The following is a 72089-nucleotide window of genomic DNA, read 5'->3' as shown; positions in this document are numbered from 1 at the left end:
ACACTTACAGTGATATCTTTAAGATGAACTTTACGCTACTCTTTCACCAAAAATGAGAAAACTCCGTCAATTAGTTTGCAAGTTATGGACTTTTAAACAGTGGATACTTTTTCTGGTCCCCTCTATATATATGATCTACTCAGAGTTTTGCAGTCCTCGTGTGTCGCACTGTGCCAAAATGCAACAACTTTCTCCCTTTCACTGCCAGTTCCTCTTTTCTCGCATGCTGAAATAGAGCAAGAGACGCTATCAAATCAAACCGGAACTTTCGTAAACTAGGAAATTACGATACAAATCGTGAATCGCCGTATAACGTTATATGCATATTACTCAGAAGAAAACGACTTACGATGTAGCTTAATATGATAGAGTGGGTCATAAATCGCCGTCCTCGCTGTATGCCTCATTTAAGACGCTCAACGCCTCTTTGCTCCATTTCGTTTCTAGAATACGAAGCTATCAATAGAAAAATCCTTTCTCAAACGGCTAGTATGAAAGAGTCTACTGCATTTATGAAACCTGCTTACTGAAAAATAAAATGTGTAAGATCCCCAACGCGAAAACTTCCCAACACGAAAATCTGAATTTAGCCGCTAGACACCTAGCAGCAACCAAACAACAAGCAGTAAGCACTGCGGATAATCTATCTGCTAATTTTCGTAGTTTCACCCGTTCTACCGCTAGATGGCTGTCGCGCTAGACCAGTACCATTCGCGGCGAATTCTCGTGTAATGGCCGCTTAAGTTACTCTTACGTCCGAAGACTCCTCTCCGTTCAGGATGATACGCTGTGTTCCGTTTGCTGGGCGCTCTTCTGTCCAGTCACACAGCTGGTGTCATATTCCATACGCTTGTTATTTTGTTGATCAGGCGGCCGTGCGAAACTGTGTGGAATGCCTTTCGTAAGACAACGAAAAATTTTGGGTGAAAAGTAGATGCTTTTGTCCCATAGTGGGCAATGATTTTGGAAGAAGGCATAGAGATGCGAATCGCGCCGATTTGTGGAACAACTTTATGATGTCCAGTAGTTAAATAAGGCGGATGGCTAAGTTTAGAAGAGGAGATAAGGATTACAATTTTTTATTCGTTTCACATAGTGATCAAGAAAACTAACAAGGGAATGTTGCAATAAGACAAGTCGAAATCTAGCCCTCAAATTTTTTACACAGGAAGAAGGCAACGACAGAAATGCACTGTCAAAATATTAGCTGCTAAGAGACACTACAAAAAAAAAAAAAAAAAAAAAAAAAAAAAAAAAAAAAAAAAAAAAAGGAAAAAAAGTTGAAAATTGCCAAATGCGTTGCGCGCCAGGCGGCGGTAGATATGTACACCCCTACTGATGCTGTAGCAGCTGCGCATGCGCAACACAGCCGACATCGGTGGTGCCTTTATAAACAGGAAACACGACAACCCCAACTGTAGTTTGTAAAGGACGTCTCAGGTAACCTTTCCTTGATAGTTTCTCGGACACTATAGTACAATGTTACTATTCTATGGAATTAGCCAGTCAAGAAACATGTATTACAAATTATCAGTTGTATTTTGCAGTATTGGGAGCTACTGAGAATAAAGATAGAGCTGAGTTAATATTTAGTGAGGTTCTGTAAGGCACGAACGGAAAATTTTTTTTTTGTTCCTGTTTCACGATAATGTGGATTCGAATTAACGTTCTCAATTTAGCAATGATGAAATATGGACAACGTGGCTTCCAACCGAAATCACCTACTTCTCCTGAGGATGCGCATATTTGTCATTTGTCAGTTGATTTCCTTGACATTCATTCGAATGATGTCGACATTTCGTTTGAAACTGTGGATACGTGAGAAGAAATACGAAATAACGGTGGCGATTCCGTGAACTGTGGTTGGGACGACGTCAGCCGTGCCAGTAACAGTTGTGAAGGAGAATACCTCCCAAGTCTGGAAACAACACACGTACTGGAACAGCTTGCAGCGACAAAGAGAAGGCAGCGAAGTATCGGTCAGACGAAGGACGGGAAAACGCTCGAAGTTACGCAGTGTGCGAAGGCGTTTCCGTTTCGTACAATCGGAGCGTGAACTGTAGAAGTGGAAGAAGGAATTACAGGAAGTGAGGAATGTGTGGCAAACGGAGGTCCGAAACCGGCTGAGTGGAAAACCTGTCGGGTGGAGATGGGGGACTGGCCGGATGGAGAGGCTGTGCGCCGTCAGCGGCGGAGGTGTGCGGGGCTGCAGCCGGCTGGAGGCGGCCACTGCCGGCTCTGGGCCTCTGGCCGGCCGGCTGCGCGGCTTCCAGGAGTCGCACAGAGCAGGAGGCCGCAGAGCCACCGGGATTACGTCACGTGACCCTGTGGAGCAGCTGCCGGTGGCGGGCAGTGCTGCTCGGGAATTCGCGGCTGACTCAGGGGCGAAACCTGCCGCCGTCGCCGCAACTGGTGTTTACAGCGCCGATCAGTCGGGTTTGGTGAGAGAACTGCGTGCGGCCCGCTCTTTATCGTGTCGGGGTGGAAAAGAGGCGGAGTCGGCTGCCCACCCAGTGAATGCAGTGACACATTCTTGTACCGTAATGCCGGTAGGAAGTGTGGGCGGTTTACTGTTTCTGCAGCTGTACATCTGTCTGCGAGAACCGCAACACAAATTAGGGACCAAAACTAGAAAATGGACTGTCTAAGTGCAAAGATTTTGTGATCAGTGTATCAAAATCTGTGACAATGGGAAACAATAATTTCCACCATTTCGTTCGAGAAGTATTCCTACCAGCTGCAGAAACCAATTCATTGCTTTCGTTGCACTCATGTTCTGGACATAACGACGCCTCTGTTTTTGTGGACGGTGACGAAAAATGTGTGGATGTAATGTGGATTCCGCCTGGAATCACTAGTGCGATTCGACCTCTCGATAAAGAATGTTTTGGACAGTGGAAAGCATTTTTTGAGGAAATTACCAGAGAACATCATTTCCGATACCTCTCTCTCGTTTCTGGTTTATCAGCGGAAGAGTAATCTTAAGCTACCGCCATTTGTCCATCGCCAGTTGTCTTGGCCACACTTTACGAATTACGTCAGTCACGCCTGGAATGAAGCGCAATATGCAGAACAATGGCCGGGACCACTTGTGACTCCATCCCAGTCCGGTCTAAATAAAACTAGTGGTGGCTGCATCAACATTTCCTTTGTCCGGTTTCTTTTTCTCATTCAACAGACACTTTGCATTTTTGTGACGACTACACAGAATAAACAAACAACTGCTTCACTGATAGTCAAATGTACAACATTCGATCATCATTGCAAGGAATGGCCTACAGGAAATGTTATAAAATGTGGTACTGCAAGACAGATTTCAGTTCAACAAGTTACAAGTCCTCACTGATGGAAGTCGCCTGCCACATCAGACACGGCCATGATTTTATTCTCTCTGCTAGCCACTGATACACGTGCAAGAGTGCAACAGCCGGTATGAAGTTATTCAGACAGTTGTCTGCACAGTTCAAGGCAGGTTTCCACAGCGGCAGACGGGCTGACGAGCGCGAGCGGCAGAGAACCCGCCCGGCAGGCGTCTTGCAGGTCTCCCTGGCGGCCGCACTGCAGCTGCTGGCGCCTCCCTGGCCCTCCCCTGTCACCTGATCGCAAAGTGGACACCTGCAGTTTGACGTGGAATCCCAACCACGTGTCTTTCGTGGCCACTCCAACGTCTGAGGAAGTGCATGCTCGGTTAAAAATCACAGTGAAAACAGTTGTGCTCTGAACGGGATTTGATCCCGCTCTCTCTGGATCACGAAGCGGGCGCTTTGCCACAACAGCACTCATGTTTTAGAGAAAAAGAAGGAACAAAAAGGAATTTGACCGTTAGACGTTACAAACCTAGTGGAAACGCTAGCTGTGTCGCCCGCTCTTCAGATGATGCTCGAAGTCGGTAACTGGAGGTCTGTTTACAAATTTCCCCTCAGTGGTAGTGAGAGGCCAGGGAAAGACGGCAGCCGACATACGAGGAAAATTTTGGACCAGTGCTAATGAGAGATGGAGATGCAACTCCGTTGCAAAGTGCACGATCTCCGCGCATGTCACGCTTCCGTACAAATTGAGACACCTAAATTCTCGCTTCCCTGCTCCATTTTGGATGCTCCGTCAAGAAGAGTGCGCTTGACACGCAAAATAATCCTCACTGAACACCAAAGTTTCGCGTCGTGGCTGTAGCAGGACGGAGCTGTATCCTGTGTGGCGAGTATTAGCTCCAGAGAGTAGAAACCAGTAAGACAGCGTTCACAGGCAGTTCTCCTCCGTACAGACGGTTCCAGCCGCACACGAGAGAACGGCCTCCCTCCAGGACGACAACGCGCCACCAGCGGCTCCCGCGTGGAGGCGGCGTCGGCGCCGCCCCCGACTGCAGGCGGACCGCGGCTTCGGCGGCGGCTGCCCCTGCGTAGCACAGACTTGCTCGTCTCTTACGATGCAGACTGACTATTCTGTATCCCGCCCGTTGCCTGCGACACGTATCAAAGTTGAGTAATCGTAATTGTGTTTCGCAATGAAACTGATTCGTACGAGTTGTTTGACTGTTTATGTCTAGCGAACCGAGTATGCAGGATTCCTAGACACAACGTAAGCCAGGCTTCAGCTGCTCAGAATTGCTGTCTGTTAACTCCGGACAATCCCGCTGCGCGGCGCTGCGTGTCTGATTCTGCGCTAGCCGGGCAGGGTTGTACAAACCGCTCTCGTAAGCCGCTCTCGGCGCGGCAAAAAAGGGTGCACCGTAACGTCAACATTTTTTTACAAAATACTTGCAGTGCTCCTTAGCAGCTAAAAGTTTGGCAATCCATTTCTTTCGATGTTTTCTTCCTCTGTAAAAAATTTCAGAGTAGATTTCGACATGTCTTACTGGACTGTTCCGTTGTAAGTCATAGTTTGTGTACACGCCCTGAACACGGAGCAGACTGCAGCAGAATTTGGAGACGGAAGACGTTACAGCAGTGGTGACCTGCAGCCAGCACAGGTCACGTGACCGGCATGTAGAGGCAGGAATAAAGCGGGAAACAGGTACTCGTTTGGCGCTTCTAACCCGGAGCGTAAGAAACGGTCTGACAGATGCCCGTCAATTGTGTGTCTTCAAGGTGTAGCGCAACTATATTATAACAAAAGATAGACACAATAGAATCCAAAACTCTTTGTTTCGTCATAAAAGGGTGAATCTTTCAGGGTACTAAATGTATTATATAGGAGAGAAGAACACGAGGACAAGCTCACTAGGGTATACGCCATAGTGCGAAATCGCTCGCGATAAATTCTTCGCGGCTGTCCGTGATCTGACGTCACCAAAGTCTGTCGTGGAGAGAGCACTTCCGCTATCCGTACTTACTGGTACAACGTCGCAAAAAAACCTGTACAAATACTCAGTAAGGCTTTGAAAAGATTCTTCCCTACGTGTTGCACGGCAGCAAAACATTTTCGTATTGCGATGAGAAAGCCGGTGACCGAAATTTCGTATAACATCTCGCCGCATGGAAAAGCGCCACTATTTTAATCTCTGCCACCCCATCTGCGGTATCGTATCCGTGACACTCCCCCCACTAATTTCGCGATAGTGAAGAAGAACTCTGAAAATGAGCAGTTGCTGCTCGATACAGTCTGGAGATGGTTATTACAACGTTTACAATCTCCCTGCCGCACGGCTACACAAGAATATGTCAGCAGGATCGCAAAAGATGGGAGGTAAACTACACAGCGGTCTAAGCCGGCGTGTCGAGATTCCAGAAGCACTACGGCTGGTCCCGTGTAGCGAAATGACGACGACAAGAACGCATCAGAACCGCACAACACAGAAGGCGGGCTCCTTCAAAAATGGCTGTGAGCACTATGGGACTTAACATCTGAGGTCATCAGTCCCCTAGAACTTAGAACTACCTAAACCTAACTAACCTAAGGACATCACACACATCCATGCGCGAGGCAGGATTCGAACCTGCGACCGCAGCGGTCTTGCGGTTCCAGACTGCAGCGCCTTTAACCGCACGGCCACTTCGGCCGGCCGGCGGGCTCCTCAAACAAAACTTATTTTCTGATCTGAGGGGAAAATGAAAAATTTCCGCAACAGGTATCGCGAGCTACGTAAGTGAACAAGGAGGTTGGAATGCACTCTAGCACGCAACCAAACCGACAGCGGAAACTGGTGTAATGAAACGTTTAAAGTTCACCGCCTCAGGCCTAGCTGTTTTGTGCACAAAAAGCCACACACATGCGGCATCTGACTGCCAAGTAGCAAATTTAAGTCGTCTGTAGAAGACGGTAGAAAGGCGAATGAGGTGCGAAAAAGTTGCATTGGTGAGGCATTTGATTTTTTTAAAACAGGTTCCTTCAAACCACGCACTTAGTATAGGACATTTCGTGAACAGAAAGTTGTAGGAAGACAAGGGACGCGTGAAACAGTTTATCTTTTCAGAGCCTAAGCTGTTTTGCGCTTAAAAGGATGCGTCGGTGTGATATTTAGCCGGCCGTTGTGGCCGAGCGGTTCTAGGCGCTCCAGTCCGGAACCGCGCTGCTGCTACGGTCGCAGGTTCGAATCCTGCCTCGGCCATGTATGTATGTGATGTCCTTAGGTTAGTTAGGTTTAAGTATTTCTAAGTTCTACGGGACTGATGACCTCATATGTCAAGTCCCATAGTGCTCACAGCCATTTTTTGAACTTGATGCAAACAGGTGTGACGTCACACTCCTCGGCAGCAGTTTATTGTTATGAGGTACTCCACAGTCTTCGTCCTGAAGCCTTTCACACATTTTGGCGTTTATCAGTTCTTACCAGTCAAACTTACGGAAGTTTGACTGCAGACTAAAACAATGATAAATTCGCGGCATTTTAAATGTACCACGTTTTTCCTACTTTTCTTTCGGATGAAAAAATTCCCGGGTTTCTCGCGGATTTCCCAGTTGTCCCGGATCGCATACACCGTGAAGACGCAATCGATACCTTCACTGCGCGATAGCAATGGTGATCTTTTTGACGACAGCGCCACGAAGGCAGAGTTACCAAACCGTTTTCCGAATTTCTTTCACAGGAGAGGACGAAGTAAACATTCCAGAACTCGAATCGAGGACAACTGCCAATGTGAGTAATTCAGAAGCAGCAATTCTTGGTGCAGCAAAACAGCGTAAACCACAAGGAAGGCAAAGCCTGCGGTCCAGATTGTATACCAGTCTGTTACTCTCACAGTATGCTGATACAACAGCTCCACACTTAGCAACCATATACAACCGCTCGCTGGCAGAAAGCTCCGTACCCAGCAGAATGGAAAGTTGCGCTAGTCACACCAATAGCCAAGGAACGGGATAAGAGTAATCCACTGAATAACAGACCCACATCCCTAACCTCGGTTTGCAGTAGTGTTTTGGAACATATACTGCACTCGAACACTATGAACCACCTCGAAGAATACGATTTATTTAGAAACAGCCAGCAGGCATTTAGAAAATAAAGCTCTTGTGAAACACAACTAGCTCTTTATTACCACGAACTAATGACTGCTATTGACAAGGGACGTCAATTTGATTACGTAGTTTTAAGGTTTCCATATCGCTTTTGACACCGTCCCTTCTGGTTAAATTGCGCACCTGTGGAGTTGTGTGACTGGATTCGTGATTTCACGTTGGAAAAGTCACAGTTCTTAGTAACTGACGGAAAGTCATCGAGTAAAACAGAAGTAACGCCTGGCGTTCTCCAAAGTAAGAGTTAAGAGGCCCTCTGCTGTTGCTGGTCTCCATACACCACTTACGAGACAATCTGAGCAGTGCTCTTAGACAGTGTCTAGCTGGTGCAGCCACTTACCGTCATGCAATGTCATCAGATGACCAAAACAAATTGCAAAATGACTTGGACAAGGTATCAGAATGGTGCAAGGAGTGGTAATTGACTACAAATCATGGAAAGTGTGAAGTCGTCCACATGAGCACGACAAAGAAACCACTAAGACGATAAATCACAAAAATCTGAGGGATATAAATTCAGCTAAATACTTAGAGTTTAAGTTGTTTATACCTTAAACTGCAACGATGACATGGATAATGTTGTGCAGAAAGCAAGCTAGAGACTACCATTTACTGACAGAAGAAGTAGAAAACGTGACAGGTACACTAAAGAGACCGCCTACACTACACTTGCACGCCCCCTTCTCGAGTACTGCTGCGCAGTGTGGGACCCGCCTCAGACAGGATTCACGGGAGAGATCGAAAAAGTTCAAAGAAGGGCAGGTCGTCTTGTATTACCGCGAAATGGGTGAGACAGCGCTACAGATATGATACAGCAATTAACATGGCAGCCGTCAAAGCGAAGCCGTTTCTTGCTACGGCAGGACCTTCCCATGCAATTTCAGTCGCCAGCTTTCTCCTCAGAGTACGATAATACTTTTTTGGCGCCCACCTACACAGGTAGAAATGATCTTCATAATGAAATAAGGCAAGTCAGAGCTCTCATGGGGAGATGTAAGTGTTTGTTTCTCCCGCGACTGTTCGAGAGTGGAACGGTAGGGGAGTAGCTTAAAGGTGGTTCGATCAACCCTCCGCCAGGCACCTAAGTGTGAATTGCAGAGTAATCATGTAGATGTAGATCAGGATCTGCACGGCCCCTCTCACACTGGACATGAGCCACACTCTCAGAAAGAATGTTGCCTCCTGCCTGCTGCTACTTCCGTGGCATCGCGCAACACGCCCTTCAGCTGCCACCTTTCTGTTTAGCAGCGCGCAGTCTGTTTTCCGACTAATCGTCCAGTCACCTACGTTTATTCTTTACGATATTCGCAGTGTGCTCCGAAGTATTTAACGGGTTCGTCTGCCGTCATCTGAGCAGAGTTATCTAAATGAAAGATGTCGCATCCTCCAGCCACGCCACAGCACCCTCTAATGTAACAAATACGAGTCGCAGAGCGGGGACTTCGAGTACATCAATTACCACGTTACGTGTTTTACGGCGAAGCCTTCCAACCTTTGGAGTCTTCTGCAAGTAGCGGAAACCGGTAAATACACCTGTTGCACATGAATAATAGTGGTAAACGAAATGAATGGTACTTATTCTCGGTAATTCCTGTAGTTCCCATCGCTAGTGGAACCAACACGACAATATCAGTCAGCTTTTAGAGTAATTTACCCGAGATTTTAGGGGCAGAGCGCATCGAAGTCAGGTTCCTGATACAGAGAATAATTTTTACCCGACGTCTTACTTACGTCGCGGGATGTTGTATTTGTTGCTTCTTAAAGGTCACGCACTTTCTTTGGCCTCCAGGATTCTCACCTCTTTTTTGGTTGATTCTTTTACTGGTAATTCAGGGTGTAAAAATATGCTTTTCCCCGGGTGAAAATACACTTTTTCCGTGCTAAGTGACGGTAGGTTTCCAGTAAATTTTCCCTCGGAACTGTAAAACTTATCAATCCTTTGAATGGTTTACGGTTTATACACTGGCGTGGAACTTCCTGGAAAAAATGGAACGGGGAGAGAAGTTTTTGAACGGCCTTTCATTTGCAGCAGCATATAGTCCTACGCTGCATACTTTCGTATCGCGAAACTATAAATTTGAATTGCACCAAACACGGCACCCTAGTTTCCGGAGCTTTGAAATCGAGACTGCGATGTCATGGCACGTGACTTGGCCAGCCGATGACAGCAGACATTCAGAGCATAGGACCTGCGCTGTATTAAGCCAATAGCAATCACCTACGTAGCGCGAACACACAACTAGGAAAAGTTACGGGTTTACATTAAAATATGAAGTGTAGCAACAAGAAAAGCCAAGCTTTCGCATACAATATCGACGTTTATTGCGTGTGTTGTACTTTGAGGTACGTCGCACAAATTTGCCAGTAAATTTAAAATACTGACGTAAATGTCTGGTCTTCAGGGCTCGAAACGAGAGTCGAACGCTCTGTTTTATTAAGACATTCATCCCACTTCTTCACACGTAACGTAATTCATCCTGCGTAGAAGCATATTTACTTTGAAAGTAACACTTTTCAAACCACCATTCGCAAAACTATCCCGAGACTGTCTCAAATACCGTCGACTTAGCAGTTGCCAGAGAGCGCCAGAAAACAGGCATTACTGCGCGTGCGCAGCTGCAGTAACGTAGGAAGGCCGCGTGTTTGTGTGTATAAAGCACAAAGAGGTGTTACATTACGCCATAAAAGAAACAGGACGTCAGAGGATACTCCGAGTGCATCGGAATTTCGTAAACTATACTAACGTGAATACTTCGGTCTGAAGTGCACACTGTCCAGATTCACAATTAAGTAGGTCCCACCTGACATTAAGCTTTTCGGTGTGGTTTTTCGGACGTAAGTTTTCTTTGAGTAGCAGTACTGTAGCATCTCATGTTTTTTTCTCTTCATTATGACATAATGACATACATGGAAACGTGCACTTTACATTCAACGAACAGCTGTGGAATGAAACACTTCGTTTCAAATAAATTGACTTCCTCAGCGAGAATAGTAACGCCAAATTTCTTTAGGAAACTAACAACAATAACTTCATCTTTCTGCTGCAAAGCAATTAATGCTTGACTGCCAGAAACTTTGAAATAAAATCCAGAAAAGTGAAACTAATAATATATTTTTGGCTTCAATAAATATGTTAATGTATTTTAATTCGCTTCATAGCTCCCGGCCACAGAAATACGTTTTGTGTTCATTTGACGTGGGAGCTGTATATGAAGAGGAAGCAGTGAATTATATCACTGAACGCAAACACGGGTCACGTGGACACTACCCCCCCCCCCCCTTCACTGCAACTCTGATAACTCTGCGCATGCGCAAATGCGGCAGCCAGGGCGCGCGATACAGCTAACGGCCCTGAGCAGTCCGAGCAGCGGGGGGCGGGGGAAGGTAGTGCTCGCTGGAGAGTCAACTGCGCATGCGCATCAGCCCGCTGGCGACTGCTCAGATGAACCTGACGTAAGCAGCTGTGACGTCACGCTCACAGAAAGGAGTTTCCTGTTACAAAGTATCACATCGTCTTCGCCCCAGGGCCTTTGACATATTTTTAGCTGTGTTTTCTTGTCGTAAATGGCGCATTTCCTTTGCAACTAAAGATTTATTTTTTTCCCTCCCGTTCATGTTTCATTGCTGCAGTGTTATTCTCTAGTAGCGGGATACAATTTGCCAGAGAATCACTTCCTACCAGCCAAAATTACAAAAAATTATCTGAAAACAAACAATGAAAAAATTCACGGGTTCTTCCCAGATTTCCGGTTGTCCTGAGTCGTATACAGTCTGTAATTTTTGAACACCCGTTCTTTGTACAAATATTTACTCCTTACTTTTCTTCCGAACGCTTTTTTACGCGCAAGACCCCCATTTGGTACGAAATCTCCGTACATGTTTCTGAATGTAGCCACGACTCCGATGGAAGCAATAAACACACCCTAACTTCCCACCCGAGACTGCTACACTTAACTATTTCCTGTACGATGTTAGTGAGCCGACGCACCACAATCCCTCCTGCTTGTTCTTCGTACGTCTCTCGCTGATATGGCCACTTGGGCAGTTCTTGCAGCAGAACGGATAGCTATTTAGATGCAAGCAGGCGATCTGTGTGTCCAATTTGGTGGTGAGAGTAGCTAAACCATTTGAAGTTAATTCCAAGACGCCATCACAGTACATTTATTAAAGAGTGCAGTAAAACAGTTTGCATTTGAATAGGTGAAACGGTTCACCACATGAAGTTACAAAAATCGGGACGCGTGTGTGTGTGTCACAGGAGTTTAAAGTCTGACATGTGCCGAGATGAAATCTTGTTCAGAGCCCAAAGGCGACATTGCAGTTGTGAAAATAACTCTTACAGTAAATGGCGAATATCTACATACATTATTGAAAACAGGTTCCCCTTTTATGCAGAGAGAGTAATTTCTCTTGTTACCCAAACATGTTTAGGCACCTCTGTGCCATACCCAGTGGACATCTGATTATTGTAAGCTGTAGAAAGTGAACATATTTTATGTTTTAATTGATCTAACAAAGACAGGCCTAAAGAAAGTTTTTTTTTCTTCTTACCGTGATTTTTACATTACGCAGTTTAGCAGGACTATCTGTATGGTGTCCTGCACTGCACACCTCTTGATTATTCAGCGACGTAATTTTGGCGTCAAAACATTTAGCGTATACATGTTATTGCTCAATTTTTTTGCGACATCATTCTTTTTGCGTTCTGAGGGCACTGCACACACAAACACACGTTGTGTTTGCTAAAGCCGTTAGCGTTCAACTCTTCTCGAGAGTATTTGGCGACGAATTTGAATTTTGGTTACACTATCGGCTCTCTCTCTCTCTCTCTCTCTCTCTCTCTCTCTCTCTCTCTCTGTGTGTGTGTGTGTGTGTGTGTGTGTGTGTGCGCGCGCGCGTGTGTTCCTTTTGTCTCTACTAATTTGTTAGTTTAATTTCTCGATCATATGGGACTTGCCATTAATTTCCTCTGGTATTTTTTATTGTGTCTATCTCCTGTCTGTAATGGTGTTTGCTTACGGATGTTCTGTTCAGTCTGTGGAGTCCGAATCTGAAGCTTGTGCGCCACCGGGTGATTCGGCAGTTTGTGAACGGCGATGCTTCGTGGCTGTCGGTTTCCCGAATATTGTGAAGCCATGGGTGTTGTTCCTTTATTATACTGCGATATTCAGAAAATTTAGTGTGTTTTATGTTTCCGTTTGTAGCCTGGTGTGAATGTGTGGGTCTAAGTTGTTTGTCTCGCCGTGTAGCGGTTACACACGTGACCGCCTGCTGCGCCACAGGTGGGCCCTGGCGGCCGATGCTGAGTGAGGGGAAGTTGCAGGTCCGTCTCGCAGCCGAGTACTGGAGGCTGGCGGGCGCGAGTCTCTGTCGCGGCCCCACGGCTGGCTCGCGAGCCCTCACCCCAGCTACTCACCGTCACGCCGCGCGGCGAATCCGCTGCCGGCGCATGCGCGGGGAACGCCTTCCCGCTCGCCGCCGCCACTGCTGCTGTATTCTGCACTGTTCCCTTAGCTGCAGCGTCACACTGAAACCTGAAACCTGGAAAAATAAGTTGCTGTCGATAGGGAAAGCAACCTCACACGCTGAATCCAGCCAGTTCCCTTTCGACGTCAACATTTTATGAGTCTTTCACATTGCTTGACACTTTATAAGAACCCCCTCTGTGCACACTGGACATGTATCTCTTCCATCTCTGTAACCACCAGGTATTCGCTTCAGTGCAGCACTGCTGTGAGAGGAACCGTGTTTTAAAAGTTAGTTGTCGTAGTGCGTTTCGTTTTTGAAATCCCCGCTGCTCGTTCCGTCATTTTTATTAAACGTCGTAGACTCAGGTGACGAAAGTTAGGAAATAACGACACGCTCATGTACAGATGGCGACAGTATGGGAAAGTGTGTAATTTACATCGAGAGTCAGATCTACATTTGAATTAACGTCACAGCAAGTCGCTCATTAGAATCTCACCAGCAGTTGGAAGCACTTGCTCGAATAGTGGGCCAAACTAGAGAATTTTATTTATTTTAGTTTTCGTCATAGTGTCACCTCTACGAATGTGCCTGATGTGTGACTCGTTCCGTGTGCAGTGTTCCCAAGTATGTGGTGTAACTCTTGCTACCAATGTGAGGCTGCAATTAAAGACGGCAAGTATTTGCGTACTGCAGATACATAAGTGAACTCGGCGTGAGATCGCAACAGAAGACACATTCTGACTGAACGACTTGTGTGCCAGTAATCCGAGTATGGTGGAGTATATGCTGGTGTAACATAGCACCACACGTGCTAGCAGCATATAGTTTCCAGTAATGGGGTAATGTAGCGGTCTGGTCCGAACAACGAACGTTAGTGCAGCTGCGTGATGTGGTAGACAACCAACAATATTGCGCCATTCGTGTCTTCAAAGAGATTGAGTGCTGACGTTACCTTGAGAGAGACAGGTGGTGCTTAGTAATAGTGCAGTGTTTATCAGTTGTTACTCAGCTTTTGCAAAAACTGATTGTGAAGTATTTTACAGACTGACGGGCTCCTCACGTTAGTTTACAGGTATCTCTCGTCGTTGTCCCGGTGTTACCAGAGTTGTCATACGCAGCACAAAATGGTATGTACAAATAAATGAACAAAGGATTGTTTTTTTGTATTCTTTATTTGAAAGGCCAACGCATATGGTGTAACTGCTTGTGCTTCCTGAATGCCGTATGTCAGCGTTGTGTCAGCATATCCACCAGCTCCTGCTTTCCCTCCTGCCTGGCGAGGTCCAGGGGGGTCCTGCCATCCTCATTCCGGGCCCCCCTGTCCGCCCCCGCCAGGAGCAGCTCAGCCGCCGCCTCTGCGTCGCCCCTCATTGCCGCGATGTGCAGCGGCGTCCGCCCCCACCGATCCCTGGCGTTGGGGTCAGCAGAGGCGCCGACCAGCAGCCGCACCACACCAGCGTGGCCACTCCGTGCAGCCCAGTGCAGGGGCGTGCTCTGCTCCAGGCTGGTCCTGGCGTCGACCTCCGCGCCGGCGCCGACGAGGCAGCTGGCCGCCGCCACGTGACCCCTGTCTGCTGCCAGGTGCAGGGCGGTCCAGCTGCCCCCCCCACCACCCCTGCCCCCTCGCCCCCACGTCCGCCCCCGCCGCCAGTAACTCGCGCAGCTGCTCCGCCGCGCCCTGCTTGGCCGCCTCTATCAGCCTCCTCCCTCTCTCCTGTTGAGAGAGGCTCCTGCACAAAACATCGACACTCTCTCACTCTACTACACACACACACACACACACACACACACACACACACACACACACACACACACACCGAATGAAAGAAACCATCACAGACACGAAACTTCCAGCAGCCCTCAATACACTTCTGCCAAGCCATGAGTTACAAATGTAGAAATCTTCCCTCTACGATACACATCAACCAGCGTATGACAGACACATACCAGTATCCCACTATCGAAATCTGCAGCCGCTTCCCGTTAAAAAATTTGTGCACTGCATCTCATTACCAGCTGTTTTAACTTTTTCTCCTAATTCACTCCGAGGAGTCACCTCCTGTGACCTCAGCATCCTGCTGGTAACCGATCTTTGTGCTTCAGAGAAACACACCTCTAACGGTTACTTGTCTGTGGAGCAATCCCTTCCGACACTCGGGAAGAAAACATAGGTAACTAATCAGATATCCAAGTACAGAAATACAACTTCCTCGTCTGTTAACAAAACATAGGTCGCAACACAGGCCACACCACATCGAAGGAAAGGCTTAAATTGTCCAGTACAGCTCCAGTATGTGTTGTTTAAAAACCGTATCGGACGAAATGTATGCGCCAATTGTGGATGAAGTTGTAGACGAACACGCATTCAGACCGACAGGCATCCGCTTTTATACTTCTAAGAGATACGGGAACGCTGACATTTGACTCCTGTTCCCGTGTTAGTGCAATTTACTCCGTAATGTCGTGTTTTTCTGGACAGGGCAGTCGCTGAGGTGGGAGTGAGCGGCGCCAGGCTGTGTGGCCAGACTGGGTCGCCGGGACAGCACTGTGCAGCGGAGAGGGCGCACGACTTGACGGACACACTGTACCGCGTCCAGGGCAGAGGGCGGCCAGGGCAGGCGACCCTCGCAAGCGACGCCCCCTACCGCCTGTCGGCGACTGTCCAACACACTTCAGTATGTGCTCAAAGCATTTAAATAAAGTGTATTCCGTCTACGTACAATTGCGAGTAGTTTGTAATTTCGACCTGAGACCAGGTGTTTCACCGTCAGGAAGCAACCGCGTGCCTTCGAGCAGAGACCGGGTCGAATGTTAGGCTGAGCCGTGCGACAGCCGTGTCTGCAGACGCAGGCGGCTGCGGCGTGGCGCACGCGAGCTGCAGGGAGGGCCGAGCGTCGGCCGGGCTGCCCCCTGTACTCGGCTGACTCGCCTGCAAGGGCTGCCGCCGTCTTCTCTGATGGCCGCACGCCCGCAATCGACAGACTTCGGCTGCGGGAAGGTAGTCGGCGCTACACCAGAATATTTTTAATAATGTGGCATCCAATAGATCGATATTTACTAAAATGTTGATACCGACTCTCGACATCTTGAAAAAAATGTGTGTCGGTGGACAAAATATCGCGACACTCCTGCGTATAAAAATAGCTGCACATTATAAATATACTGCTGGTTGTAGAGTTGTAGAACTATCGACTTATTATTACATGTTCTGTACATCAACAAGCTATACAGCGTGTATACGTGCACAAGGGGAAAAAAGTTCACGCATTTTTCCTCGGCTTCTCGGTTAAAAATAGACTTTCTCCCGGGTCAAAATACACTTTTTCCGTGTTAAGCGACACTATACTCTTCCTCGCCATTGTAGAACTCAACAATTCTCTGACTGTTACACCGACGTACAATTTCCCGCCACATTAGAAAGCGAAACTAAGCGGGGAAAAAAAAAACGTTTTGCAAGACCTCTGATGTCGTCCATATGTTCCTATTATGGAGGTATAAATTCTGATTCCACCAAACACCGCATGTTACTTTCCGATACATTGAAATCGAGATTGCGGTGAGCTTCTGTAAGCCAGCCATAGCTCAAGTCACGTGATCTCGGCAGGTGATGACAGCACACGACACGCGATGTAGTCAGCCAACAGCAACATCACTCGTAAGTAGCGCCAAGACACAAATAATAAAAGCTCATGGTTTCAATTAATATACACAGCGTTCACATACAATATTGGTCTCAAAGATTAATAAGCTGCAAGAGAAGCTAAGGCTGCACATACAATATTGATGATCTGTGCGCGTTTTACACTTTAATACACGTCACACTAACGTGATTGTAAAACTTTTAGTAACGACCCAAATGTCTCATCTTCTGGACTCTAAATTCCTCTAAATAGCTCGTCACCGAAGAGTTGATTTTTAAATGAGAGTCAAACGCTCTTTGATTCAATAAATTCATCGTACATTCTCGCACATAGTTCATCTTGCGTAAAAGGAAATTCACGCTGTACGTTTTTGAAACCACCATTCGCAGTATTTTCCCGCGACCTGCTAGAAATATGAGGTTCGTTTGAGCAGCTGACAGAGAGCGCCAGGTGGAAGGAGTCACCGCGCTTGCGCAGCTACGATGACGCAGGAGGCCCTCATGTTCCTACGTGTAAAAAACTCTGAAAGATCTTACATTATGTCACGAAAGGAACAAGAGCATCGGGATTTCGTGCACCACACTCAAATGCACAATTCGCCTTAAAGCGCACATTCCCAAGTCGAGATTCCGATGTTAATTTCCTTGCAGCACCAGTACTGCATTACATCATGTTTGGTTCTTTATTATGCCATAATGCCATAAGTGCACTTGATGCGCAGCGAACAGTTGAAACTAGGCAATAGTGTGAAATTAAACACTTTGTTTCAAATAAATTGACTGCGTGAGCGGAAAAGATTATTAAAAGCTTAATCTCTTTAGCGAACCTTGAAAAATAACTTGACTCTTCTGCAAAGCGATTACTTCTCGCCTGTCAGAAAGGTGGAAATAGAATCTGAAACTAGTAACATACTTTAGCGAACGTATTTTAATTCATCTGACAGCTCCCTGTCACAAAAATCCGTTTTCCTTTAATTTAACGTGAGCGCAATAAACGAGGAGGAGACAGTAAAACCGCTGAACGTATACACAGGCCACGTGGAGGCGACCCACCCGCCCACCACAGCTCGGGCTGCTCTCTGCACCAGCCCCGGGTCCACCGCATTTCCCAAGGGCGGCTCCCAGCCACACTTCTGTAACCACAACAGGGAGCAGGGACTGCTCACACGCCACTCAACTGCGCATGCGCGAAAGGCAGCCCGCAACTCCTCAAAGCAATCCAATTCAAACAGTCGTCACGTCACGCCCATCGGAAGCAATTTGTTGTTATCGAGCACTGCACAGTCTTCCTAAAGCCTTCGACATACTTTGCTGTTGGCAGACGCTTGTATGAGCACTGTGTGTTGTTGTTGAATGTGGCGCATTTCCTTCGCAACTAAAGTTTTATTTACGTTTCTTTTCTGTCGTTCGTGTTTTGTTGCTGCAGTATTATTCTGCAGTGGCAGGGTACAGTAGTATCCTTTGTTATAGTATTGGTTCTCACCAATCAAAACCACAAAAATTTAACTGAAAACTGAAACAGAAAAAGGCACGTGATGGGTCCATCGTGGTGTTTCGTCACCACAGCGGGTTTGTCCGGAACACTTCATGCCCGCTTCCCTGCTTTTCCATTTCTGCAAAGGCCAGGCACCTACCAGCTGCAGCGTCGAAATTCTGCGGCCAAGTTAAAGCGTGCTTTTTCCGCTGGCAGCGCTGCCCGCCGATTACGTCAGCATTTCCCCTCACACGTCTGCGCCCACGGCTTGTCATTTACATTTTTGTTCTTCATTTTCAGCAACTGTTTTTCAAGAATTTCGATGTGCAGAAATAGCACACTAGTTCCGCTGAAAATTATTTTTTTAGGAAATTGGTGTTTTGTTTGTTGACGTCGTAAATCTTGTCATTCCATTCAATCCCCCCCTCCCTCCCACGCCACGGTGCAATCGGTGTTTTTGTTCTCTGCCACAAATACTTGATTCACACACTCAAAGGGCAAGATTGGACGTGATGAAAACTCAGAAAGTAGTAAGATTATTACACACTTGAAGGTAAGAATCATGTCCCACTACAATTTGAAAATAAGACAGCTTCAAATATTTATCGAAAATATAATATAAAATAAAAATATCACAGTCGATATTGCCGTTTTGATATCGACATATTGATATACCGACAGAAAATGATGTCCGATATACATCAATATTTTTTGGAGAAGATATTGATGTAACTACATTTCATCAACATCCTTAAGCTGAAGGCACGGGACATTCCATTTTGCAAATTCTTACGGATTCGAAAATTACGACATCCACAGTGATGTGAGTACGACAAGAATACCAAATTTCAGGTATTGTCTGTCAGCACAGAGAACACAGCGGCCGACTGCCTTCACTTTACGACCGAGTGCAGCGGCGTTATCACAGTCGATTATTAGGCGCAGACTGAAGCTTGAGTAGAGACTGATGCAGACTAATACAGACTGACTAATCGGAGGTTATAATACCTCGCGCGTTCAGGTATCACTGCGCGAGTGTGATCCGCGAGGAGAAGAGGTTCTGTGTTAGCAGCAATCTCATTGGCTGCGTTACACATTAACACGCGGATCGGCAGAAACAGAATTTGGTCCATCTCTACGGCAGTGCCATCTCGTAGTGCGGAGACGGACGAGCGCTGCGCCTGCGCTGTTGTGCTTAGCGGGGCGCGCTCTAGTGGGAAAGTTGCGTACGCGCTGACTACGCGGAACTATGTACACAACAACACGTCAATCACCGTGCAGGGGAGGATACTGTGATTGAAAGTCATTGTCAGCTGCTGGAGGATGAAGACGATGATTCCTTGCCTGTGTTGTTGATTGTATCTTCTTAACAGCTGTTGTTGTCACTGTGCCTCTTGCTTCGGACATGCGTTCGTGTGCAAAGGACCTGTACATCATTATTCTTAAGAGGTAGGGATACTGCAGCCACAAGAACGACAGAAATCGGCTCTCGGCATATATGCTGTCCAGCGAGCAGTCCGATCCGTGAAGGTGTCAGGGCTTGGTTGCACCATCACTTTCTCCCAGTGGGGCAGCGAGCCAACTCCAGAGACTTACTGGAACGTCAAACAATAGCGGCCAGCAGCAGTGTACCACATTGGTTCAGAACTGTGGTGTCAATTAATGGGGAATACAGTGTTTGCAGTCGCTCACTGGATTTGCTGTCTTGTTTCACTGAAGCCCCAAATATTCTCAACTCCAAACCTGAACACTTTGTCATTGAAACTTGGATGCAGCACCAGTGAGGGGCAGGCAGGACACGGCCTGACGCCGCCGCACTCACAGCTCCGCCCACCAGCCTACAAAATGCAAGTGGCCGCTCACGCCGCGTTAAACCCTGGCCACGCCCTGCCACTGCGACGACACAGTTTGCGGTGGAGCCCCTAATTACTCTCATTAGTTTTACCCTCGACAGTAATAGTAGTGGAAAGTCCAGCAGTAGCTGTGGGTAGCTTTCACTATTAGTGTGTAAGCTGAATTTCACTCCTCTGCAGTCAGTATTGTTATTCCGTGGTGCTGTTTTGCCAGTTGCCCACAGTGATACTGTACAGAGCGTCAAGAGGCTGTTTCCCATGTAAGAAGTTAATGTACCTGAAGTTCTCTCATTTATGGAGCTATGCAGGTGGGAGTGGCACACAGTCAGGCTGTGTTTCCATGAAAGGCAGCTGACAATCGCTATATATCCGAGAAACGTGTCAATGTATGAAAACAAACCGTCGTTATAATATAAGGAGAAAAACCCAAATCAGTTAAGGCAGCCTGGTAGGGTTCTGGGCGGTGCAACACCGAGACGTTATCACAGACGGTTCCGGTGGACAGAACGATGCAACCGTCGCTTCACTAATAGAATAACGAAACTGGATTGTAACAGTAGGAGGCCGGTGGTTCGATGACAAGTAGATCCACACGCTGTACGTGTCTAAAGCTCAGCACGATATGTAACCGAGCCACGAAATCCGTGAGTCTCCGTATAGGGGGAGCAATGTGTTTTCTAAAGTCAGTGCATATATTTAAGTTACAGCATTTATTTTGCACCTACTTTCCCACTTGAAACTTAGGACACTCCTCTATTCTATTGCGTCTTGCTGCATTCTGCTCTGATCAGTTTCAAATGGCATGCTGAATAGTCGCATTGTTGCTACTCCTAGTCCTGTGGAGGTACTATTCTGGTACATCGAGCACCTTCTTCAAGTTCAAAAACAGCTATGTCAGTGGAGTCTCAACGAAGCCATCTTGTAAAACCTTTCAGCTGGCTGTAAGGCATATTTTTTCAGAAAGCCGACTAGTTATGTCCACTAACACCGGTCGCTGATTTCGAACAAGCGAGATGAATATTAGGAAGTTGTTAAGGAAAAAACTGCTCTGCGCTGACTGGAGATGCTGTGCTCGGGACGCCCGGCAGATGCCACCAGCTGCAGGGCGTGGTTTGAGACGGGCGGGGTGTGCAGTGCTGCACACGCCTCCACCCTGCCACGCCCACAGCACAGCTGACCTCGTCTCCCGCCTATCGTCGACGGGCACCGCAGCCGTCACCCCACCTGACTCCAACTTTCATTGTGGCTGATGTTTTCTGAATTTCTTCATTTCTAAACGCTACTACCGGAGCTTTAATTTGCATTAAGATCATCAGTGGCTGCTACGTACGAAAGTTGTGTTGTTGTGGTCTTCAGTCCAGAGACTGGTTTGATGCAGCTCTCCATGCTACTCTATCCCAGTCCCTACTGCAACCTACATCCTCCTCAATCTGCTTAGTGTTCTCATCTCTTGGTCTCCCTCTTCGATATTTACCCTCCGCAGTGCCCTCCAGTACTGAACTGGTGATCACTTGAGGCCTCAGAATATGCCCTACAATACGAAAGTATCCATCCACGAAAGTCATCTCAAGCAAATTCGAATAATATTTGAGGACACGCACGAAACAAGCCATATCAACACCCTCTGCTGTTAACAGCCGGTTTTGAGCCCACTTACTTCTAATTCTGCTTACTCTTACTTTATCACTGTTTTTATGTTTTCTTTTGGGCCTGTGCATACACCTGTATACGCAACGATTCATTAATGCATCCTCTGGGTTACGTGAATGCCGATGCACTGAAACCCTGGCTTCACACCCATTTCCTTCACCAGTAATTTGTAACATGCATAAAGACCATCGAAAGTGGCAATTACACTAAACACACCGTTAAGCAAGGAAATAATTTTTCCTGATAACTGTAACCTGGGCGCCATCTAACATTTGAAAAAGTATATGAAATTCGATTTCTTCGTTAGTATAACGTTTGGTTGACACGGCAGTGAGTGTTGGCGTGAGGGTACAAGTCGCGGACTTGCAGCGGCCACTCACCGCAGGCGGGAGACGGCGGCGCTGTCCGGCGGCGGTGGAGATCGGCGGGCGGCGGGGGCGGCGGGGGCGGCGGGGGCGGCGGGGGCGGCGGGGGCGGCGGGGGCGGCGGTCCGGCTGCTGTCGCTGGGCGGCCGGGCGGCGGGGGCGGCCGGCGCGCTGGAAAACAAGAGGCGCGGCTGGAGGCGGCGGACACCGAACTGGACACGAGAGCCCGGCCGCAGGGGCCAGCAGCTCTGCCTCAGTCACACAACACCTGTCGGGCACAACCTGGCGAGCAGTTCAAGTCGGCTGGCTTGTGGGGTTGGTTGAAACCCAATGTATGGAGGCTCAGTGATGTCACTGAAGACAGAGAGAGAGCGAGAGAGAGAGAAAGGGGGGGGGGGGAGGAGATGGAGAAGATATAATCTGGTAACTCGGGGTACCAACTTACATACAGGAGTTGTTTGATAGGCTGATATTTTGATGAACAGTGGATAACTACCATGCAATACGTTTGACGCCTGAAGGAATGAAGAAGGTGATGGCCAGGAACTACAACAGCTATACTGCAAACGTTACAATGAGTAGTTTCAAAATTTGCTTTTCAGTAAAACAGACAAAATCATACAGGCATGTAATGTCTCTATAATTCGATTTCTTGAAAAGACAGCAAGGGTTATGTGTTTCTGACTTAAACATTATCTTCCGTTTTAGGCTGGACAAGAGACTGACATTGAGAAGATTACACTACAGGCTGCTGTTACAAGAAAAAGTGGGTCAGGCGGTACAGGCAACATTGCCTCACGGGCAATGTTTACAACTTGTCAAGTAATCTGTAGAGTATTGCATACACATTCCAAAAGATTTGAAAAATAAAGGAGACAGCCTTGTATGAAGCATACATATGTGAGAGACAGAGAGTAACAAATAGGAGTGGGACCTAAGCGTCACATCAGTACTGACATTGTACAAGATGCTTCAGACTCAAACAGATCCATAGGCAACGTAATCTGGCGTATCCCAGTAGGAGCAAACTGGTGCATTCCACTGGACGGCCTCCGACGGCGCCAGAGACGATTACAGACGTGACTGGAGGGCAGAGATTTGCCGCCTGCTCCTCCAGCATCCAGTACAGTGAGGTAACCAGTACCTGTGTGTTTCCTAGGAGGAGAGGCATGGCACATATTGCGGGTGATGGCTGAACAGAGGCGAGAAGACAATGTGACTGTAAGGCCCACCACTGTGTGTGACCATGCTGTCGTGCTGACTGGATTGTTCTCTTGTCGTTCAGGCTCAGGAGCCCCTGTGCTCACAGCACCTTCTGTACTGGACGGCTGTAAAAAAATTTGTAAATTTTAGGAAACATGTTATGGGACCCAACTGCTGAGGCCATCCGTCCCTACACTTACGCACTACTTTAACTTAAACTGACTTACGCTAAGGACAACACACACACACCTATGCCCAAGGGAGGACTCGAACCTCCAACAGGAGGGGGGGTGAGGGGGGAGCCCCGCAGACCGTGACGAGGTGGCTCAGACCGCACTGCTACCCCGCGTGGCGCCTGGACGTCTGACTGGGAATCATTACCCTGCTGTTTGGAGCCCGTCGTCTAGAGGTATCGTCGTCCTCGATCCTGGGCTCGAACCCCGCCATCCACATTGTGAATAAAAATAATCAGCATTGGCAGCCGAAGGCTCCTGGCATAAAAGGTCACCCTCATTCAGCCAACAGCCTTGCCAGAGTGGGCGGAGGGGATCACGGAGGCTCAGGGCCCTGCCTTGCCGTTTAGGTTAGTGGAAGATTCAGCAATCATGAGTGGCATGAGAAGGAAATGGAAACCACTTCATTAAAGGTACGCGAAGAGTATCAACACGACATGTGGCCTGTAACTGAACACACATCATGACGATCCTGCCAAGAGCTTCCAGACTACTGGCGATTCAGATACCTGGGAAGAGACTGCCAAGACTGACATGACCTGACAAAAAGATTGAATAACCAACCAAGGGATGACATTATACGAGTCCAGACGTGGAATGTGAGGAGTTAGAATGTGGTAGGAAAGCTGGAAAATAATACACTACTCCCCATTAAAATTGCTACACCAAGAAGAAATGCATATGATAAACGGGTATTCATTGGACAAATATATTATACTAGAACTGACGTGATTACCTTTTCACGCAATTTGGCTGCATAGATCCTGAGAAATCAGTACCCAGAACAACCACCACTGGCCGCAGTGATGGCCTTGATACGCCTGGGCATTGAGTCAAACAGAGCTTGGATGGCGTGTACAGGTACAGCTGCCCATGCAGCTTCTACACGATGCCACAGTTCATCAAGAGTAGTGACTGGTGCATTGTGACGAGCCAATTAGAGATCTGGAGAATGTGCTGGCCAGGGCAGCAGTCGAACATTTTCTGTATCCAGGACCTGCAACATGCGGTTGTTCATTATCCTGCTGAGATATAGGATTTCACAGGGATCGAATGAAGGGTAGAGCCACGGGTCGTAACACATCTGAAACGTAACGTCCACTGTTCAAACTGCCGTCATTGCAAACAACAGGTGACAGAGGCGTGTAACCAATGGCACCCCATACCATCACGCCAGGTGATGGGAATGAGAAATACATGCTTCCAATGTGTGTTCACCGCCATGTCGCCAAACACGGATGCAACCATCACGATGCTGTAAACAAAACCTGGATTCATCCGAAAAAATGTCGTTTTGACATTCGTGTACCCAGGTTCGTCGTCGCGTACACCATTGCATGCGCTCCTGTCTATGATGCAGTGTCAAGGGTAACCGCAGCCATGATCTCCGAGCTGATAGTCCATGCTGCTGCTAATGTCGTCGAACTGTTCGTGCAGATGGTTGTTGTCTTGCAAACTTCCCCATCTGTTGACTCATGGATCGAGACGTGGCTGCACGATCCGTTACAGCCATGCGGATAAGATCCCTGTCATCTCGACTGCTAGTGATATGAGGCCGTTGGGATCCAGCACGGCGTTCCGTATTACCCTCCTGAACCCATCGATTTCATATTCTGCTAACAGTCAGCGGATCTCGACCAACGCGAGCAGCAATATCACGATACGATAAACCGCATTCGCGATAGGCTACAATCCGACCTTTATCAAAGTCGGAAACGTGATGGTACGCATTTCTCTTCCTTACAGGAGGCATCACAACAACATTTCATTAGGCAATGCCAGTCAACTGCTGTTTGTGTATGAGAAATCGGTTGGAAACTTTCCTCATTATCAGCACGTTGTAGGTGTCGCCACAGGCGCAAACCTTGTGTAAATGCTCTGAAAAGCTAATCATTTGCATATCATTGTATCTACTTCGTGTCGGTTATATTTCGCATCTGTAGCACGTCATCTTCGTGGTGTAGCAATTTTAATGGCCAGTAGTGTAAAAGGAAAATGCTAATGCTCAGTCTCCAAATGGTTGTGGTGATTGAAGTGAAATGGAAAGAAGGCAAGGACTTCTGGCCACGTGAGAATAGGGTAATATCCACAGCAGCAGAAAATGGCGGAGCAGGAGTAGGATTCAATATGAGAAGGAGGTTAGGGCAGACAGTGAGCTACTGTGAACATTTCAGTGATAGGGTTCTTCCCAACAGAATCAACAGCGAACTAACACCAGTGCCGACAACGATAGTTCAGGTATACGTGCAGACATCGCAAGTTGATGAAGATATAGAAAAACTATGTGAGGATACTAAACAGGTAATTCAGTATTTAAAGGAAGATGAAAATCTAATAGTCCGCAAAGGAAACTGTAGAAGAAAGGATTACAGGAGAATATAGACTTGGTATCAGGAAAGAGAGAGGAGAAACACTAGTTGAGTTGTACAATAATTTCAGCTAGCAATAGCGAATACTTTGTTTAGGAATCACAAGAAGAGGAGGTACATTTGGGAAAGGAAGTCAGATATGGGGAGATTTCAGTTACATAGCATCATCGTCACGTAGAGACACTGGAATTAGATAATGAACTGTAAGGCATACCCAGAAGCAGATACAGATTCAGATCACAATTTAGTTGTGGTGAAGAGTAGCCTGAAGTTTAGGAGACTAGCTAGGAAGAATCAGTGTGCAAAGAAGTGGGATGTAGTAGTACTAAGGAATGAAGAGTTCTTTCAGTTCTCTGAGGCTATAGATACTGTGATAAGGAACAGATCAGTAGGTACATGGTTGAAGAGGAGTTTATGTCTCTAAAAACAATCACAGAAGCTGGAAAGAAAAACATAGATACAAAGAAGCTAACTGTAAAGAAACCATGGGTAACCGAAGAAATGCTTCAGTTGATGAAAGTAGGAAGTACATAAATGTTCAGGGAAATTCAGGAATAGAGATGTACTACTCACTTAAGAATGAAATAAATAGGAAGTGTGTAGAAGCTAAGGCCATATAGCCACAGAAAAAGATGAAGAAATCGGAAAAGAAATGATTGTTGGAAGTATTGGCTCAGCATAACAGGAAAGTCAGAACAAACTTTGGTGAAATTAAAAGCAAAGGGGGTAACATTAAGAGTGGAATCGGAATTCCACTGTTAAATGCAGAGGAGATAGCAGACAGATGGAAAAAATACACTGAATGCTTCTATGACGTGAAAGACTTGGCTGATGGTGTAATAGAAGAAGAAACATTAGTCGACATGGAAGAGATAGGTGATCCAGTACTAGAGTGAGAATTTAAAAGAACTATGGAAAATTCAATATCAAATAAGGCAGAAGGGATAAATAACATTCCATCAGAATTCCTAATATCATTGGAGAAGTAGTAACAAAATAACTATTCACGTTCGAATGTGGAATGTACGAGTCTGGTGATATACCATCTGACTTTCAGAAAAAGACCAAGACAAGTATGAGAATTATCGCACCATCAGCTTAACAGCACATGCATCCAAGTTACTGACAAGAGTAATATACCAGGTGATCAAAAAGTCAATATAAATTTAAAAACTGAATAAATCACGGAATAATGAAGATAGAGAGGTACAAATTGACACACATGCTTGGAATGACATGGGGTTTTTTTAGGACCAAAAAGATACAAAAGTTCAAAAAATGTCCAACAGATGGCGCTTCACCTGATCAGAATAGCAATAATTAGCATAACAAAGTAAGACAAAGCAAAGATGATGTTCTTTACAGGAAATGCCCAATATGTCCACCATCATTCCTCAGCAATAGCTGTAGGCGAGGAATAATGTTGTGAACAGCATTGTAAAGCATGTCCGGAGTTATGGTGAGGCATTGTCGTCGGATGTTGTCTTTCAGCATCCCTAGAGATGTCGGTCGATCACGATACACTTATGACTTCAGGAAACCCCAAAGCCAATAATCGCACGGTCTGAGGTCTGGGGACCTGGGAGGCCAAGCATGACGAAAGTGGGGGCTGAGCACACGATGATCACCAAACGACATGCGCAAGTGATCTTTGAAGCGTCTTTTTTTTTGTTCTAATAAAACCCCATGTCATTCCAAGCATGGGTATAAATTTTTACCTCCCTATCTACATTATTCCGTGGTTTATTAAGTTTTCAAATTTATACTGACTTTTTGACCACCCGATATATAAGACTGGAACACGATATTGAAGTTCTGTTAGATGTCGGTTCAGGAAAGTTAAAGGCATCAGAGGGACAATTTTGATATGCTGTTGATAATGGAAGGACGACTGAAGAAAAATCAAGCCACGTTCATAGGATTTGCCGACCTGGAAAAAGCATTCGACAGTGTGAAATTGAGCAAGATGTACGAAACTATGAGAAAATTAGGGCTAAGCTTTGGGAAAGACAGGAGAGATGCAATATTTACAACAAGGAAGAGGGAACAATAAGACTGGGAAACGAATAACGAAGTGCTCGGATTAAAATGTGTGTAAAAGAGGGATGTAGTGTTTCTCTCGTACTGTTTAGTCTACACATCGAAGAAGCAATCAGGATGAAACGACATTAATGATAAGAACTGCTGATGAGATTGCTTTCCTCAATGAGAGTGGGGAAGAATTACAGGGAATGGAATGAAGAAGCTAATGAATGCGGAATATGGTTTGAGATGAAATTGAATAAAAACGAAAGTAATGGGAAGTAGCAGAAATGAGAACAGCGAGAAACTTATCATCAGGGTTGATAGTCACAAAGTAATTGAAGTTAACGAGTTCTGCTTACTAGGCAGCAAAATAACAGATGGAGGAAGGACAACATCAAAAGCAGAGTTGCACAGGTAAAAATGGCATTTCTGGCCGAGAGAAGTCTACTAGTATCAAACACGGGCGTTAATGTGAGGAAGAAATTTGCGAGAATGTCCGTTTGAGCACAGCACTGTATGGTAGTGAACATGGGACTGTGGGGAAACTGGAGCAGGAGAGAATGGAAGTATCTGAGATGTTACACTGGGTGTCTCTGATTTCTTTACTTGACGTAACTGCTGACAAAAAGAGTTCAACGTGGAGCTTTAAGAAACCAGTCGTGACAAGACAATTACGCCATCGTGAGCTGTCAGCGAATGGCATTCCGTGCACGGGTACTGTACAGTACTGGTACATCAGATGTGAGATGCTGACAAATATTTTAGTCTCAGAAATACTCACACACACGCACACACACACGTATGTTACTGGTAGACACAGAACAACATCCTGCCCCGTGCTCACCTGGGTTCTGCTGGTGGCTCACTGAGCAGCCGACTGACTTCGACGATGTCTTTCGGGTACTGCAGCACGGCGTCTGCCCAGCCCTGCGTCGCCATTACTTTGTATGTTTGAGACCTTATGAAGTGGATGGCGGCCGCAGTTAGGCTGGGGCACGAGTGCCTCACCGCCAGCACAGCTGCAGCCGCCGCCGTCTCCACCTCCAGCTGCGCCGCCACCTGCTGTTCGCAGGCGGCCTTCAGGGCTGACAGGCCGTATTTGTCGGCTGCCGTCAACAGCTCCGGGGCCGTGTCGGTCAGCTGGGGGGCCTGCAGGGTGTACACGTAAGACAATAGCTGCCTCATCACCGGGCCCCCCACGTCCGCGATTCTGACCTCGCCGCAGCTGGCCTCCAGCGTGTCGTGCTGGAACATGGCTCGGAACACGGGGCTCCTGGCGGCCAGGACCGCGCGGTGCGCCGCCAGCCGCGTCTCTCCCGCCACCAGCGTGACGACCGCGCCGTCGCCCGCGTCCAGCAGGGCGCCCAGGTCCACGGCCGCCGTCCTCTGAACCTCAGCAGCTGCCGACATGGCGGAAGGTCCTGAAACACGGCGCCACCGAGCCCACCTTACACGGCACCCTCCACACTCGTACGGCGCACGAGCCTACTCGCGCCACACGTGACGAGCTGCACATCTCCGACAACACAGCTTTCCGGACTTACCGTCTCGCCGCAGCACCCTGATTTTGGACGCGCCCTCAGGAGCCTTGCAGGCCTCATTTGCCTAACTTCTTTCTGCAGAAATGGAGACAGTAACCGTCCCAGTCTCTCCAGTTATTTACGAAAAGAATTGTATTTGACTCCAGAAATCTGCATTCTTCCGCGGCTAGCAGCTAGTTGCGCACGTCTCGTAGCAGCTCCCTCGCACAGTGCACCGAACTTCTGCTACTAAAGTCGGGGGTGACTTAACGGCGAACACTGCCATGGGGTAACTGTCGGACTCGGACTGCGAATCCTTCCCGACCTTTCGGACGCATTCCGACAAGACGACACCTAACCGAGAATTGGTCAGCTCTGCAGCGGCTCACAGAGAATGTGTCTGTCAGTTGGCTGAGACATGAGCTATCGTTTTGTAACTGATGTCACACACTCACAATGTAAATGATGGTATTCGTAACAGCATCGTTTTCATTTATCTTATTTCTCAGCTACACTTTCTGATTCTAGGAGACCAAATATTTAATTGCATTTCAAATTCGGTGTTTATAACCTCTACTTTAGATACTGACACAACTCACCTAAACCAGGGGACAAATAGCTGCCCATTATTTATTGCAGTTACCTTAACACCACGAGTTCTTCCTCTTCCCCACTCAAATTCGATCGAGTCACAATGTCGACCCATACTCTCATACAGTAAACTAAGCAACTCATGTCTCACTATTCCCCTTACTAACATCACAGATCAAATCTCGGTAAGCTATACGTTGTCACTGATGTATTTAACACTGACTGTCTGCGACTTAAGAGCCTCACTGTCCTATATTGTGAGCCACACATCTTGTGGTTACGCTTTTCCCCTCATGCTACATCAATACTAGCGATCATTATTTCTCAACACCTCCTCCTCCTCCTCTTCTTCTTTTTCTTCTTCTTCTTCTTTTTACAGTTAATCTCACTACAATGGTCAGTTACCTAATGGAGGAGAGACACTTGTGGATCCTGTCTATTGACTGTGTACACTTTGTTCTGTGTTCGCACTCTCGCTGCTTCTGTACCGCATTTTGTGCAGTGGAAATCGTGAACCGACCCAGCATTAGCGTAAACGAGTGTGGGAAACCGCCTGAAAACCTCACTGAGGCGGGCGGCTGCACCACCCACGGTCGGTAATCCGCTGTGCGGAATTTCCACTTCACCTGCCTGCCGCCAAGCGAGCGCGCTATACGTCACGCTACAGGGGTGGGCGATCCTACTTCCTCCACATATGTACTCATCATCTTTCACAGCCTGTACGGTGTCCTCTGCAGACTCTCTCCCACTTGACAAGTCACACTCCCTACATCACTCACTGCTGTCTGTTCTGAGCATTCACCAGTGACCGGTGTGAAGTAGCGCGTATTCGCTTATTGGAAACGGCTATCACAGAGTTCAAGACGAAAATAGGTCACTGCACAGTGTCAAAATGTGCCATACTGCTAGAATGACCACTGCATTACAACTGTACTTGCTCAAGAGCCATAAACATATTTCCTCTTTTATATTCGTGTCTATTTCTGTTATGACTTTACACACACACACACACACACACACACACACACACACACACGCACACAGACACTGTGAGTACTTTTTTTTTCCTTTTCCACAGTAATGCCCAAATCTCTGCACTCAACACAGACTGCCATAATTCGCTAGAGGGTATAATTTCATACCTCTATGACATAACGAAGTGAAAAACAATAATGAAGCTGTAGCGATGTAATACAGCCTTGGAACTACCACATGTTCCTCCCCCGTCCATTTGCCACGAAACGAGTGAAGCTACCAGTCCTGAAAACTCGTTACCAGGGTTGCGTGACACACACGCTTCAGGAGTCCCTTCGAAACTGCTTTCATCTGCTAAAAATTTTATCATTCCAAGTCCAAAGATTATTCACTTGTGTCGTGGTAAAAACTGGTAAACCAACAAACTTCTTTTACTCGTAACGTGACATCATTTATATTTAAATCCAGACTGAGGATGATTTTCTTCCTCCTTATCTGTGACACACATCCATCACTGGATGTCTCAGAGCATACATGACTGAACTGTAAAGGAAGACGCCTCTCCCATTGCACGAAACCTTCACATTTAATCGACTACTCTACAGAGTTCCAGATATTTTCGCCACAAAAACTTCTCTACATCCACATCTACATGGATACTCTGCAACAAGTGCCTGGCAGGTGGTTCAATGTCCTTCAGAATTCTCTATTATTCCAATCTCGTATAGCGTATGAGCTCTGATTTCCCTTATTTTTTCGTTGTAATCGTTTCTCCCTATGTAGGTCGATGTCAACAAAATATTTCCGCATTCGGAAGAGAAAGCTGGTGATTGGAATTTCGTGACAACATTCCGTCGCAACGACAAACGCCTTTCTTTTAATTATGTCCAGCCCAAATCCTGTATCATTTCTGTGACACTCTCTCCCGTATTTCGCGATAATACAAAACGTGCTGCCCTTCTTTGAACATGTTCGATATACTCCGACAGTCCTATCTGGTAAGGACCCCACACCGCGCAGCAGTATTCTAAAAGAGGACGGTTAGAACACGAAAGACGTGTAACGCTACAGGTGCAGAACACGAAGGCCCAGGGCATCGGGGAGACACGGCCACGACGACTGTGACGGTGGCGGCCGCGTGGCCCGTACTACGGCCCCACCCTGTGTCCCTTTGCAAATTACAGAGCTGCCGCGCACAGACTCGGCAGAGCGGGGAGGCGCTACCGGCTGTCCGAGCAGTGCGCCGCCTGCTGGCAGCGTGGAGCCACTGTGCCGGCAGGCGGGCCTCAGCCTCTACTCACCTCAGACTCGGGGAGAAGTGACGTCACAAAGTCAGCGCAGCACGCAGAACGCTCCGTCGGTCGCCGGTGCAGCGGTGTCGGCGCGGACAGCCCGCTCCCCGCTTATATGGCTGGCGGCGGGGGCAGAGTCCGCGTGACGTCACTCTGTCCACCTGTTGCCGCGTGCGCGACCGTCAGGTGGCGGCCCCTATCAGGTTATCTCCGATCTAGAGCGCGCCGACCGACCGGGGTTAGGTAACCTGTCTGTCGTTGCCGGCTGACACGTCTCACTTTCAGAAATTTTAAAATTTCGACACTAGTTCTGTGTCTGACCGAAATTTGGTACTTCTCGAGTGATAAGTTTGTACACAATCTGTATTCGAATGGGCTGAAACAGTTTGTTTTCCATTGTCTGCGGAACAGGTGGAGTTGTACTGCTGATGGTCATAAGACAGTTCTGTTTCATTTGAGCGAATAGTCTGACGTGAAACAGACAAATAGTATGTATAATTTTTTTTGGACCTTCAGAATATTGGCCACTGCAATCGATAGTTCAGAAACTGCTCTGTCGCAGCCCGGCACCGAATCAGAGTGAGCTCGGTCAGCCACTGCGTGCAGACCCCACCGGTGGTAGCGGCCGGCCAGCAGCGTCTGCGACAGGCTGTCGGCGGCCCGTCACCGAAAGTGTCCGGCGGCTGAGAGACTCGGAGAGTGCGCCAGCCGGGGGAGTCGCCCAGTGCCTTCCGTACTGAGGCAGGCCGGGTGTCGCGTTATCTTGTCGAAGGACTACTCTCGTGGACACCTCGAGGATGGGGTACGACACCGGCCTTGAAGCATCAGAAACGTAACACTCGTTCTCGAAGTTACCTTATTGACGTTTATTCTGTGCTGTGGTCACAAAACTGAAATTTAAACTTGCAGCAGTTGTAAATTTATTGCTGCATCACTACATCTGGTGAATGATTTTCGAAGAAAGGTAATCTGTTGTCGATTCAGGGCAAAGAAAGACAGTTTGCTCCTCGAAATTATCACGAACCAGTAGAAAAGAGAATGTCAAATACGAGTCCACTCGCTCCCTGTAGTGGTAATTTTATAGAAATTCGTGATATTTTATAGCAATTCGTGATATTAATGGCTCGAGATGTTATCCCAAACGTAACTGCCGACTTCCTTCTCTTATTTGTAGTTGCTATTATTGTGTTGATAAGAGTCACTCTGATGGGAGCTACCGTATTTTCTTAGCAGTTTCGCTAACGGGAATCACTGTTTGAAAAACTTAACTCTCCCCAGAGCACACAGCGCGGTACATCTGTCAGCCGACTTCACAATTGTTAAATTGCGATAAGGGTCACTTGGTAACCAGCTTATCTCTCCGAGCGCTTACTCCAAAGTGCGATAACGTCAACACAGCCGACGTCTGCGGATAAATCGAGCTTAACTTGAAAGGAGAGTCTGAAAGTGTCGGACACGCTATCTCACCCTTTAACAAAAGAATGTACATTTCTTCTTTCATTAAGTTTGATGTTACAAAATTTCTTTTGCTGTCCTCTCTGTATCTACACAGCCACAGAAGATCAGGGACACCTTCCGTTTTCCAGAATGAGAATCACCGTTTGTGTGTGTGTGTGTGTGTGTGTGTGTGTGTATACAGGGTGTATTAAAAAAGGATGGAGCAAACCTACCGAGCTGAAAGTACACGATAATAGGAGCACAAGTGTCAAGTAAACAAGGGTTCTAAAACGCATACCTTAAGAGCTATGAGGTATTCTTGGTTTTCAATATTGTGAAATAAATCTCTTCTACTGCAAGCTCTTTCCTTCCCATATTTTGGCAAGTGGTAGTACGGATCAAAACAAGAAAAACATGTCCAGTAAACATGTGCTCTAAAATGCATACCTTAACAGCTTCTGAACTGCTACCTCTGAAGAAACGTTATTACCGGCCAGTGTTCAACAGAAGATCCCAAAGAGGATGGCAATAGATAATCACTTCAAAGTACAACATCAGTTCTGAGGAAAACAGCACACCACTTCTGAGCTGTGGTTGCCTGGCTGACGTATCTGAAGATTCCGGTAAAGATATCAAGAGAAGATACTGACAGGGTATAACACCATAAATTGACGACACCACCCGACTAGCGTATCAAACAGATTTTCAAGGAATAGTGTCAATAGGCAATCACAACATAATACAATCTACCTTCTCAGTTGTGGAATCAGTAGAAACGATTAGCGGTGTTAAAATATATTGATGTACAGTTGTAATCTCTCACGATCAATATCGTAAATCAATCCACAATATATAAGAAAACTTCTGAGTACACTACAGAGAATCCTTAGAGATGGATTCTCTACACTAATGTATGTTCGTTGGGCCTATACTTTGGTAACAACTTAGTTCAGTAATATAACACCACAACGTTGTAATTCCAAGTCGGCAAATCACAAATTCACAAATTACTGCCCTACTTATAGCTTCCGCCCAAATAAATGCCAATAGAGATACTAGTGGGACTCTCAGTGCAGAGACGCACAAAATATTACGTACCCGAGTATTGCAATCTGTAAGTCATGTTTGCTTACGATAAAACAATCCTATGCCTGTGCCATGTATTTGAAGAGGATTAATATAAAAAGGTATTTCTTTAGATGATAAAAGAAATCGTTATTTCCATCAGATTGATAAAACAACGTTAAAGAAAATTAACGACACAAAAACGACTATTTGCGTTCAGCTGATCTGATAGACAAATGACTGCTGTTTGCGTACTGTTTGGATGTGATAAAATATATCTTTTCTACCAGAGGCAGGTAACCTCTCTGACAGTTTAAACTTTATATCGTAACTGTCAAAATTCAATCTTATGCTTTTCACTTTAGAGAAAAACGTTACTAAATATTTCTCTTCAGAAGTATTTGTATTATTATTTCTGCATTTAAAATGATCAGAGACATTGACACAAGAATATAAGTAGTATTAACTAACTACGCAATGAGTTCGGACACCAGTGGAATTTTGATTTTAATTTAACGATGAACATTAACTTATTGTCCTTGAGGAACGTTACACAATATTTCAGTCTTTTATGTTTCAACAATTTCAGTTGTTATATAATATTTTGCTGGAAAAGATTTGAAAAAAAAGTCCCTACTTTCAGTATTGAATAATAAATCAAAAATAAAGAAAAACAAATGAGTAAGCTCCACCGCCACTTTTGTCCCTGCATGAAATAATGTACAAGACTCAACCTCTTCAGGCGTTGGACATTTGCGGTTACTAACCCTTTTTAAATGTAGAATAAGAACTTTTTTTTTAGTTTGTCTGGCAATTGTTCACTTTACTTACTATCAAATAGTAATGTCATCAGCGTAAGTGCTCACAGTAATTAAACTCGCAATTGCTTATTTCAGTATGAAATGGGAAGAACAACTATTACAATAGCATAAATTCCTCAGGTGAAATGGCCAGGATTTAATCACACAATCGTTTACACTCTCCACAGGGGTTAGTAGTCACAACCGCCAACAAATGGGTACATTTGTGATTTGTGATTTGCCGACTTGGAATTACAACATTATGAGTTTTTATTTGGGTGCTGAATTGAGGTGGCGCTGGACGTATTCTGAAAAGAGAAGAAAACTATTGATCCAATGAGTCGGTGTCAGATTAATTTTGTTGCATATAACGTACGCGTACAGGTTGCCTACACTTTTCGACACTAACGGCCTAAATAAAACTGTGGTGTTATATTACTGAAGGAAGTTGTTGTTACCAAAGTATAGGCCCAACTAACACACATTAGTGTAGAGAATCCATCCCTAAAGATTCTCTGTAGTGTACTCAGAAGTTTTCTTATATATTGTGGATTGATTTACGATATTGATCGTGAGAGATTACAACTGTACATCAATATATTTTAACACCGCTAATCGTTTCTACTGATTCCACAACTGAGAAGGTAGATTGTATTATGTTGTGATTGCCTATTGACACTATTCCTTGAAAATCTGTTTGATACGCTAGTCGGGTGGTGTCGTCAATTTATGGTGTTATACCCTGTCAGTATCTTCTCTTGATATCTTCACCGGAATCTTCAGATACGTCAGCCAGGCAACCACAGCTCAGAAGTGGTGTGCTGTTTTCCTCAGAACTCACATTGTAGTCTAAAGCGATTATCTATTTCCATCCTCTTTGGGATCTTCTGTTGAACACTGGCCGGTAATAACGTTTCTTCAGGGGTAGCAGTTCAGAAGCTGTTAAGGTATGCATTTTAGGGCACATGTTTACTGGACATGTTTTTCTTGTTTTGGTCCATACTACCATTACCACTACATATACCGACACCTATCGTCAAAATAAATCAATATACAACAGAGGCTTCACTTACGCTTGTCGTCACTTTCTCATCAATTGATAGCTTCGCGTATTTTACAATGTTGTTGTTGTTGTTGTCTTCAGTCCTGTGACTGGTTCGATGCAGCTCTCCATGCTACTCTATCCTGTGCAAGCTTCTTCATCTCCCAGTACTTACTGCTACCTACATCCTTCTGAATCTGTTTAGTGTATTCACCTCTTGGTCTCCCTCTACGATTTTTACCCTCCACGCTGCCCTCCAATGCTAAATTTGTGATCCCTTGATGCATCAGAACATGTCCTACCAACCGGTCCCTTCTTCTTGTCAAGTTGTGCCACAAACTTCTCTTCTCCCCAATCCTGTTCAATACCTCCCCATTAGTTATGTGATCTACCCATCTAATCTTCAGCATTCTTCTGTAGCACCACATTTCGAAAGCTTCTATTCTCCTCTTGTCCAAGCTATTTATCATCCATGTTTCACTTCCATACATGGCTACACTCCATACAAATACTTTCAGAAATGACTTCCTCACACTTAAATCTATATTCGATGTTAACAAATTTCTCTTCTTCAGAAACGCTTTCCTTGCCATTGCCAGTCTACATTTTATATCCTCTCTACTCCGACCATCATCAGTTATTTTGCTCCCCAAATAGCAAAACTCCTTTACTACTTTAAGTGTCTCATTTCTTAATCTAACTCCCTCAGCATCACCCGACTTAATTCGACTACATTCCATTATACTCGTTTTGCTTTTGTTGGCGTTCCTCTTATATCCTCCTTTCAAGACACTGTCCATTCCGTTCAACTGCTCTTCCAAGTCCATTGCTGTCTCTAACAAAAATGCAATGTCATCGGCGAACCTCAAAGTTTTTATTTCTTCGCCATGGATTTTAATACCTAGTCTGAATTTTCCTTTTGTTTCCTTTACTGCTTGCTCAATATACAGATTGAATAACATCGGGGAGGGGCTGCAACCCTGTCTCACTCCCTTCCCAACCACTGCTTCCTTTTCATGCCCCTCAACTCTTATAACTGCTATCTGGTTTCCGTACAAATTGTGTGCTCCCTGTATTTTGCCCCTGCCACCTTTAGAATTTGAAAGAGAGTATTCCAGTCAACATTGTCAAAAGGTTTCTCTAAGTCTACAAATGTTAGAAACGTAGGTTTTCCTTTCCTTAATCTTTCTTCTAAGATAAGTCGTAAGGTCAGTATTGCCTCATGTGTTCCAACATTTCTACGGAATCCAAACTGATCTTCCCCGAGGTCGGCTTCTACCAGTTTTTCCATTCATCTGTAAAGAATTCGCGTTAGTATTTTGCAGCTGTGACTTATTAAACTGATTGTTCGGTAATTTTCACATCTGTCAACACCTGCTTTCTTTGGGATTGGAATTATTATATTCTTCTTGAAGTCTGAGGGAATTTCGCCTGTCTCATACATCTTGCTCACCAGATGGTAGAGTTTTGTCAGGACTGGTTCTCCCAAGGCCGCCAGTAGTTTTAATGGAATGTTGTCCACTCCTGGGGCCTTGTTTCGACTCAGGTCTTACAGTGCTCTGTCAAACTCTTCACGCAGTATCGTATCTCCCATTTCATATTCATCTACATCCTCTTCCATTTCCATAACATTGCAATCAAGTACATCACCCTTGTATAGACCCTCTATATACTCCTTCCACCTTTCTGCTTTCCCTTCATTGCTTAGAACTGGGTTTCCATCTGAGCTCTTGATATTGATACAAGTGGCTCGCTTTTCTCCAAAGGTCTCTTTAATTTTCCTGTAGGCAGTATCTATCTTACCCCTAGTGAGATAAGCCTCTACGGCCTTACATTTGTTCTCTAGCCATCCCTGCTTAGCCATTTTGCACTTCCTGTCCATCTCATTTTTGAGACGTTTGTATTCCTTTTTGTCTGTTTCATTTACTGCATTTTTATATTTTCTCCTTTCATCAATTAGATTCAGTATCTCTTCTGTTACCAAAGGATTTCTACTAGCTCTCGTCTTTTTACCTACTTGATTCTGTGCTGCCTTCACTACTTCATCCCTCAGAGCTACTTATTCTTCTTCTATTGTATTTCTTTCCCCATTCCTGTCTATTGTTCCCTTATGCTCTCCCTGAAAGTCTGTACAGCCTCTGGTTTAGTCAATTTATCCAGGTCCCATCTCCTTAAGTTCCCACCTTTTTGCAGTTTCTTCAGTTTTAATCTACAGTTCATAACCAATAGATTGTGGCCAGAATCCACATCTGCCCCTGGAAATGTCTTACAATTTAAAACCTGGTTCCTAAATCTCTGTCTTACCATTATATAATCTATCTGATACCTTTTAGTATCTCCAGGATTCTTCCATGTATACAACCTCCTTTTATGATTCTCGAACCAAGTGTTAGCTATGATTAAGTTATGCTCTGTGCAAAATTCTACCAGACGGCTTCCGCTTTCATTTCTTACTCCCAATCCATATTCACCTACTATGTTTCCTTCTCTCCCTTTTCCTACTCTTGAATTCCAGTCACCCATGACTATTAAATTTTGGCCGGTCTTTGTGGCCGAGCGGTTCTAGGCACTTCAGTCCGGAACCGCGCTGCTGCTACGGTCGCAGGTTCGAATTCTACCTCGGGCATGGATGTGTGTGGTGTCCATAGGTTAGTTAGGTTTAAGTAGTTCTAAGTCTAGGGGACTGAGGACCTTAGATGTTAAGTCCCATAGTGCTCAGAGCCACTTTTTTTATTAAATTTTCGCCTCCCTTCACTTCCTGAATAATTTCTTTTATCTCATCATACATTTCATCAATTTCTTCATGATCTGCAGAGCCAGTAGTCATATAAACTTGTACTACTGTACTAGGCATTTTACAATATAGAACTACTACTCTGAAGACAACGAAAGTTCAACCAAAGTTGAAACGTCCCCTTTGAACAATTTTACATGACTGTGCTTAAACTGACACACAATATTTTGTTAGCGCAACGCAATCTGACTTTCAAAATTCCCTACAAAAGAATGGCCCTGACTAACATTAAACTATACCTTTCACAAATCACTTACCTCACAAAAATCTTCGCTGCTCAAGCTACTGCAATACAGCGAGCGCCACTACTGCCAGCTAAATAAAAGATTCAAACTATGGAAGGCACTAACTACTGATAGGGATAGTTAGCAAATGAAAGATATTAATAGAGAACAAACAATATATTTACCTTGATATCATCATATATAAATATAGCAGTTCATGACAAATTACAAATCTCCGCCATCTCTCTCCCCACATCCACCACTGCTGGCGGCTCACCTCCAACTGCGCAACGCTACGCGCTGTTAACATCCAGCTGCCCCTCTACAATGGCAGACAACAATGCAAAACTAGCCACAGACTGCACACAGCACAGCCAGTGATTTCATTTTGAGCGCTACGTAACGTTGCCAATAAGAAAACATAAACAGCCTACTTACATAGAGAAAACATAAACAGCCTACTTACATAGAGAAAACATAAACAGCCTACTTACATAGCCCCCATGCTCCCCACAAAAAATTTTTACAAATGGTGTTGGGCACTGGCCAATACAGATTTGACAAAAATTTTTCACAATTACAGTAACAAAGATATAGAATGCACACACTTATTGATACAATGTTGGTCAAAAGCTAAAATTTTCTCACAGTCCATAAAGATAGTCCTGATCATTCATCATAATAGTAATTACACTTTCTCATTAGTAAAAGAAATTGCACATAGAAGTAGTGGATTTCCATACAGTCTTGAAGAAGTAGTGTTGTCCTTCCAACGGAAAGACAGTGCTGACTCTTGACATGCTGACAGGTAATGGGCCACAACAGAGCAAACCCACTGCAGAGTCAGTCGAAGTTTTGATGAATATTGGTAGGTAGGTCATCACAGAGCAGACCCACCGTAGTCCTGGTAGAGATTACGATATTGGTGGGCCACCAGAGGTGCAGACCCACTGCAGTCCTTGTAGAAATAATGGTATTGATGGATCATCAAAGATGTAGACCCACTGTAGTCCTTGTAGAGATAATGGTACTGGTGAGTCATCAAAGATGCAGACCCACTGTAGTCGTTGTAGAGATAGCCAGCAGCCATCTGTTGTGACTGTGCAGGTGCACAATCACCATTGAAGAGTCTTGCGGATAATATAGCAAGTCCATAACCACCATTTGTGCACTCACAAAGTTTTTGGAATTGTCCTTAGAACCAGCAATGCTGTTATCCAGTCCCTTGCTGAGTTATTAACACACGTGCAAACACTAACAGTCCCAACGTCTCACATATTGTCCATATACTATGACCAACAGAAACGTGTGCAGTGAAATGTAACTAACAAGTTAATAATATCATGAACTGGTGACAATTACAATTTTATAACATAAGAATACAATAAAGGTACAAAATACATCATTAAAAACATAACAATATAGATAACATTTGTAGTACAGGCTTTACAAAAGAATAGAAATAGACATATACATCAGTGGAATTATGACATGAGTACATACATAAAAGATCAGAATAACTTTCGAAAGATCAACTTCACACATGAGCATTAAAACAAAACAGAATTAATAATGTCTAAGCATATTTACAAGGTAAATAACATATTATTAATGCAAATTATATTTGAGGATAACAGTATTCCTCATCATAGTGAATGTAGCTTAATATTAAAAGAAGAAAAAATTCTATGAAACTACACAGAGACAGGAAGAAAACAAATACTCAAGGGTACACAAACACATAGTGGGATAACACCAATAGGAAAGGACAGGGTTCGTTTTCAGTGTAACATTTGGTACTGCAGTCCAACCCAAAACTTCATATATCTTTCCTCTTATTTCATCCTTTGTTTCCACCAAAAAAATTCTATCTAAGCATGCTTTCTGTATTTATATGTTCACACATTTCTTACCTCAACATTTATTTCCAAGAAAATCCTACCTAAACTTGTTTTCTCAATGCATTTCTTCCAATTCATCGCAACTCATTCTCTTAGAGGCTACCCCCTCTTAAGCTAACTTAAATCTACTGAGCTCAGATGCTAAACTAAGGAACAAGGCAATACAGCAGCACATAAAACAATTAATATAAACAGCAATAAAAAAATGGAAAATCGCAAAGCAAGCTACAGTAAATCTAAATTAACAAAAAAAATGCAAAATTACAACTAATATGAGCCAATGTGCAGCAACAAAAAAATAAATCTAGCTTAGCAGAGTAACACAAATTAAAGTTCAGTAGCACTATGCCTGGCAAACAGCAGCTTATATCTAAACATGACATAGCTCAAGCAGAAAAAATAGTACACTAAAGATAACAATGCAGATAAGGGAAATGTATAATCACATATTAATGTCTAAGTAATTAAAGTGGTGCACCACAAATTATTCTACAAAAGAAATTACCAAGTACTTGAAAAGAAAATTATAGATGCAGTTACTGGTACTAGTTCCTTCTTATTGTTCTTTCCTTTCCAAGAGCTCCTTTATCGAAGAATGTGGGTCATAAAATAATTATTTAATAGATCTGTTGACAGAAAGTGTTCACATTAGCAAATGCATTTTATTTTATAAAAGCAATGCTGCAACACAGCTGGAAACCAGATGTCAAATGAAATAAGCAATTATGTACAAAGCATAAAAATATCGTTCAATAGCTATGTGGCATTTCGTAAGTCAGTAGCTCTCAATTCTCATAGAAAGACGCTTGTCATAATCAGGTGTGCCGATGTAAAAATATTTCTTGTCATTTTATTAGGCATTTCAGTAAATATCATAAATTACGAGCTCCACAGTATGCTTTCAACAAGGAAATGTCAGTAGCGCGGACAATGGCCTTCCCTTTTTTTTTCTACCTGTGCTTCTGATGAGGCACTCACTAATGACTTGTTCTCCCGGCGTCTGACACAGCTGCGTGCTCACGACGCATTACGTGCAGGTGGTCACTTAACTTTCTTACGGAAATATTTACAACGACAGCAGTTTTCGCTACAGTGACAGTCTCATATAAAAATTTCACACGTCGAAAATTTGCGTTACAAATGTGTAGAAACAAAACCCTATAAATATAAGTGTCCAAATAAAATATTCGTCAGCATTGTGATACAGTCACGCATTTACGCACATTTCATAACTCTTAAAGTACGATTCTTGGTTTCCAACAACCTTTTCCACAAATCAGAGTCCCTAATCACTATTCATTACTCCTTACCTTATTACACATATACGTATCCATCGACACTCGTCAATATTTCGTCATTATAAATATGAAGCATAATCAAATAACTCATATAGCCTCAGCCTATTAATCATAAACATACCTCAGCAGCAGAATACACATCGTCGTCGTAAAAATAACATCATAACACCTCAGTCAAATCTCAAAATCGTCGTAGCTTCCTCCAATAATTAAAAAAATTCTCTGCTCATGTCAAAAGTGTCATCTGCCTCAAAAGTACTTTAAAAATCATGAATCCATACCAAATACATCATTCAAAGCTCTCATAGTATCACAATGGTTCCAAAAAAAATATGAACAGTTTACGAAGTACAGACAAAATACAATTTCATAAGTGTGAAGTAATCCAACTCTGTAATTGCGTAAACATCTGTCACTGACGTAGTAAAAAGAATGTTTGTTTCTCTGTCAAATAATCAGATAGCTGTGTAATTCTGTGTTAGAGAAATATGGTACCGATGTGTAAAGTTGTATAAGCAAATACCATATTAGCTAGGGCTCCTTGTGCTTGCCAAACACATGGTACACAGAGTAAGCGTGTACCCCCCTGAGGATTAATGTAATTATACCCTCAGGTGTTACAGATTACAGCAATGAAATGAAATGTATCACTGAAAACCTTTGTATCATTGTACTCCAAATATCTTTAAAAATAAATATTTTAAGTACATAATCAATCACTCAAATACGTGTCCTGTAGCGCTAAATGTGCGTCTTGTTGCAACATAATCTCTGTGGAAGTGTCGTAGTTATCGTCCTCCGAAAGCTAAGTTCTGCAGAAGTCAATGTACTTACCTCATGATAAACGAAAGTGAAATGCTTTGTGTATAGATATCGTAGTTATTACGTACATTACTGTGATCAAAAAACTACTATACTGTAAAGTATTGTTGTGCTACGAAAAAGGCTCTCACATTATAGCTTACTACTAAAACATGTTTTGCTTTCCAGAAGAATTCAGAAAAACTGTGCGGATATAAAACAGATACACCGCAAAAACAACATTGTAAATTGTCACTCATTAGTAGCGTCGTGATATAATCGTGTAGCTGTCAAAGAAACCAAATGCTAAGTCATCATTAATTCCACAGAAAGTACTTTAAATCCAGAATGTATTTTCAAGTAAACCAAAATGTTGCATTAAAATCTCATTAGCAGTACTGGTAAATGTTCTAAGTATGTGAGCCTTATAGTCATTACGTAAACGTGCAACTAACAAGCAAGAATGTACACACACAATAACACTGTGTCGTCTGTTCACAATAACAATGCATTCGTAATTTCTGTTTAAATAAGTTCTCTTGGTTCTTGACTGGATATTTGTTATATATATATTGTTGCATATTAACAGATTCTAAGTCTGACAAAGCATACTAGTAATGTAAAGTGAAAAATTTTATGGCAAAGACAAAGTTAAAAAGCAGATTATCTTTCGATAAACGGTTTTACATGTGAAATGTGGTGTAAACCTTTACTCTTCATAGTTCTCAGAGTTTGAACTTGAATGCAATTGTCAGGCGGTATACGTCGGATTCTGTAAGGTCCATTGTAAACTAGAAAGAATTTGTGACTCAAGTGTTTCTTCTTATGTGACAATGAATGAGCTTTAATGAGAACTTTCTGACCAATATATAATTTCTTTGCATTTGCTTTACCGTGTAGTTCTCTCCTTTTGTCTGCTGCAGATTTTATATTTTTAAGAGCCAAATCAATTATGTCTTTGTGTCGAAGTTTACGTGTATTCGGGAAAGGTACAAGCTCTCTGATTCTGTTCGGTGGTTCTTCATTCTTCAGTACAGGAGTAGGTGGTAAAGCAGTGGAATCATGAGGCATTTCATTCAGCACATTTTGAAATAATTGTAGATATCTGTCCCAATGCTGATGCTTTCTGTGACAATAAAGTCTGCAAAGCTTATTGATTTCTTTCATAATCCGTTCAGACGGGTTGCAATGTGGTGAGTACAATGAAATAAAAACAGGTTTGATTTTATGATTCCGAAGCGTGCGTGACCAAACAGCAGATCTAAATTGCGGTCCGTTATCTGAAATGACTTTAGCAACGTGGCCAACTTCACGTAAGAAATTTTTAACAAAGGCGTTGGATACAGATCGTCCAGTGGCTTTACGTAACGGAGTGAATGAAACAAATTTTGAAGTAAGTTCAACAGCGACTAGAACGTACGAAAATCCATGGGATGTTCTGACAAGGGGTCCCAAGAGATCAACAGCAGCAAATTCTTTTAATTTAGAAGGAATAATAGGAAACAACGGAACATGATGTGAGATAGTAGATGGTTTCGCCTTTTGACAAAGTTTACAAATAGACAAGACTCTTCGAATTCTTTTTTCCATATTGTTAAAATAACAAGTCGTTCGAAGAATATGATAACATTTTCGTGGACCAAAATGTGCGTAGCTGAAATGAATGTACCAAATGAGCTTATTAACAAAATCGTCAGGAATGCAAAGTACCCATAGCTTGTCATCAACAGTGCAGCGTTTGAACAGTATGTTGTTTCTAACCAGGTAATAATGCCGAATCTGTGTGTGTGTCTTTTCATGCCATTTGCTCTTAATGTCTTTCCAAATCGGATCTTTATCTTGTTCATGAGCAATGTCCTTTAAAGATGTGGTGATGAAGGTTTCAAAGGCGACTTTCTGAATGTAAAGAATACTGAAATTTTTCTCGAGGTTGCCTTCTGTGGTACTTTTCTCAAGCCCAGCCGGTGCGCGTGACAGTGCGTCCGCAACAATGTTCTCCTTGCCGGGAATGTAGACTATTGTGAAGCGGAATTCTTGCAGAAACAATGCCCAACGTTTTAACCTGTCATGATTTAATTTTGAAGACATAAGAAATTGTAATGCACGATGATCACTGTGTACTTTTACGTGCTTACCAGAAAGAAAGAAACGGAATTTGTTAAATGCCCAAACGATAGCTAAAGCTTCTAATTCAGTAACGGAATAATTTTTTTTCAGATTTTGTTAGCACTCGGCTAGCAAAAGCAATGGTTTTCTGAATGGTAGTGTCATTTTCTATGGCTTCTTGAAATAAATGGGCACCAAGACCGACTTTAGAAGAATCCGTGCTAAGGCAGAAATCTTGTGACAGATCTGGATGAGCTAAGATTGGCGCGTGAAAAACGCTTCTTTCAAAGAATTGAATTCCAATTGTGCTTGTTCGTCCCAGTTCCAAATAGTATTTTTTCGAGTGAGAGAACAAAGTTTTGGTGTAACAAGAATTTGCATATTCAGAAAACGACGGTAAAAATTTACGAGACCTAGAAAACTGCGGACTTGTCTTTTTGTGGATGGAACTGGAATGGCTCTGATTGCTTCTAACTTTTCAGGATCCGGCTGAATGCCTTCAGAAGAAATAATATGTCCCAAAAACTTCACCTTTGTCCTACCGAATTCAGACTTTTCCAAGTTAACTGTAATTCCAGATTCTGCAAAAATGCGTAACAAACTGTTGAGGATGCGATTATATAGTTCCCATGAAGCTTCTGCTATTAGAATATCGTCCACATATAAGGTGATGTGCCGTTTTAAGAACTCAGGTAATATGAAATTTAGCCCGCGAATGAATGCTGCTGAAGAAATGTTCAAACCAAAGGGAAGTTTTCGAAACTGATAACAAACGCCGAAACAAAGGAAAGCTGTGTATTTTCTGAATTCTGGATGAAGTTCGATCTGATAAAAGCTGGATCTGAGATCAATGGAAGACAACACTTTTACACCATTAAAATTTTGAAGAAGTTCTTCCAACGTTTGCGGCCTGTCTGTTTCAGGAATAATGATCGTATTGATTTGTCTCGAATCTAAGACAAGCCTGATCGATCCATTTTTCTTCTCAACAACATGTAATGGATTGTTGTATGAGCTTACTGCAGGCTCAATAATGCCCTCGTCAAGCATAGATTGTATTTCTGTTCTAACACGGTCCCTATAATGTGCTGGAATTACATATGGTCTAACACAAAATTTAGTATGCTCACGAACACGAAATTGGTATTGAAATCCCTTGATTGTTCCTGTTTTATGAGTAAAAACTGTGGAATGTTCTTGTAAAATCTCAAAAAGGTCCTGCCTATTAGTGTCATTACTATTCTCAATTGTTTGAATTTTATTCTGAATTAACTCATTAATTTCAAATATGCCGTCGATATCATCCCTGTCAGTACTTGCAGAGTGATTGTTAGTGCCTAGTTCCGTAGAAAATTCCGAACTGTTGTCCAACAGAAGGTAAAGCCGATTAATTTCCTCGTCATGGTTTGAGAGCCAATCTGCAAATTTCAAAGCTATTGACTTACCTTCCTTCTCTAAACTTATTTCAGCATCGTGAAAGTTTAAGATTGCTTTGAATTCATTCAAAAAGTCTACTCCCAATATAATTTCCGTCGACAATAATGGAACAATAAGAAAGTTCGTAGAGAAGCTGTGGCTTTGACAAAAGAATTCTAAGTTGGTTTGTTGGCGTACATCCACACTTTTCCCAAAGATTGCACCTTGTAATTTAATCTTACGTAACGGAAGTGTGGGGCAATCGTTCGATTTGTTGCATTTGCTAAAGGCTGTTTCACTAATTACTGAGATGGGACTGCCAGAGTCAAGTACTGCCGTAAATTTTACGTCATTTACAGTAATGTGAATCACAGGATATGCAATGTTGTTAAGTTTTACGTCGTGTTCCTGGAGTAAGATGTCCCTAATGTCTTCCATTTTTACGTAATTACTAGCTACGGCAGCTGCGTCATCGGTTTCATAAGTACGTTTTGTTGCTGCCAGCGGTGTGAGTCATTGCCTATTGTCTCTTTGTTGGCGCGCGTCGTTATTGGGATTTGGAGACCTAACTTCTACAAATTCACCGTGACGAGAGGGCCCTGCTCTGTTTGAATCCCGCCAGTTCTGATGCAATTCAGGTCTGTCGTTACGATCATATCGTCTGTCGTCATGTCGGTAGATTCCATAGTTTCTTTCTTGTCGGTCACATGGTGGAGAGTTTCTCCCTGAATCATAACTGCGCGCTGGTCCGTTGCGTCTGAAGTTATTCTGTCTCCCTTGATAGTATTTATTTTGGTTCCCATATTGTCTGTTTCTCTTATTGTCTCTGTGATAGTCATTACCACGGAGAGGTGATCTTTCCCTGTAGTTATTACTACTCTGCCAACGGTTGTCATACGGGTGGTGTCTGTTTTGGTCATGATTTGTGTTGTGAGAATAGCCTTGTCGTGTCAAGTTATTACTTCTTTCATCGCGGAATTGCGACGGATGTGACCTGTAATTGTTGTGTTCCTGGTTTCGCGTTCCGCAATTGTCAGTGTCAATTTCTAATTCTTGTAAGAGTCCCTGAAATGCTTCAATGTCGTCTTTGCAACGTCCTGCCAAAATAATATGTCGTAAATGTTCAGGCAGTTTGATTAAGCAAATGTGGATGAGTTCTGAGGGGCTGTATGGGTTTGAAAGATACTGATTCTTATGCAACATGTCTTCAAAATATTTCATAAGACTGGAAAATTCAGATTGTTCGAAACGTTTCATCATTATGAAGCTATGTTTTACTCGGTCTTGTGTGGCTTGAGACCAATATGCTGAGAGGAAGGCATGGTAAAACTCTCCTTCACTGTGGCAATCGTGAATTACCGATCGCATTCTTACAGCTGGTTCATTCTCCAAGTAGCCACACATAAATTCTAATCTGTGTTCTAACGACCAGTTGGGAGGAAAACAATGCGAGAATTGATGGAGCCATGCTTGTGGATGAATGTCGTTGCCAGAATTCTTAAATGTTTTGAATTTACGTGTAGTAATGAACAGCTTATAGTCAAAATCATCATGTCGGCGAGTCGCATATCGGTCATTGTTAGGTCGTGTCGGCCGTTCCATCTCAAAATTCGGTGCACATTGCCAATTTCTTTCATAACTTCCGAAATGCCCTGTGTTATTATTTTGTGGCTGTTCCGTATTTCTGTGTCCCTCTTCCCGTATTGGGGCGCGAGTATCCTCTGAAATACGTAATTCTTGTATTACCTGTGTCAGCTGATCTTGTACTTCCCGGATTTCTCTTTTGTACTGTGTATTGATTTGATTTTGATTCTGTTTGAATTTTCTAATTTGTTCATACTCTTCTGTGTCAGTGAAGGCTACAGGTGTTGTGTCATTCAGATCATCATCTACCTTTGTAGATAAGTTAGTGAACTGATCTGAAAGTTCGGCTACTTTATCCGATAGTGAAATTATTTCCTCTGTATGTTTTTCTGAACCAAGTTTCAGAGTATCTACTGTGTCCTTTAAGTTTTCCTGAGTTTTTGCAAGTTGTGTAACCGAATCGGTAGATGCAACTGAGTCAAATTTAGCTTGCAAGGTCTCATGATTTTCATGAACAATAATTTGCAGTTCTTTTATGGCTGCTTCGTGATTCTGTAATGCATTTTCATGCCGCGAAAAAATAGGTTGAAAATGCTCACAAATTTGTGTTTTTACGTCATTACAGACTTTTTGACATTTCGATTCAATGTTATGTAACTCAGTAGTTAAATCTCCACGTGTTTGTTCAAGTGTTTGTTCCAATGAGTCTAACTTTTTAAGATTTTGTTCCACTGTGTCTAACTTTTGAAGCTTTTGCTGTGTTTGTCTCTGATTTTGTTCCATTGTGTCTAACTGTTGCTGTGTTTGTCTCTGATTTTGTTCCATTGTGTCTAACTGTTGCTGTGTTTGTCTCTGATGTTGTTCCATTGTGTCTAACTTTTCAAGCTTTTGTCCCATTTGTTGCATTAATTGTAATAACAATGCACTGGTGTCTGAAACATGTTCCTCAGTGCTTTTCGGCAGTGAAGTTGCACCGGCAACATTCACATTTTGACAAGTGGAAAATGTGTCTTGACTCATTTGAGAAAACGGTGGGAACCCAAAACCTGAGTCTGCAGTATTTGCAATATTGTGTTCTGTCATTCCCGATTCCTGAGGCGAGCTGTTGCCGACCAATCGATCGATAACGCTTCCCTGTTCACTACCTGTTTCACTGTCTACACCATTGTTTGCCGCCCGCTCCATTTCCCTATGCGCAATTACCAAATTACTACTTTGAACATTAGTTAATTCATTACTCTGCGGTGCTAACACACTGCTTTCGTCTTCACTGTCATTTCTCAGTTTACTTTGGAGCCTAGTATTACGTTTTTCACACGCCATTATTGTCACAGTATTTCACACAATAACACAGAAAAGCGCAATTTGAAGAGCAAAATAAAATAACATAGCAATGGAAATAATGTCTACTTAATTGCCAGCGCAGCTGCGAAATACTTGGTGCAAATCTACATGCATGCCACAACTGTTTTACTGTACAACAATGAAAAACTACAACTACAAAGGAAATTCTCTCTATAATTACGCGCTAGCAATAAACAATAGCTACACTAATTACACAAACTACAAGAAAAAAAATCAGAAGATTCCAGTGAGGTATCCTAGGCTAAGGGTCGCCATATGAAACGTCCCCTTTGTACAATTTTACATGACTGTGCTTAAACTGACACACAATATTTTGTTAGCGCAATGCAATCTGACTTTCAAAATTCCCTACAAAAGAATGGCCCTGACTAACATTAAACTATACCTTTCATAAATCACTTACCTCACAAAAATCTTCGCTGCTCAAGCTACTGCAATACAGCGAGCGCCACTACTGCCAGCTAAATAAAAGATTCAAACTATGGAAGGCACTAACTACTGATAGGGCTAGTTAGCAAATGAAAGATATTAATAGAGAACAAACAATATATTTACCTTGATATCATCATATATAAATATAGCAGTTCATGACAAATTACAAATCTCCGCCATCTCTCTCCCCACATCCACCACTGCTGGCGGCTCACCTCCAACTGCGCAACGCTACGCGCTGTTAACATCCAGCTGCCCCTCTACAATGGCAGACAACAATGCAAAACTAGCCACAGACTGCACACAGCACAGCCAGTGATTTCATTTTGAGCGCTACGTAACGTTGCCAATAAGAAAACATAAACAGCCTACTTACATAGAGAAAACATAAACAGCCTACTTACATAGAGAAAACATAAACAGCCTACTTACAAAGTCAGCTATGTCACTTTTCAACTCAAACAAAATTTATTCTGAAACTAACTTCAGATACTACATTGAACCTCTGTTCAACTTTCTAGAACAGCTCAGTCCTTGTTTTATAAACCATTTGGTAGCATCTATCTTTAAAACTTCCCATTTCAATTAACATAGGAACAATCTCCGACCGAGAATTATTCGCTTTTATACAACGAATTTTATATGGTTGTTCACTCATCTTAAGTGAAAACAGACTTATCTTCTTCAGAATTATACGAAAACATGAGCCTTACGTAAGTGATGACAAATTTCAAATTTTCCAATCAGGATAGAATCCAATATTATCTTGCTAATTTTCCTTTCTTTACGTATCGATGTAAATACGTAAGTCAGATCATAAATTCTCCCACTGCCAGATATAATATTAATTAAGCGTCAAACGCTGAACTAGTGTCCTAACCAAGAACAAACGACGAACTCTGTGTCTGCTTCAGACCTACTTCTCACATACTACTAAAATTCTTATTCTTTTACATCATTGTTGTTTTAAATTATTAACTCTTTTTTGGCCTTCTGTATTCTTTTTTTCTTTAGACGCCAGGTCGCTGTTGTACCGCGATCGGCAGCCACGCCCACCACTTTGTCTTGCGGTCTATAACATATAACAGAATTCCTTTTAACAAATAAAATTTATGTATTCATTATCCTACCACTTTGCGTATTTTGAGGCTATGTACATCTTGTGCTGATAAAATATGAGCGAATTTTTACTCAGGGGCAGCACACTTTGAGCACCTGTTCACCTTCGGTACTTTGGAACACAACTCTTCCAGTGAACAAGTGCTCATAACTTTTGAGGTGTGCGTCTCGGGGCCCATGTCTACTCGACATTTGCGCTTCTACTGTCGTGTACTTTCAGCCGTGTAACTCTGCGCCGTCCTTTTTGGTACGCCCTGTGCACTCGCGTACAAAACAGCCCGTCTGACCACGAGAGGCATTTGGACGACCACCTGTTCGAGGGGTGAGGGAGGATCATTTCCAGTGTCCGTACAACAGCACCGAAAGCACAGCGAGGGAAACGAAAACACTGCGTAAGCTCTGCGTGAGAAGGGTCGTCGATTTTGTAAGAGCGCAGAGTGGAAAACGACGCGTAAAGCTACACGATCGTAGGTTCATCGTTAGACTTCACTCTGTGCCATACAGTAGACTTTTTGCATCGAAATGCAAGCTTACGTTACAACACTTTTACCAAAAGGCAGGTCACGAACTCACGTATAAATAACGGCGTCTGAAAATGTAATTAGTGTGTACCCAACTCCTGTACACCCAAGTTTCAATGGCTGTGCAACACTTTATTTTGAGCAGAAAAAGTTCGCTGTAATTATTTTAAGCAGAGCGGAATGTAGCGACAAGCACGGCGATGATACACGCGTGCTTTTGGCGCTAGTATGTCGACATTTTGTTTCTTCGCGTTCCCAAAGTTCTTCTCTTGGACCTCCGAAAGGTGATCATTCGAATGTGTCTCGTGCTAAGACGTGCTGTTTGGCATGCGAGTGCTTCGTAGCGTAATTTCTGGGATGAGCGACTTATATTCTAAGCTCATTTTCGTCGAGTTCTAAGCGTTTGAGTTCTCGCGCTTACCTTTAAAGATCGCGGGACACTTTTTCAAACATCCTGTAGCATCCTCGACACAGAGGTGGGTGTTTGGCGGATGGAGGTGTGAGGTCTGTAGCGATGTTATCCGCATACTGTCTTATTGTGATCGTGTGGCAATCGAGGGACGATGTCTGCCTGCACACCTCGGTCTGTGCCGTAAGGAGGTGAGAATAGTGTCGACTACTTCGAGGTGTGTGGCTGGCGGATACTTTTACCAGCAGCACCTAACGCGTCTAACTTGGCACCTCCACAGCCTCTGGCTTCCATTACCACTGCAAGTCTAAATAGATTGACATACCAACACTCGTTTGAACAGACTGATATTTACCTCTTGTTTCCTGAAGAAGAAGATGCAGGGCCCATCTCTGTGGTAAAGAATGCAGTATAAAACGGTCATAAACAGCGTCGGCGTTTTATCCAGTGACTGCAAGCCACCGTGTATCCAGCCATCATTTTCAGGATGAGCAGTTCAGAGATGAGAGAGTCTGCCTCCCTTTCCAGAAGATATATTCTGGAGCTTTCAGACAAACACACACACACACATTCATATTGTCTGACAACAAGCGGTACATACATCCAGACTCGTGGATTTATAAGCATTCCAGCGTGTACGAGTTACAGTGAACTTGTTTTCAATGTTCACATAATTTCCAATGGTTGTCACGATTCCTTCTTCACTGCAATTTCCGTACAGAGGTGACACAGGTCAGAAATGATTTTAAGCTGGCATCAGTTTGATTCTTTACAGTAGTCTCATCAGTCTAAAATTCTCAATTCTCTCCTAATTCGAAATTAATGGGTCAAACTTGTGGTCAAAGGACACTGTACCAGGCTTTTCAGTAATGAGTAAACATTTGGTCGAAGTTTTGGTATTAACATGTCTATCGCCTGGTTCCATCCTTCAGAGGCGTTGATAGTGTGATGGGGCCTTCCACCGTAACTCCACATCTCTCTTGTCTTGGCACATCCTCGTTATCAACCAGCTGGTCCAAAAATAGTCGAATAAGTTATGAAACTCTTGTTTTTCTTCTGAATAGACAGCCCACCATCATGCAGTATTTATAAGGCAGCATAGGCTAGAGCTCCATACGTTCTTACGCGTGTATTTCTTCGTTGTGCTAAGGACAGGTAAGAAAATCAGCGAAACTGAACCTGTTTCCACAAGGGTTGATTAAAAGGAAAATTGCAAACTGTAATCTATGGCTCAGGAAAGAAATTTCCACCTGATTCGACAATAACGACTTCCAAAGCCATCACGAGAGAACCAGGATTCCATCCAAGCCCGTTACATTAGATAAACAAAAAACCGTATGTAACACGCTTTTTATTGCGTAGAGAAACATACACCAATGAAATTGTGCTTGTTTCCTCCCAAGAACTCGTAATACTGGTATGTATTATAAACAAATGTCCAAACTACTTGTTCGAATTTTTCAGCGTTCCATCCATAAAGAATGATTCACAGCTTGATGAACACGACTATTCTTTTCCGCCAACAGACACCAGTGCTGTCATTCAGTCCCCCAAGATCGTCTGTAGATAAAAGTTTGCTGCCATCTTTCGGCAGTAAATTATTTTGTTGAAAGAATATTCGTGCAGAATCGGTCGGATGCAGTTTTTCCTAACGCAACACAGTTACTGTTTTGCACTTGTACGTGACGGTAACGTAGTTAGAAAAGTCTTAGCCTCGATTGAAGCACTACTTCTTCAACGTAAACTGACGAAATTGTAGTATCTGTTTCTTTTTCATGTTTTTTTTTATTGAAAAATATTTTCACACATCATTTGCTGCTTCATCTGGAATACAAGCGTGGGCACCATCTCCCAAAACTGCATTATTTTTAATGGTTGGTCTTCAGTTGATTCTTTATGACGTTTACACAACGGCAGTGAGTTACATCCCTTTTTGATGATATAGTCCACCATATACTGATGCCCATTCTTAATCATCCTTGACGTCCACAACACTTGGAATACGAAACACTACTTGCCAGTCAGATGTCGCCTGCAGTACTGAATCCTGGGACAGAAGCCACACATCACTGCCGTCTGTCAACAGTCTGGACTGTGGACAGGGTTCTCAGTGCAGCGAGTGACCCTTCCCCACAGTGCGTCACATGCAGCGGGGTTAGGCTACGTCCGAGCACCCCGTTCCAAAGTCAAGTTCCGTACGGATGTCGACACATTCCGCCTCCAGACTCCTGGAGCGCGCACTGGCGGCTGACCCTGCTGCCAGCTCTGACCCCTCAACTACGCAGTCGCTCGGGCTGTTCGGAGTGACCTTCGCCTGCCTCGAAACGTGCGCGCCGGCACGCCGCCGGTCTGGTGTCCACGAGTGTGGGGAATTCCGATAAGGTGGTCTCGCCTTTCAGCTTATCACGTGTTGTCAGCTCACTGACATTTCCAGGTAAATGCATTTTAACCCGGCAGCAGTGTCTGATATCAACCCAAGACAATAGGTCAACTCTTTCCCTAAGCAATTTATAATTTTTCCACTGCCAAGTCCTGTGGTGTACAAGTTTACATAGGTGTTAGTGCAGCAGTGACAAAGATCACAGCTGACAAACGGCCAAAGTTCACTTCAGTCTAGCGCACCGTACCTTCTGAGGAGGCTGTACCCTCCCCCTTACTAAAAGGCCTACCCTGCTTGTGATATAAAATAAGACCGTGGATCGCGTGTATGCCTAATGGATTTTTACTAACTGGATAAGGCTATCAACAAGTAGGAGGAAAATGTACAACCGATCCTTCTGATGGAGATATGTACTACAAGTAAAAAGTAGTTAACCGAATAGGGCTATAATTTGGAAAAATGAAAGTTATTTTGTACATTCACTCAGGAACAACACTGGTCAGAAAATGGGTACCACTGATCACGAATCCAAAAGTTACAATAATGAACGAAAAGGAAATAATTAACGGTCGCCAGCACACTAGGGCAATTTACATCCAAAATCCTCTACAAGATGATGGGAGAGAAAAACATGTATTATTTATTAAACACTGACATGGTAACTGTAGGTTGTCACGTTTCTTGACACTAATTTTAAGTGAGTATGTAATGATAAAGAAAACTGAGAAGTCACTCTTACATTGTGTTTGGCATTAAAGTTTGAGTAAGGCAATCGAGTAATCATTTGAAAATATACAATTAAACTGTATGTTAGTACTGAACTTCGTTACGTGAACAATGACCTTCAGTGACGTCAACATAACGTCATCAAAGAAATTTAGAGAAAAGGCAACCACTTTTTACTTTGAAGTTAGTTATTTTGCAAACTGGATTTCATATTATTATCTGAACAACTGTGCCTTTTTCTTAATGAATTGAACAGAATTAAATACTAGAATACGTATCACACTAAAAAGCCAAGTGCTCCAAGCTATATGTAAAATAAATAAAACTTCTGCACTCTTAATCTGCGCATTTTCTTTAGATTTGGATTTTTTCCAGTGATAGATTCTCAAACTTGAAAATTGAAATTGCTTTACTTTACTCAATACCGTTGTACTGTTGTACAAGCTCTCCTGCAGACCTTGCAGAACTAGCACTCCTGAAAGAAAGGATATTGCTTCTGTAAAGTTTGGAAGGTGGGGAACGAGGTACGGGCAGAAGTAAAGCTGTGAGGACGGGGCGTGAGTCGTGCTAGGGTAGCTCAGGTGGTAGAGCACTTGCCCGTGAAAAGCAAAGGTTCCGAGTTCGAGTCTCTGTCGGGCACACAGTTTTAATCTGCCAGGAAGTTTCAAATCTCTTATAAACCGCTCTAGCTGTAGCCTTTCTTATCGGATGAAACTTGACACACTTAGGAAATGTTTCCAGCACCACTAACGTGTACGCGAAATTCACTGAAGTCTTGAGCAGTAGACCGTAGAGGTCCGTACAGGCCAAATCCAGAACATCGTTACGTCTTATGCTCTGCCTAGGGCCACGGTTCGTGCAGTTCGTTACCTTCACCCTCTGGCACTTGTCACATGTCCTTATTCGTTGAGCAACTCTTTTCTGCATATTACTAATATTTACAACTTCCGCCAGCTTCTCAGCGCACTTCTTTAGTCCGCAGTGACCATACGCTAAGTGATAGTAGTTTATTGACTGTAAATGATAGTAGTCAATCATGTCCGTGACGTACTTGCCTGGCCAACACACTCGCCATTTATAGCTTTCTTCACCTTTACGTATGTACAAGATATGGTTATATATTTTGTAATACTTTCTCAGTTTCTCCCCTTGTCTACTCTTTTCGTCATACTCGTTTTTAACAATTATTAGAGAGTCATCCGCGTTTTGCTGACGACGCATGTTTTTACAGACGGTCTCTACTCTTTTACGACCTTCTACATCTTGAAAGCAGTACAATTTCAGTGCGGCTTCAGACTCGTCCTCCACAAGCCGGTGACCGGTTTCAGGCAGACGTGGCAGCGCGTCCGCTATACAGTTGGCCGATCCTCTCACGTGACAAATGTCAGAGTAAAACTGCTGCAAGAAGAGAGAGACCACCGTGTCGATCTTTCACGCGGGAAACGACGATCCTTTGGATAAGTGAGCGCCTTGTGGTCAGTGTGAATTATCACCTTTCGGTCCCACAAATAACCTTTAAATTTTCTGAAAACCCATACGGTAGCGAGACATTCTTTCTCAGAAATCGTATAGTTTCCGTCACATTTCGTCAACGTTCGGCTTGCGAACGCGACTGTTCTGAGTTCTTTATTTTCTCCTTCTCCTACTTCTTGAAACAATTCCACTCCTAAGCCATAATTAGACGAGTCCGTTCCCATAAGAAATGGCAACGCAAGATCAGCATGGTACAATATGTTATTCTGCAGTAATTCATTTTTCAGTCTTTTAGATACGGCCTCACACTCGTCACTCCACACAAAGGGCGTATCTTTTCGCAACAAGCTGTTCAGGTTTGGATCGTTTAACGCATGGCCCTGCGCCGACTTGCGATAGAATCCTGAGAGGCCTAGGAAACTCTTTAACTGCTTCCTACTCTTCGGCGAAGGACAGTTATTTATTGCCTCATCGATTAATGAACTTTGCTTATGCAATAGTTCCCTAATTGTCACGTCAGGTAGGTGTTCTTCGCAAAGATGGCTGTCATCTTCCGAGATTTTTGGAGCAAAGTGCTCTGTTTTGTGTTCTGTTTCATCTCGCGAGCTCACGCTACCGCCATCAGTCTCGACTGCTCGTGTAACGTCAGGTCTGGCCCCGTGGATACTGCAGTCTACGTGGCTTTCAATTACTCGTACCTGGTCATTATGGCCAAATTCATCTTGCCCCTCCTCGCAACATCCGCCTCTGTTTTCAACAGGACTAGCGTCGCTGGGCTTGGCTACTTCAAAAACTTGATTTGGACAAGCCTGCCGTTCAGGTACAGTGCTTTCCGTTTCAGAAACGTTAATTTCTTGAGCGCTGAGAAGCGTCGGTTTCTGTCCGCTCTCCCCATTAACACACCTCCCATACAATCCTCTCTAACTTTTCAGCTCGTAGTACATCCGACCGAACAGACCGACCACGCCTCCTCGCATTTCCCTGCTCGATTCCGGAAACTTTATTCGAGGTCGGCTCTATTTCTTCCGCTGGCGACTCGTACTCTGCTGAAACTTGGGTAACCGTTGTTGGGGCCGCTTCCTTCTCCCCTACCGGTACGCTAATATCGTTGTTACTTTTACGAGTAGTGACAGCTGCGTCGCCTGCCGTCTCCAGCTCAGTTACCATTACTCTAGGTGCGCCGCCCTCTTTACTCTCTCGCACATTCCCCCATCGCTGAGTTATCCTTCCGGATTTGTCATAGCGGCATTGTCTAGGTTCTCGTTTGGGCCGCCGAGGTCTCCCCACCCCCTAACGGGCGCGGCTGGTTGCTTCCCTCACCAATTCCCACAGACCTGTGGCTGCCACACCGGCGTGAAGTGTCATTCCGCTCCTCTCTACTACCATTCCTCCAAGGACCACGTACCGTACTTACTTGATACTGGCCTCTATCATTTCTACAGTTGTTGTTACTGTTACTATAACCATTATTGTTATACTGCTGTGGATTGTTATTACCATGGTGGTTGATACCATTATTGCCACGGTGACTATGGTGGTAATTGTTACCATTGCCACGACTTTTAACATTTTCGCCGTTATTCCTCTATTTGTATTCGTTTTCTGTTTTCTCTACAAACGCATCAATCGTTCTCGAACTACTGCCCAAGTATCTGTTGGAGTCATCTGGAAGCTTCTGCCACAGCTCTCACACAAATCTCCGATTCACTTTTCCGATCGCGCAGATATTCCAATTTGCGGATCCAGTTTCCACAAAATTCTTTCATGGAGCCTCGCGTGTTTACATCGTAGGGCCTGGACATTACGAAATAGTGCCATACACACTCTTGTATCAGCTCTGACCACAACTCTTTCAAGAATACATTTTGAACTCTTGAAACGTCATGTTTGTTATGTCGAGGTTTAAACCCCATCGCTTAGCCTAGCCAGCTAACACGTCGATTACTGCATATATTTTTCCCCTGTCTGGCCATGATTCCGGAAATCCCCTTTCACAATTTTTAATCAAGTCGGCAGCGTGCAGTCCACCCAGCCTTTTGAGGGGATCTAAACGCTTTTCCTCCGCTAATATTTCGGCGCTATGTGCGTGGTATGACACACAGTGCTGATTTTCTCCTAATCGTCTCTCTAACTCATTTGTAACCAGTTGGCAAGTTGTAACTGATAACGCTTCCACCTCCTGCTTCTTTTCATTACACACAACCAATTGTCTATTTACTTTAGCACCTACGTCGGGTACTAAAGTCTGTAAACTCATTATTTTTCCTAGATCTTCTTCTCGAGCTACTTTCAATTTTTCAGCTCTCTATTGTGGGGCCAACAGTCCCTACCAGCTTCTGTTTGATCCTCCCTACTTCAGTTTCGAAACGACTATTTATGTCTCCCATCTTTATTTGGGATTCCTCCACATCACTCTCCAGATTACCGATTTCTGTACTCAGCTCCACTACCTCTGCTCCAATTCTATCTACCTTTGAGTTAATAATCCCAACATTACCGTTAACAGTTCCAACTGCTTTATTCTGGTTATCTATTGTTGGTGATTGGGCATCCATTTTACTCATTAACGAACTGAACAAACCTTTTATATTTCCGGAAATCACACGTTGCAACACCGGTTTGTCTTAATACATTCCTCGTATGCGTCATCAGTAGGTTCCATTTTACTTTTTATTCTGTATTCCGTAGCACTTGCGAGTGCGTGGAATTCCATTTCCGCCATTGTTCTGTTTTCTGCAGCAGCGTCTGTGATGCTAGCCGCCGAACTCTGAACAATGCCTCGCGCTTCATGATCGTGCATTGTTCGACCGATTGTTCCGCCTTTGGTACAATCAAATTACTTGTTTCGCCTAATTTATTCATGTTGGCCAGTTTGCTGATTACTGTGAAATTTAAATGTGCTGCTTATCTGCCACTTACTGTTATAATAATTCCAATCTCAAAGAAAGCAGGTGTTGACGGATGTGAAAATTACCGAACTATCAGTTTAATAAGTCACACCTGCAAAATAGTAACGCGAATTATTTACAGACGAATGGAAAAACTGGTAGAATCCGACCTCGGGGAAGATCAGTTTGGATTCCGTAGAAATGTTGGAACACGCGAGGCAATACTGACCTTACAACTTATCTTAGAAGAAAGATTAAGGAAAGGCAAATCTACGTTTCTAGCATTTGTAGACTTAGAGAAAGCTTTTGACAATGTTGACTGGAATACACTCTTTCAAATTCTGAAGGCGGCAGGGGTAAAATACAGGGAGCGAAAGGCTATTTACAATATGTAGAGAAACCAGATGGCAGTTATAAGAGTCGAGGGGCATGGAAGCAGTGGTTGGGAAGGGAGTGAGACAGGGCTGTAGCCTCTCCCCGATGTTATTCAATCTGTATATTGAGCAAGCAGTGAAGGAAACAAACGAAAAGTTCGGAGTAGGTATTAAATTCCATGGAGAAGAAATAAAAACTTTGAGGTTCGTCGATGACATTGTAATTCTGTCAGAGACAGTAACGGACTTGGAAGAGCAGTTGGACGGAATGGACAGTGTCTTGAAAGAAGGATATAAGAGAACATCAACAAAAGCAAAACGAGGATAATGGAATGTAGTCGAATTAAGTCTGGTGATTCTGAGGGAATTAGATTAGGAAATGAGACACTTAAAGTTGTAAAGGAGTTTTGCTATTTGGGGAGCAAACTAACTGATGATGGTCGAAGTAGAGAGGATATAAAACGTAGACTGGCAACATCGAGTATAAATTTATGCGTCAGGAAGTCGTTTCTGAAAGTATTTGCATGGAGTGTAGCCATGTATGGAAGTGAAACATGGACGTTAAATAGTTTAGACAAGAAGAGAATAGAAGCTTTCGAAATGTGGTGCTACAGAAGAATGCTGAAGATTAGGTGGGTAGATCACATAACTAATGAGGAGGTCTTGAATAGAATTGGGGAGAAGAGAAGTTTGTGACACAACTGGACAAGAAGAAGGGATCGTCTGGTAGGACATGTTCTGAGGCATCAGGGGATCACAAATTTAGCATTGGAGGGCAGCGTGGAGGGTAAAAATCGTAGAGGGAGACCAAGGAATGAATACACTAAGCAGATTCAGAAGGATGTAGGTTGCAGTAGGTACTGGGAGATGAAGAAGCTTGCACAGGATAGAGTAGCATGGAGAGCTGCATCAAACCAGTCGCAGGACTGAAGACCACAACAACAAATGGTTCAAATGGCTCTGAGCACTATGGGTCGCCACGTGTAACCTCCCCCTTACTAACCTGCCTATCCTGCCTGCGATATGAAATATGACCGTGGATCGCGTGTATGCCTGCTGGATTTTTACTAACTGGATAAGGCTATCTTTTCCGAAGAAGTAATATCAACAAGTAGGAGGAAAGTGTACAACCGACCCTTCTGATGGAAAAGTCTACTACAAATAAAAAGTAGGTAACCGAACAGGGCTATAATTCGGAAAAATGAAAGTTGTTTTGTGCTTTCACTCACGAACAACACTGGTCAGAAAAGGGGTACCACCGATCATGAATGCAAAAATTACACTAATGAACAAAAAGGAAATAATTAACGGCCGCCAGCCCACTAGGGCAATTTTTATCCAAAATTCTCTACAAGATGATGGGAAACAAAAACACGTATTATTAAGCACTGACGTGGCAACTGAAGGTTGTCACGTTTTTTGTCACTAATTGTGAGTATGTAATGATAAAGAAAACTGAGAAGTCGCTCTTACGTTATGTTTGGCATTAAATTTTGAAAAAGGCAATCGAGTAATGATTTGAAAGTACATAATTAAACTATATGTTGGTACTGAACTTTGTTACGTGAACAGTGACTTTCAGTGACCCCAACATAACGTCATGAAAGAAATTTAGAAAAAAGGCAAGCACTTTTTACTTTGATAGTTATTTTGCAAACTGGATTTCATATTTGTCTGAACAACTGAGCCTTTTTCTTACCGACTTGAACAGAATTAAATACTAGAATACGTACCAAACCAAACAGCCATGTGTTCGAAGCTATATGTAAAATAAATAAAACTTCTGCAGTCTTAATTTGTGCATTTTGTTTAGATTTGGATTTTTTCGAGTGATAGATTGTGAAACTTGAAAACTGGAATTGCTTTACTTTACTCAAATACTGAAGACTCTGTTGTACGACACTTAGTTGAAAGTAGACTGAGGCTGAAGTTCTTAAAAGTGAAATTATTCATTAATAAACTGGCTGTAAATATTCAATTTGTTTCTTTTGGTACTCGGTTAGCATATAAGGGGAAAAAAATGGAACAAGGATCCTGCTTGGTAACGATGTCTGGGGACAAAGAAACACAATCGCCCTGAATTTAACTGATTATTATTGAAATAAATTTTACGAATCAGATCACATTCAGTTGCGGTGCTGGGTTAGCCGTTAGTACTTGAGTGCTGTGCGTGCGACGAAACTCGGAGCCGGCGGCGAATCCGAGTTGCCGGAACTGCTGTTGTTGTTGTTGTTGTTGAGGGCGGCAGGATGTCGTGGAGGCACGGCTAATCACAGGAGCGGGCAGTCGTAGTCGACACAGCCTGTCCGGCCCGTCCACTGCCCTCCCTGCTGCTGCTGGACATGCGGCCGGCGCGCCGACACGATGCAGCCGGAACTGGTGCCCTCTGCTGCGAGAGCGTCGACGCCGCACTGCCGCACCCTGCAAGCGCCGCAACCTCTCTGCCTCTCTCCACGCCCACTCCGCGCAACACCTGCCTACCCGAAGGTTTTCCAACGCACGACCACTGCTATTATCGTTGCTAGTCGACGCAAATAATAATTCCTTTGGCTTTTTCCCAGAGCTTGTAAGTATCACTGTAAGACACAGGTAAGTGCAATGAAATGCCAACAGACTTGTACCTAAATGCAGTGAAGCAATGTCCTTACTTGTTAAAAGAAACCATTCCAATGAGAAAAATATTGAGACACCGTTCAGGAGGAAATCAGTGGCCGGCAGCGGTCGTCACGCCCCCGCACTTGGGGCTGGCGCCGCCGCGGCACGCACGTCCCGCCGCCAGGGGGCGGCCCGGCTCTGCCCCTCGCCGCCCACCGCGGTCCACCCAACACGCTGCGCACCGAGGCAGACTGTGCTGAGGCGTGGCCGGCACGCAGGCCGCCCTGCCAAAATCCTCGCAACACTGCCGAGTCGCAGCAGTCGCGAAAATGGCCGTAGAATAGCCGATCAGCTGCAAGAAGCTGGTATAAACCTTTGGCACATCAAATACTGACGTCTGGGAATTTGTAAATGCCTGATAAAACTTCTTACTTTGGATCTCTCTGTCCTTTTTTTCGGTAGTCAGTCCTGTGGCTGGTTTGATGCGGGTCCCCACGAAATCCCCTCCTGTGTCAGGTTCTTCATCTCGGAGTAGCACTTGCGATCAACGTCCTCAGGTATTTTTGTCGGATGTATTCCAATCTCTGCCTTTCCCAAAAAGTTTTTTCCTTCTACAGCCCCCTCAACTATCGCGGACGGTATTCCTTCACGTCTTTATTTCTCCACATCTTTATACGTGTCCCATCACCCTTTCCCTTCTTTCTGTCAATGTTTTCCACTTGTTGCACTCATCGCCATTCCTGCGGAGAACCTCCCCGTCTCTTGTGAGTCCCCTCAGTTTTCGGAATCCTTTGACGGCACGAAATCAGAAACGCTCAGATTCTCTTCCTTTCCAGTTGTCTCCACAGTCCGTGAATCACTTCCCCAGACATTTCTTTCTACAAATGAAGGTCTATGTTTGGCTTCCCACGTAGCAAAATTCCTTCACTTTGCCTGCTCTGTTGCCGCTCCCCACAATTCTGATATTAAATTTATCACCGCTACACGTTATTTCTTTTGTACGTCTTCAGTTTTCTTTCAACCCACAACGTGTGCTCAGCACCCCCTTCATTCCATTCAACACAGCAACGTTTCAATTCCGTCATTTGCGAATCTTGTCGTCGGCACCCTTTCACCCGGAATTTTAATCCAACTCCTGAATCTCTCTCTCATTTCTGCCATTACTTCAGTCATGCATACCTTGAACAATATGACTAGACAATACATCCATGTCTTGTAACCTCTCTAATCTGAGCACTTCATACCTGGTCCCCTTCTCTGCCTCTTTGTCTTTATACGTACCGTACGTCACGCACCTCTTCCCACAGTTTAGACCCAGTATTCAGTGGTTTTGGCAGACTCCCTGTAGACGGCCGTCGCTCATTTCCTGTTGGTCGTGTTTGTCTCTGACCTCACTCCCTCTTACTGTGCTGCCATTATCTCAGACACAGCACCTGCAAGTGCCTTGTACGTCAGCCATTACCCACGTATCATTTTGAGGTGGTGCTGGCATCAGGGAAGGGCTAATCGCACAGTGGAGTGCGACCAGTTTAAACAGCGGAATTGTACTCCACTATTCCACACGGGAAATGACAGACATGGTGCTCGCTGTGGTGTTAACCGAGAGGTACAGATCGAGTATGCTGAGCGACATCTTCAACACTGCAGAGCATCAATCAGGTCGTTCTGGCGACTTTCAGACATTGGGTACCTGCAGCAAGGACAAGACATGACATGCCGGGGAGGGGACAGGGGGGGGGGCAGAGGGCAGAGGGGGGGAGAGGGAGGGAGGGGATAGAGGGGGGAGTGTTGCCACGACTAGGAGATGGTCCTGTAAAAAGTGTGTGGATAACTGTAGTTGTTGAGGCATTACGCACGCTCTCGGCTGGTCAGTTCTGCACAGACACTCACTTTGTCCACACCACTTGAAGCCTGTGCGAGCCCTCAAGTCATGGGAGATTACAGTTCTACCAGTGCATACTAAGACGGGGCACTGAAGATTCAAAGTTCACAACTTGCCTTTTATTCCCAGGTGAGGAGAGATAGACAATGAATTACCACAACAACCAAGTTTGGGCAGATGTAAATCCTCGAGTGCATATGGAAGCAAAACACAAGGTCCACTTTAGTACAACTGCGGGGTGACAAGTTCATCAGGCGCTACACCTGCACACGATCAAATCTGAGAGCAGCCAGGTTGTGGCCCTCACACTAAGGCTCCATTAATTTCGACAATGATTATGGGTATATAATAATACGGTAAGGTATCAGTTCCAAATTATTGGGAACAAAACGATACGAGAAAGCGTACAACTAATCACCAACATGGCCATTTACTGTACTGTCTCAGTCAACACTTAATTAAAATAACTGCAATCAATAAAGTTCATTTTTGATTGCTTACCTGGGAGAATGTTTAACTGCTATTCATAAGCTAAAAGTATGCTTTATTGTAATTTATATTACAAATGGAAAATCAGGTAAAAATACAATACAGTCGGCACTCCTAGGGCAGATAATTTACTACTGAATCAATTAATTATGATGAGAATAACTTACACATAAGAATGGGTTCTACTCGCTCTGAAGACGTCATTCAGTAGTCGTGCTGACAAAAAGATTTGTCTTTTTTGGAAGAGTGAAATTTAATTAGGAGCAAATATTGTACCATTAAGTTAGTTTTATTTTACACAGAGATTGATAGACTCATAATCGACTGAATAGTGGATGCACACAACATGATGATAATGAATGGTGTGACCTCACTCCTGCTGTAACTGCCAAAAACTGAAATATATTGTTCTGTTCAGCTACCTGAATATCATTAATAACATTCCTTTAGCGTAATAATAAAGCGCCTAAGTGAACGACAAAACACTTTTTCGATGCTGCAATGCAGTAGGCAAGAAATCCACAAAAAACAGGTGAAAAATATTCCTTTATTTAGGTATATGAATGAATAAGTTAATGAATTTGACTAGATCATGTTCTTTTAAATAGTTCTTGCAAACATTAAATTTCAAATATTAGTGCTTTTAAGCATCTTTGAAAAGATTAGTTACTTATAAACAATCTCAACTTTAAACCTTACTAAGGTTTTAGACTCATTTTTGGACGGTATTAATGATTTTCGTCAACGATTAAATGTATGATTGGACTGCTAATGCAGGACTATATGCCTTGGACCGGGATGCAGGTAATAATGAGTTGGGAAAATGCGAAGTCCCTACATCCGCATTTCACACAAAATTTGTGTGGTTGAGACGGTTGTGTGGGCGCGGGCAGTCGCTACTTGCCAGCCGCCACCACCTGATGACGCCTGGGGGACACACAGAGCCGGCTGTCAGCCAGCGGCGGCCGGCCTTCCAGCTGCTCCGGGCTTCCCTCATTGCCCTCGCCAGCCCTCGCGACTCTTCCTCAACTCCTCTGCTGCGACATACTGGAGCAACTCCGGGTACCGTGCTGCAGCGAACAGTGACCTCGAATAGACTCTTGTGTTCTCTCAGGGGACGACGACGTGTGCAGGGTGAGCGTACTCTGCTTCCGCTCCTCCGCCATCAGCGACACTCCAGGATCCGACTGGACAGTTTGCTTACTGTGTAGCTGTTCTCACTCTTCGACGTGTTCCTCAGGTCCGTTACTCCAATGTACGTCACCCGTGAATGCTGATCTAAAATGACTTTCCGAATTTTTGGAGTGAATACTGAAGTAAACCATATAAATACAGCCAAGTCCTCTTCAGTTACTACAGCCGCATATAATGAAGCATTTACAAAGTTACTGTTCTCCAACCGTCACGTATGTTCCTCAGCTCCCTTGCTGTCACAAACTGTAGGTGCCAGGCAGGAGGGGACAGTAACCTAGAGTAACCTCTGCTGTTTGTTAACGATTCATTGGAGTGTGTTGCGTTACAAAGCAAACCCTCCTTTTGTTTCTGCGACAGTATTTGGACATGATATTCCAGGACGACAACGCATCATTTCTTGCTTACGCTGTTATTCAGCTCAACCATCCCATGTGACCCTTACCTGCCTTGCAGTTACATACAGCACCATCTCCTGCTTTTGTTGATGACACATTGAAGTAGGCAGAAGGAAAGATGTGCTACAAAACGGCTGCACAGGGCCCGTTCCTTGTGACTTTGTTCAGCTCCTCCTTTCGTCATGTTTCTCAGCTTCCTTACAGTAACAAAAGCCATCAGCTTTGGACATTATTTTACGAGGTACCATTATTTGAAGCTATCTACGGTTTCTGAACCTTCCTGAAAAATTATCAGATCAGGTCTCGTGTCCAGACACTCTGCCTCTCATGCGCCGTCGTTCCACCAGCTTAGCTGTCCACTGTATACCTGTATACCTGGCTTCCTTCAGCCAGCAAGTCTTTACCGCTGTCCAGACTTCGAGGAGTTTCTGCTCCAATTCTTGCGGGACCAGCACCCCAGGTAGTAAGATTTTAGGGAGGACAGCGAGTCAAGATCCAGTAGTTTACTAAGTTGGGCAGATCTCCCTGAGTCACACAGGTTTAGGGTTCGAGAACCGCTCCAGCACACAGTTTTAATCTGCCGCCAGTTTTCAAACTGAGTACCTCTGTGCTGTAAATTGAAAATTCATTCTGCAACCCGTGTCTGGTGTTTCTTAAGGAAAAACTGACGTTAACTGCGAGAATAATCAATCAGTCACCACCTGTTTCTGTAGCTGTCGTGTCACGTGATTCTGCAGCTCGACAATATTGCATTTCTTACTTGTCCAAATTTCCAGCTCAAACATTTCACATCTTCCTCGGGTTCACTGGTATCTTCTTATGAGGAACTTGGTCTACAATGACCTGTGGGTGTGTTGTGGCAATACTGAAGTGGGTACCACCAGTAATTCCCAGTGTGAACTGATCTCCCAGTTGCCTTTAGGTATCAAGATGTGAGGATGTCTAAAATAATTTTTAGCCTTGTTGATCAAATGTGAACCCTTTCAAACGTCAATTTTTTCTCAAGGAAGGAAAATTTTTCTTTGTGTGGTAATGCTGATATGTGATTTACTAATGACTTTAGACGCAAGATTTGTACAAAAATATACACTCATTTTCAAAACATACATTGTACACTTGGCTTAAGTTTATGTACTAAAATGACTAGTTACGAAATACTCTTCGTTATAACAAATAGTAAAACGATCATTCAATAATTATCACGCAAAATAACAATAACAGTATTTAATTATGCAGCGGAATATAGGGAACCAACGACATCCGTGTATTCTGGCTGTCACGAGATGCTGTCCACTGCTGCACCGATCTGCTGGTACTTTCACAGTGATGCCCAACAGTTGGCAGCACTTGTGAATGATGAGAAGGTTGGACGTTCACAAGTGCGTAGCTCAAGTTCCGATTGGGAAAAATTATTTCCGTCGCAGCTGAGACACGGTAAAAGTTGGTGTGCACAATTGTAGCCAGAGGGTCTGAAAGGGTTAACGTGAGCAAGACGAATGAGGCCTGTTCAGATACAGAACCGTCTTGTCGTTCTCTTCCAACTGAACGAATCGCCGTTCCTTGCTTCTGCTGTTACTCAGCTCAGTAATTTCTTATCTCTCTCAGCTGTCCCTGGCAGTCTGATGTTACGTTGTAAGGAATGTGGCCTAATAAAAAAGAGCTCTGGTTGCGCCGAGGAGAAACTGTAGTGGACTTGAAGAAAAATGCCAGCCCAGCTTGCGTTTTCAGAACATTGACCGGAACTGGTCTGCCAGCTGGCCATTTTTCCTCAGTTCTGGGCAAGTTACGGGCGAGTGACGCCCTTCCAGACTGTGCTCCTGCATCGTTACCGAGGTGTGACGCTCCAGTGACTCAGCGCCACACCACTCGCTGGAGTCCAGACGGCTCGCTCTCTCCCTCCTTCTCCTCACTTTTCCTCCCAATGGACGAAATTAACAACCGGCACAAAGGTCGTCAGTTACGAATGGGGAGTGAATAGGAAAATGGCAGAGACGGTTTACTTGGAAGTGTCAGCGCTCTGTGCGTTCTTCGGCACAGTTAGCGAGTGCAGCCAGCCTCAGACGGCAGTGACGACACTGACAGAGACGGCGTCCCTCGCGCTCCTCGGCTGACCGCTCTCCAGCACGCTGCCGCAAGTTTTGTCTGTCTGGAAGGCCTGGAGCGGAATGTAGAGCGACTGAGTCAGCTACTGTTCCATTACACTGTTGGCGATACATCGACGGGGAGAATAAATGGCGTAAAACAGCCAGGAATAACCACCCAGGGAGGAGGGGGAAAGCAGGCGCCTGGCTGCGGTTCAGTGGATAAAATATCGAGGAAACTTAATTCAGCCGCGAAAGAAGTGTTTACTCGTTAGGCACAAATTTTCCGTTAACTGTTTCAAGTCTACAAGCAGCAGGTAACAACGAAAAAAACCGTATAACTACTACGACACACATCAGCTGCGAATGCTGGCCAAAACAAGAAAGTTGTCCGCCATGTTTTTGGCAGACGGTGCGTGGGACTTACAATTAAGTGACTTCGCAAGGTGCAAAGCAGTAGCCTATTATGTGGAACGAAAAATGGATTTCACAAGTCCCGTTAAAGGAACACTTACATTGTGTTTTAATAGCCTAAAGCGAACGCCATACCTATATGGCTGCGTATTTAAATAGTGTAGTACGAAACAGTCTTCTCCAAAGCCATGTCTATGAACTACTATCGGCAGAACTAATGAAAGATATTTCGCGTACTTCGATATCCTGGGTGCAACGAAGCTAGGACAGAAAAAAAGTGTCTTTTGTTTCATTTCGGAGATACGAGAACGATTTTAGTGTTTCTCCATGCATATTCACCATTGGAGTTAATCGCAACAAACGTTTTAATATTTTTTTGTTGTACTGGAGGACACCGCGTGGGTTGCGACCCACATGTAAAATAGACAAAAATGAGAGAGAAAAATTTGAAAAACAGTTCACCACGTGGCCATCTATGAATTTTCCCGCTATTTTCGAGCTCAAAACGATCATAAATACGTCTTGTCATAGTTATTGAGCTCTTTGAGCTCTAGAACTGGACTTTATTATTTTTAAAGCACAAGGAGGTCGAAATTTAACAAAAATGGCCGTTTTTATGATTTTGAAAGACAATATTTACCGAGAGATTAACTAAATTGTGGCACTCCATGCTGTTTTTCAGTACAAGAAATAATGTCTCTTCAAAATTGTTGTTCCATCAAGATATCTGAAAGTTAGTTCAAAAAGGTACTTTTCCGTAAACTTTTTGTAATATCTCCCAAATGAATTAAACGATTTTGACGGCATTCGACGTGCTGTTGTAAGTTCTTGCAGTTGCCTCCTCACAAAAATGTCTCTTGGTTAAGAAATCGAAAAGTTATTCTGAAAAAAACATTTTTTTTTTTGAAATTTTTGAAAGAGATAACTTTTGGCCGAATCTACCGTTTTTTTTATACGCGTTATTTGACGTTGTTTGTTGAGACAAAGTGTTGATTAGATTCTGCAGTCAGTCAGTAGAGCCGTTTAAAAGAGATTAGAAATAAATTTTGAGAAAATACTAAAATGAAAGTTTTAAAAAAATATTTCAAATTTTCAAGATATCTATGGTTAGAATGTCCGTGGTCTTGGGGCAGCGTCTTTGATTAGTAACTAAAACGTCCTCGGGCCGAAACCCGCCACCGCTTACACTTTGATTAATAATCAGCATTCTCAGCCGAAGACTTCTGGCATAAGAAGCCACCCTCACTCTGCCAACGGCCTTGTCAAAGAGGGCTGAGGAACGGACAGAAGTTCAGGACACTTCCCTGTACTTGGGTTGGGAACTGACCCCAATGGAGCGTCGTCATCAAGCGCATGAGGATGCAGAAGGCAATGGAAACCACTGCATTAAAGATACGTAAAGCGTATTCACAGGACATGTGGCCTGTAATTGAAAAACTGTCATGATGATCCCTGCATTAGCATAGATTCCGGAATAGTCCCCCATTCGGGTGTGGAGGAGAAGAAAAGCTTACAGGAGAATATGTTCCGTGATAAATTTCAGCTAGTAATAGCGAATACTCTGTTCAAGAATCGCAAAAGTAGGAGGTACACTTGGAAAAGACCGGATGATACAGGAAGTTTTCCAATTAGATTACATCATAGTCAGACAGAGATTCCGAAATTAGATATCAGATTATAAGGCATACCCGGGAGCAGATACAGACTCAGATCTAAATGTAGTAGTGATGAAGAGTACGCAGAAGTTTAAGAGATTAGTCAGCAAGAATAAAAATGCAAAGAACTGGAATACGGAAGTACTAAGGAATGACGAGATACGCTTGAAGTTCTCTAAGTCTATAGATGCTGCAGTAAGGAATAGCTCAGTAGGCAGTACAGTTGAAGAGGAATGGACATCTCTAAAAATGGCAAAGTTGGGAAGCAAAATATAGCTACAAAGTACGTAACAACAAAGAAACCATGTGTAACAGAAGAAATACCTCAGTTGATCGATGAAAAAAAAAGTACAAAAATGTTCAGGGAATTTCCGGAATACAGAAATACGAGCCGCTGAGGAACGAAATAAGTAAGAAGCGTAGGAAAGCTACGACGAAACTGCTGCCTCAAAAATGTAAAGAAATCAAAAAAGATCGTCGGAAGGACTGTCTCAGCACATAGAAAAGACAAAACATTCGGTGAATTTAAAAGCAAGGATGGTAACATTAAGAGTGCAATGGGAATTCCACGGTTATAGTAGATAGTGGATAGGTGGAAAGAGAAAACGGAAGGCCACTCTGACGGTGAAGACTTGTCCGATGGCGTGATAAAAGAAGAAACAGGGGATATGTGACCTAGTGCTAGAATCAGAATTTGAAACAGCTTTGGAAAATTTAAGATCAAGTACGGCAGATGGGGTTGGTAGTATTCCATCGGCGTTCCTAAAATCAATGGGGGAAGTGGCAACAAAACGTCGGTGTGTGGAACGTAAGAGTCTGGCGACGCACCACCTGGCCTTCGGAAAAACACCATCCACACAAATCCGAAGGCTGCAAGAGCCGACAAGTGCGAGAATTACAGGACAATCAGCTTAAAAGCTCACGCATCCAAGTTGCTTACAAGAATAATATACAGAAGAATGGGAAAGGAAACTGAGGATGTGTTAGTTGACGGTCAGGTAAAGGCACCGTAGAGGCAATTCTGACGTTGCGGTTAATAATGGAAGCAGGACTAAAGAAAAATCAAGACACATAGGATCTGTCGACCTGGAAAAACAGCTCGACATTGTAAAATGGTGAAA

At 43.9% G+C, this 72089-nt stretch overlaps 1 protein-coding gene across 1 annotated transcript; it reads right to left on the bottom strand.

Moving 5' to 3' along the window:
• Positions 1–14145: 14145 nt before the first annotated feature.
• Positions 14146–29147, bottom strand: LOC124743714 (ankyrin repeat, PH and SEC7 domain containing protein secG-like). Its single transcript, XM_047248884.1, has 5 exons — positions 28575–29147; positions 22023–22071; positions 19725–19870; positions 14529–14648; positions 14146–14464 (listed from the first exon to the last, which is right to left on the bottom strand). Exons 1-5 carry the CDS (start codon positions 29138–29140, stop codon positions 14146–14148), a joined length of 1200 nt encoding a protein of 399 aa, XP_047104840.1. The 5' UTR covers positions 29141–29147.
• Between the last annotated feature and the right edge of the window lie 42942 nt (positions 29148–72089).

This window comes from Schistocerca piceifrons, unplaced genomic scaffold (assembly GCF_021461385.2).
Source record: "Schistocerca piceifrons isolate TAMUIC-IGC-003096 unplaced genomic scaffold, iqSchPice1.1 HiC_scaffold_2513, whole genome shotgun sequence".
Classification (NCBI taxonomy): domain Eukaryota; kingdom Metazoa; phylum Arthropoda; class Insecta; order Orthoptera; family Acrididae; genus Schistocerca; species Schistocerca piceifrons.
Note: the sequence above shows the minus strand (reverse complement) of the source record. Positions and strands in the feature narration are given on the sequence as shown.

Excerpts from the sequence above, each read along its gene's own strand:
- LOC124743714 (XM_047248884.1), bottom strand. The coding sequence starts at position 29,140 with ATGTCGGCAGCTGCTGAGGTTCAGAGGACGGCGGCCGTGGACCTGGGC. Across the intron at positions 19,871-22,022 it reads CCAGCGACAGCAGCCGGACC|GCTGGTGGGCGGAGCTGTGA; the intron begins GCCGCCCCCGCC and ends TGCATTTTGTAG. Across the intron at positions 14,649-19,724 it reads GAAACAAGACAGCAAATCCA|GAGCCTCTCTCAACAGGAGA; the intron begins GTGAGCGACTGC and ends TGTTTTGTGCAG.